We start from the raw sequence: 72,089 nt of genomic DNA, 5'->3' as shown, positions 1-72,089 counted from the left end.
TATGTTTTAACTTATAGATTAATAATAAAATGAAATTTAAGAGTGATAGATGAATAGTGTCTCAAAAGTAAATGGGACTCCTAAGGTGAATAGAAGGGAATATATAAGTTAGCACATATAACAAGTACATAAAATTTCTGACTTTTTCTACATTACAAAATTAGCACATCAATCCAATTGACACATTCCTTCAACTCCACGTGCAAGAGATTTTAATCTACATGCATCAAAACGTAATCATTTATCCTCCTAAGTGATCCAAGGCAACATCAACCAATATCAACATACAGCTTGTATTATATGAGATCATGTCATCATAAAACAATAATTAGTTCATTTTTTTAATTGATTATTTTAAGATCGTAAATGATCGTTTCAAGGTTATAAGTAATCATTTTAAAATTATAAAAAGTAATTATTTTAAAATTGTAAGTAATTATTTAAATGTCATAAGTGATCACTTTAAGACAAAAAGTATATACGTGAGACCGTCTCATTTAAGAATTAGTGATGAACATAATAATACTAACTAATCAACATAAGTAATTTACAAATTTTAAGTGATTGTGGTACGGTTTGGGGCAACAAATGTTGGTGCGTGGTTTGTGGCCTGCTGCGGTGGCCTAAATGCATGAGTAGAGGAGCAGAGAAGGTGAGGATGTCAGTAGTGGTTGTGGTGCACATATTGAAGGAGAAGGCGGCGATGGTAGCGATGCACACAGGTGGTGGCAGAGGTGGTTTGTGGTGGCTAAGAAAGAAGAGGGAAAAAGAAATATGAAATCTTAGGTTTAGCGGAGTGATAAGGTGGGTTTTCTCATTCTCTGGGCTCCTAGAGGGTATTTGGTATATGGGAATGGGAATTTGAGGATAAAAATATGAGATTGGAAATGAGATTTAATTATTGAAAATTTATGTAATAAATTGCCAATCCTTATTTGGTATGTTAGAAGGAATAAGTTGGAAATTGTGGATATATAATGAAAATAAAATGAGAATTGATAATTTTGTCTCCATTAAAAAAAACTTGTGAATGTTTTATAAATAAGAATATAAGTATCTTTTTAAAATAAAACTAAATTCTCATTCCCAAATACTTGCCCCCTAGTTATTAAAACCTTGGGAATTGATGGCCAAAATTCTAATTCCCAATCCTTAGTTTTAATCCCAATCCTATGTCTATGTAGTCAATTTCTATCAATCTTTATATGAATTTTTGAATGTTTTCCACTCTTAAATCTTTTAGTTCTTAAGGTCTGTTGTAGAATTTCATGTTTTGATGATTTTTTCTTGCTCTTTATATATAGAGGAATCGTAGGAAGTTGAGATTATTGATAGTATGAATCCATTCCGGCTTTGATTTTGATTTCTATTATTCTGAGTATACGTTACAAGTTGATTTTGATTTTTACTACGGATTATGTTCTATATTATAAAATTAGTGATATACTTAACTATTGAAAAATTTGTAATGTTTCGGATTTGGTGATGTATTTTGTTTACAGATTATCGTTTATCTTAGATTCTCAATTAAAAAATACAAAAAAAAAAAAATCGTAGACCAGACCGAAATTTCTGATCTGGTCTGATTATTCTGTCAAACCAGACCAGACTGGACCATGTGCAGCCCTAGTACCAAACATGGTATTTTATGATTTTTGGGAATTAAATTCTCATTCCCATCCCCAATTCCCACATGCCAAACACCCCCTTGATGTAAGGAGATATAAGATGTAGTTCATTAGTTGCACCAAACCAACTTTTACACTATTTATCATTTTATAGTAAATTATATATTTCAGCTATTATACGAGAAAAAAACATTGTCATGGAGGATCTTGTATTCTTCTCGTTGCATATTTTCATTAAATATCAAATTTTTTTAATTTTTAGTTATGTATAACGAACTCTAGATATAAACAATCCGACAAATGCATTGAAGTGCGCAAAAATGCGTTTGGTGCAAGTATTTTGAAACGGAAGAAGTATAAATTGAAGTTGAATTCAAAACCGTGACACATCCAAAATATACTATTTTTACATTTTGTCTTAATTTACGAAATATGTTTGACTAAATAAAAATTATAGATAAAATAAAATATTCCTACAACTTTTACTTTTGTCAACTATTACATTTAAAAACAAATCCAGATTAAATTAATAACAAAAAATTTTATCCTATAAAATATAATATTACTCGGTTTAAATTAACTCAAAACTCCAACTTAATTATTAAAATAATAAATTTGTGTTAAAATAAAGATTGTTTCAGCCTGACTTTTATTACTACTTCCCTTTCACATTGTTATAAATTATGTGACTTGAGTGCACATTTGATGTGTGCATTCATCTATGACTCTTGGGTTTGAAATCCAATGGGTGTGATAATGTGGGAGATTAAGTTGTTAACTTATTGATTGTAGTGTTTAAGTGTAATTTATTGTGGAAGAGTATTCATGGGAATTGTTGGTCTTGATGATGATTAATGAAGAAGTGCAAAGGGCTTTGGTAGATGCTTGCTCGAACACAATTCTGAAAGAGGAAGCCCGATGGTTGCTCGACCGAGCGAGTTTTCTTGGTTGGTCGAGCGATCAGAAAGAATGCATCCAGAAGGTGTCTGTAGCTCGTTCGACCAAGCCGCTCAACCAAGCGAGCTCTTTGTTTCGGTCGAGCGGATCCTCTGATGTGCCTAGGATGTTGTTTTTCGACCTTTCAAGTTCTTGGAGCTGTTTCATATCATTCATTATTCAATATTAATCTTGCATTCAGTGAGCAATTGGCATTAATGTACCTAGTACTATATATATAGAGAGCTCTCATACTCACTCAAAAACACATCAAACACAACCCCTAAGCCAAACACATAGCCTTTTGTTTTTATCTCTTACACAATTGTAATACTTCATTTGTAAGAGTATTTTATACTCCATTGATATAATATAACAGAAACTACACACGACGGAGGACGTAGCCATCATTGGGTGAACCTCCTTAAATCATTGTGTCTCTTTGCTTAGTTTACATTATCAAACAATATTTTGTTCATTGTTGTTTGTATCGTTCATCTAAGTTCTTAACATCGTAACAATTTTGGCAAACATTTCACACATAATTTGCATTATATGTCAATTTAATATTTCAAATATTTTGAATTATTTTTTAAATTTGAAAATCGATTTAATATTGTTTAAATATCATAAATATATTATAACTCTTTTAATTCATATATAAAATTTATTTTCTCAATGTATTTATTATTAAATGTGTGAGTGTAGTTTGTGCGTTCATCATTGGTGGTGGGAATATTGGACACCCTCATTATTTTTCTTGAAATCGTCCTAACTTTTATGCGTCTATTCATAAGGCATCATTGTTGTGAATTTTCTGGTTATTATTCAATATATGAAGCATATACAAGTAATCACTTAAAAAGTTGAATTGGATTGGTTGAACTATATTTATTTGTTATGTTAAATTGGAAAAATTATAACCTATTTAAAAAATATTTTTATTACGAGTATGTGTGTTGTTAAATGGAGACTTGCTTTCGAAAATAATATATTAGGACGATTTTATTGAACGTCCGAGAGACTGTGCCGAACAAAAATTCAGACTACATAATTAAGTTAGAATTCAAATCAGAGTCAGAGTTGATAAAAAGCTTGAGTTTTATCCTAAGCAAATTCGAAGTATGTAAAGTTTGATCTTAGTGCGAGTCATACACACGTATCCATAGTTACTCCAAAATTCAATTGTTAGTTAATCATAGGCAAGCTTTTGAGCTCCCCTAACTAAACAGATTAAAATTGAGTCATATATGAGATTTTAAGAAGCATTCACCTATCGTATTTTTGATAAAAGAATATGTAATTCAACTACACCGGATTAGAGTTAAATGTTAATTTTATTACCTGTAATATGACTATTGGCCCCGCAATCTCCTTGACGTTCTTTTGGGCAGCACCACATAGCCTCCTATACAGGTATCCAAGGGCTGCGGAGCCCCAACTATACTCGGCGATGCGCTCCCACGGGTCGTCAAGTGTAGTATCACACATCCCAAGTCTCAAACATTATACCCTTCTCAAACTCTCCGTCTTCGGTGTATGTGGTATCACAAGCCCAAGTCCTCCATGAGTTGTCCTCCTCATACTCGTCCAAGGGTGGACAGAGGGCATAAGGTGTAGGAGGAAGGATTGTTACCTAGGGTCATGTCATTTGCTAGCGCATCCTCATCGACATCCACATCGTCCTCAGAAGAATCGTCAATGAGCTCATTACTCTCATTTCCATTATCCCAAGGTCCCATCTTAGCAGTTTCTCCTAAGTTAACCATTGAGTCAATTGGAACTTAACTCGTAGGGAATTGAGAAAAAGTACAAGATGCGGAAGAAACAACGGGATTTACAGTTTCCTGAGTTAATATAGGCATAGGGGTAGGAGTAGGATTAGAAGCAACTACATTCCCTAATGGTACTTCTTCTACGTATAACTCCAAAGAGGGAATTTGGGTGGACTTTGAATGCTCCCACATAGCATCTATAGCCTCATCATCCTCAACAGGAAAGGCAAGCAATTCTCCACTCATGTCATATTTAAAGCTTATATTTACGGTACTTCTAGTAGGGTCCAATCCAATCTTAGAACATACAAAACGTTTAAAGTAGTTCAAATCCATGTTTGAATTGCAAGCAAACAACTTACGTCTTTCCCCAACATAATGAACTTTGCCACTACTTTCTCGAATACAAGCACTCCAATAACATACTATAGTCACGCGAAATGATGCCATTTTCTACATTAATACAAATAAAATCAACATCATCATCAACTTCATGCCCATACAAGTACATTATATTCATTTGATTATAATCTCTTTTGGTCTAAAAATTATTAAAATCCATAATGTAACGAAATTCATACATATAAAATCGAAATAATAAATCAATTCATAAGTTCATAAATAATATTTCTAATACCAACATCAACATTAACATTTCTAATAATATTATCAACATTGAATTCTACTAATTCAACAACATTACTTCAAAAAACAACATAAAGCAATAAAAAAAATTAAAAATTACCTTCGACACTTATGGATGATTAAGAATAGTCTTGATTTAACAACTAGTAACCTACATTTGAAAAAATAAGCAAATTTGATTATAACCCTAAAAAACTACATATACACCAAAAAAAACACAAACAAGTTCACCTTTGAGCAAGCTAGAGTATTTCACACTAATTTTAAAGTGCCAAATTGAAAGAGGAATGCAAGAATTGATGGATTGAATCAATGGATTTAAAGGGAGAATGTCGAGTGTAAAGGTAGGATTTTAAGAAATGGAAAAAAATGGGAAAAAAAGAAACTCATGCATATTTTTGTGCAGCAGGCTTAACTGCGAACAGCCAAACAGGACAAAGTAGTTGTTCGCAGTTAGTAACTGCGAACAGCTATTTTGTCCTATTTGGCTGTTCATAGTTAGTAACTGCGAACAGCTCCAAACTACAGATTTGAAATTTTCATGTTTACTTTTGAAATATTTTTGAAACTTTCTTCATTTTTTTTATTTTTCCACTTAATGGTTTCAAATTTTCACCCGTTGTTAGCCCAAGATTTAAAAATCAAATTCGAAGCTCCAAAAAGCTCCGGCCCGTTTACGGTCTACTAATTGTGAAGTAGTAAGGAAATTTTCTGGAATCCTCTAAAATAACTCCAAACTTCAAACTTAATAGCTAGAAATTTCAGTCGTAGCGCTTTAATCTCTTCACTTTCTTGCTCTCCTCATTTAAGCTTCCAGTCTTATTTGCGCTTTCTCGATTCTTCTTCTATCTCTCGGCAAAACCTAAACCTTTCAACAATGGCGATTCTCTCTGACTACGAAGAAGAAGATCAAAAACTACCACAAAAACCTACTGTTACTCCAAAACCTTTTTCTACAACTTTAGATCCTTCCAATCCTATTGCTTTTCTTCAATCTGCTTTCGAATTCGTTGCAAATGAAGCCGATTTCTTCGCTAATGATTCATCGGAGAAAGCTGTTGCTGATTTATTTAAAAAGGTGAAGGAAAAACACATGGCAGAAATCGAGAAGAAGAAGAAACAAGAAGCTGCCGCTGCTGCTGCTGCTAATGCTAGTGTTGCGTCTTCTTCGTCGAAGAAGAATGACGTATCTCCTATGGATGAAGATAAGGATGATAGCGACAAAGAAAAATTGAAGTACAGAGGTATTCAATTTCTCATTTATTTGATTTCAATTATTGTTTTGTTTGTTTGAATCCTGATTGCAATGCTTTGATTTTAGGTTTATAGAGTAATTAGAATGTTATTCTTGAGAATTAGGGTTTGATTTTCTTATAGCTTTTGCCTTTTTAGTTTTATGAGTTCTAGTAATTCTGGATTTTATAATTTTATTGGAAACTTGAATAATTTATGCTTATACTTGTAAAAAATTTGTTTGATTTTATTTATCACATATTTATATAGGTGTAGAATGGAGATTTTTGGCTGCATTTTGAGTTTTTGACGTTGAGCGTTGAAATTTGCTCTCTATTCTCTTGTTGATTTGTTTGCTGGCAATTTCTCTGGATTGGAATTAGAGTTTTCCCTTGGTAATTTTGTATATATTTTCATGTGGAATGTGATTCTGCCGATTGCTAGTGTGTCCTGCATATTCTAGACTGGTTATGGATGGTTTAACAGGATGAGACAAAGTGTCAATTGGTTTATTGTTGATCAGATGTTAAATTGCTACTTGCTAGCAATGATTCTAGCTAAATCTTAATTACGCTGTTTTGTGCACTTACTGCTATGATGCATGGATAAGTTGGTCTGTGTATGCTTTTACTATTTGTTTGTCATTCCATCAAGTTAGGTGCCGTTAATAGTTTTATTGTTTGATTTTTTTGGGGATGTTTGTGGAACTAATTGTGGTTGGGAGAACGCCAGGCTGATTGCAAAGAACATTGTAGTTTGTAGAACTGCAAATTCTTTAGCTTCTGTAGTTAATTGATCAAATGATACTGTAATATGATGTGCAATGTGAAAGTTATACCATGTTGGGGATACTATGACCTGGCTGTCTTTTTTGAGTGTCAAATGCATGTTCTTCTACTTCTGAATACTCAGGGTTTCATTTTATGCTGAAGTCTGGCTAACCCTATGGTTCTAACACGTGAAAACGATATGATTGGCGTAGAGAAATTCATTTTCATTAATACTATGAATTACACAATACAAAAAAGGACTATGGTTCGTAATGGTAACTAGTATTGGAATCAACTGTTAAGTTTCTTTAACAAGTTCAATCTATAGATTATTAAAATATTTTTGTACAATAGGTATGTTTCATAAGATGGATAGGTTAAGGTATTGTTTATATGCATCTATAATATTGCTATATTGTTCGATTTTTCTGATGGCTTTTGAAACATACTCTTTTCCAGTTCCAAACAAAGGGAATGGTCTCGACCTTGAGAACTACTCATGGGTGCAGTCTTTGCAAGAAGTTACCGTAAATGTTCCTGTTCCACCTGGTACAAAATCGAGATTCATTGTGTGTGATGTTAAGAAAAACCATTTGAAAGTTGGACTCAAGGGTCAACCGCCTATCATTGATGTTTGTTTCTTTGAACTTTTTGTTGTCAAATTACTTCTTTGTGTAAAGCTTAATGCATCTTCTCTGAAATTATCTTCTTTGTAACTGAAGGGTGAGCTCTACAAGGCCGTGAAACCAGATGATTGCTTTTGGAGTTTGGGTATGTCGATATATTTCTTTTAAATCCTGCCATGCTCAGTATTTCTGTGTTATTTGCGTAACTCCAATCGTATAACTAGAACATTGGCATATATATTCCATTGTGAAGTTGTGATATGCTTCTGTCTAATTAGTAAGTTTATTTTGCAAATTGATGAAATTTTATTAGAAACTATCAATAGAAGTTATTAATACTTCCTCCGTTCCATAATACTTGCTACATTTTCTATTTTTGGCAATTTCATATTACTTGCTACATTTCCTTTTTTAGTAATAAAACAATCATTTAAAGTTCTACCTACTCCTATTTTTATCCTACTCTATACTCTATACTCTATAATAAAAACTATATTATACTCTATAAAGTAACCTAACAACCTATTTTTCCTTTTTCTTTTTCAATTAACAATAATAAAATACTATACTCTATAAAGTAAACAATCAGCTACAGTGTAAGTCAATCACTTTTCTTAATACCCGTGCCCATGCAAATGTAGCAACTAAAATGGAACGGAGGAAGTACTTTACAACTATAGTTCATGAAATTTATAGCAAATGTTTATGTTTTATTATGGCGACATGTCCCTCTTCTATCTCTTACTCTAATGTCAATGAAGTCCTGCGTTATTGCCCACATCCTTTCCTGACGATGCTACCATCAATGGAGATACTTTGTAAGTGTGACAGATTCGAATGATAAGGCCCTGTTATTTTTTTTATAAGAGAGTTGTGATATCTTGCCACAAGCCTAAGCATTCCTAGGCTTAGTACTGCGAGCTGCTTGGTAATTGTGGTCTCTAATTGTAGCTTGCATATTTTTTATTTGCATACCTCTTATTGACTTATGATCTTTTCAGAGGACCAAAAGTCTATCTCGATTCTTCTGACAAAACATGACCAAATGGAGTGGTGGAAAAGCCTGGTCAAAGGTGAGCCTGAAATTGACACTCAGAAGGTTGAACCTGAAAGCAGCAGGCTGGCTGAATTGGACCCTGAAACTAGGTCGACTGTGGAGAAGATGATGGTAAGATCATTTTTCTTTGTGTTTCTGCTTTAGCTTTATACAATACATTCTCGACCCAAATATTTCTCTATCCTCGGTTGTCATTAATTGCTGATTGATGTATCTGGTACTCAGTTTGACCAAAGGCAAAAGCAAATGGGCCTTCCTACAAGTGATGACATGCAGAAACAAGAGATGCTAAAGAAGTTTATGGCTGAGGTAAAACTTTCTCTAATAATTTTGGAACTTACACGAGACAAGCGTGAAATTTTTTGAACCAATGACAATTGAGGTCGTCTATGCACGTATCTCCTTACCATATTTACTTTCTTACATGCAGCACCCGGAAATGGATTTCTCAAAAGCAAAGTTCAGCTAGATATTTTCCGATGCCACAACTTATTGCAGACACTAACCAGAGAGGCGGCATTTTGGAACTGAATGTGTCCTTTGTAGTACAGTCAGCTGATAATCTCCGTTCTTTAAATGTGTCTGGTAACTGGAGTTGAGTTTCCGAATGCAACTTTTAGGCTTGATTTTCTTTTGTTCGACTTATGTTGGGTTCGTTTTGGTTTTTATATCCATTTTAGTAACTTGTGGTCCATGCCTTTATGAAAATCTCGCAAGAACGATTAGTGGTGTTATTCGAATTTTCTTGGTTATATTACATGTGTTTCAATAACGCTACATTTTTAGTGAGTTTTGTGGTAGTTCTCCGGCTATAGAAAAATGGTTCTAAAAATGAGTTTCTCTATTGCTTTCGAACATGTACTACATTTGGCTGGAATACTTAGTCACGTTATTTGAAGTATCTTCTTGATCCTTAATATTTTAGAAACAAATAATTAAAAATTATATATAGTCGATATAATTGAAATCTATAGTGAAATGAACTAAATAAGATTTTATTTGTTTATTATTTTCTGAGATTAAAAAGTAAAAAAAAATTCTAATTGATGAAAAGTAGTTATATTTAATACTCCTATAGTCCTACGTAATACTTCGTATGAATAGTATTTGTTGTACAACAGCATAAGCAAAGATCGAAAACAATAATGGAAAGCAATAAAGATTCAAACGAACAATAAAGAAAATTACATCGAGAAATTAACGTGGTTCACTATCAATGTGATAGCTACATCTACAGGCACCGAGAATAAACTTTTTCTTATAAACTGGGAGATTACAAGAATACAAGATGAACGAGAAGTCACAATAAAGGCTCTTTAAGCTTTTTCTCTCTTAGTTTTCCTTTGTGTTTTGCATTGCATACCCTAATTCTAATTACAAGAGGGGTTTATATAGTATGTCACTTAATAAAAAGAAATTAGGATTAACATTACAAAGTAATCGACCCTTAAACAAAGTAACTGCCAAAAACGTGTGAAGAAACTGCAAAACCGCATAAACTCTGCGCCCCGCGTACTAGGCCGCGCCACGTGTAGATCTCCGCGGCACGCGCTCGATGCTATTCCAAGACAGAAGCTTCTCCGCGCCCCGCATAGATCTCCGCACTCCACGCATCTAGCCTTTTTTACCCACACTTGATTCATCTAAGACCGATATTAGACTCGGTTCGAGTCGTAAAATCCCAACAGTATTATATGTAATTGTAGCAACTTATTTCTACTAGAGGCTGTTGAAGCTCTCCTACTAACTTTTTCTAGAAGTAATTGATGGATTATTGAAAGAAATGCTTGTGGCTCAACAAAAGTGAACTGGATATTTGGATAACAAAATCTACAGTCACTGTGAGTCTTTATTACAAGAAAGGGTAACATTAGTGAGGGTAAAATTGTGTATATTCCACCTCTAACATTTTATTTTAATTAAAAGTCACTTAATAATATTAGGTAATGAAATAGAATTTTGAATGTTAGTAGTATTTTTGAGGTGAAACACTTAAATCATGGGCAATATGTCTTATACAAGACTATTTCATCATTGAATGGGCATGCAATAAGCTCATTTCTCCTAATGATCAAACATTATAAGTGTTCACTTTAAAAATATAAAAAGTGAACGCTTTAAAATAATTGTAAGTGATATAAAAAGTGATCATTTCAAAATTTTAAGTAATCACCGTAAGGTTCTTCTGCACTTTAATATTGTAAGTGTTCATTTTAAAAAGTGATTATTTTAAGACTGTAGGTGTACTTTAGATCAGTCCAATAAAATGATCACATCGTTAGACCGTTTCATTTAAAAGTTTGTGATGTGCTAATGGATCTTGTACTGTAATGAAATGGCTTAAAGTGTGATGGAGTTTATATTCCTCTATTCACTCCAATTTATCAATTTATACTTTTGTTAACAACAACCACATATGACATATGCTAATAATTTTTAATAGTAGAGAACTGAAATGTTTAAGTGTTTAATGTTTTGCGAAGAGTAACGACCAAAAAACTTATTTACCACGTCTTGAACAGACAAATCACTGACCATTTTTGGTGTAAAAGATTCTTTGTCTCTCCCTTCTCTCTTCTTTATTTTTCTTTAAAAAAACACTAGCTTTGTTAATTTTAAGCCTACTATCAATTTTATTATTGATATTTGATTGATGATAAATCTCTCATCTTGTTAATTTTGCTTTTTTTATTTTTAGTTACAAATAAAATACATTATCAAATATATTATAAAGTTGTTCTATCCAGTTGTTAGATTCGATCAATATTATAAAATTTCTCGTAATGAGAGTTTGGAGTCTTGTTATCAATTCGATAGTAAAAAGGTACATGTATCATGAGTGTCAGTTTTTCTAATACAGTTACTAGTATCAAACTTATTATTTCGAAGCCACACCAGATCTAAAGACCCCTTGAAGGAGGCTGTATTAAACAACGATGTGATAGAGGTAAGACTTCAGTGTTAGATCTTCTTTATAAAGATCGAGACTTTTTCCATATAGAATTTTATTTGATTAAAATTTTTTTATATGTACTTAATTAATTGTTACTCTGTTGTAATTATTATATGGCATTTTTATCAATGAATTATTAGGTTCCTTAAAAAAAATTTTGTCATTCACCCTTGTAACCATTCCACGGTTTTTTAATGAATGAAATATGACATAAAAATTGGCAATGTATGACATAGAATTGGCAATATATTAGCTTTGAATTTTGATTGTCGCATAAACTCAAAAATGATGTAATCAACAAAACAATATATATTAGTGTACTTCTAACGCTAGGTGTCATTTTATTTGTTGCATTGACTTTGAATGATTCTCATTTTTAGTTCATGAACTCCACAAAACTCCATGATCGTGCAATCAACAACTAGTGATCGTGTAGCCAAGCTAAATAACTTAGTGGAGACAAAGTAAGCCAAATTATTACTAGTATCATGAATTATACCACAAGGAAGTACTATATATAACCATAGACTTGAAGCATCATTCCTCATCAACTCATCCTTCTTTCTCTTTTTTAGTGTATGAGAGTCACCAAACAACAAAATGGCTCTCAACAATTCTTTCATAAGCTCCTTGCTTTTCTTGTCCTTAGTGGTTGTAGCATTCGCCAATGACACCTACACGCCATCATCAACATATACGAGTCCATCTTATTCTCCATCTTCTGAATACAAATCACCATATTATTCATCACCTCCTGAATACACTCCTTCTTCAGAATACAAATCACCAAACTACTCTCCATCACCTGCGTACAAGTCTCCTACCTACTCGCCATCTCTTGAGTATAAATCTCCAGAATACTCTTCCCCTTCAAAATACAGATCACCAGACTATTCTCCATCGCCTGAATACAAATCTCCAACCTACTCGCCATCTCCTAAGTATAAGTCTCCAGAATACTCTTCTCCTTCAGAATACAAATCACCAAACTATTCTCCATCACTTGAATACAAATCCCCAACCTATTCGCCATCTCCCAAGTATAATTCTCCAGAATACTCTTCCCCTTCAGAATACAAATCACCAAACTATTCTCCATCACCTGAATACAAATCCCCAACCTTCTCGCCATCTCCTGATTATAAATCTCCAGAATACTCTTCCCCTTCGGTTTACAAGACCCCAGACTACTCACCATCTACAGTGTATGTGTCCCCATACTACTCTCCTTCTCCTGTAGAAAAATCCCAAGAATACTCATCATCCCCTGAATACAAGTCACCAACATACTCGCCATCATCATATTACAAGAAACCTGACTACTCTCCGTCTCCAGTGTATAAGTCCCCATATTATTCTCCTTATCCAGTCTACAAATCACCAGAATACTCACCGTCTTCTGAATACAAGTCACCAACATACTCCCCATCTTCAAATTACAAGACTCCTTACTATTCTCCATCTCCTGTGTATAATTCCCCATACTATTCTCCATCTCCAGTATACAAATCAACAGAATACTCACCATCTTCCGATTATAAGTCATCGACATACACTCCATCATATGATTACAAGACACCAATCTACTCTCCATCTCCAGCTAAAAAGACAGTTGTTTACTCTTCATCTCCTGTATACCAAACACCTGTTTACTATCCATCTCCTATATACAAGTCTTCCTACTATTCCCCATCTTCTGAATACAAATCACCATATTACTCTCCATCGCCTATTTCTAAAATTCCATACTACTCGCAATCTCCAATTTATTCTCCATCTTTGGTCTACAAGACTCCATATTACTCTCCATCACCAATATATAAATCTCCTTACTACTCCCCATCTACCGCATATCAATCTCCGATTTACAAGGCTCCTCATAACTCACCATCTCTAGTCTACAAGACCCCATATTACCCAACACCAATGTACAGTATGCCAAATTACTCACCTTCTCCAGTCTACAACTCTCCAATTTATTCTCCATTACCTGTCTACAAAACTCCATATTTATATGCTTCTCCCGCATACACAACAGCATATTACTCTCCATCTTCCGACTACAAAACACCATCTTATTCCCCAATCAAAGTAAACAAATCTCCATACTACTCTCCATCTCCTATCTATAGAACACCATATTACTCCCCATCCCCAATTTATAAATCTCCGTACTACTCTCCGTCTCCTGTTTATGAAACTCCATCTTGCCCACCAACTCCTGTCAAAGAGATCCCTGATTACGTATATGCTCCATCATCAAATTACAATTCCCTATACAACACTCCATCACCGGTTTACAAGTCACCTTACTATTCTCCATCACCTATGTACAAGTCTCCTAAATACTCACCATCTCCTGCTCATATGTCTCCATACTACTCCCCATCCCCAATTTATAAATCTCCATACTACTCTTCGACCCCCACATACAATACTCCATACTACTCTCCATCACCAATATATAAAAGTCCATACTACTCTCCCTCTCAAATTTACAAATCTCCATACTACTCACCATCTCCTATTTACAAGACTCCTTACTACTCTCCATCTTCTGTGTACAACACTCCTTATTACTCTCCATCACCAGTTTACAAGTCACCTTACTACTCCCCATCAACTAATTACATGTCTTCATACTCATCCCCTTCTTATGAGTCTCCATACTACTCTCCATCACCTATTTATAAGAAACCAATTTACACTCCATCTCCAGCTTATACTGCCACAAAATCATACTACCAAAGTCCTATGTATACTCCTTCACCAACATATTCACCATCTCCAATTTACAAGTCACCCTATTACACCCCGTCCTCTTCATATGATTCTCCTTATTACTCCCCATCACATGTTTACAAGAAACCTGTATACGCTCCATCATCAACATATACTCCTTCGACTAATGAAGAAAAGAATGTTTATACTGATTCCCCAACATATTCACCATCCCCCATTTATAAGAATACCTATTATTCGCCATCTCCTTCTTATAGGTCACCTTACTACTCCCCATCACCTGTGTACAACAAACCTAATTACACTCCATCATCAGTTTACTCTCCATCTTACTACCAAAAGCCTGTGTACACCCCATCAGCAACATATTTACCATCCCCAATTTACAAATCTCCTTATTACACCCCGTCCCCTTCTTATGAGTCACCATACTACTCCCCATCACATGTCTACAAGAAAACTGTATACACACCTTCACCATCTTACACGCCTTTTAACTATGAAAAGCCTGTGTACACCCCATCACCAGCATATTCACCATCTCCTATTTACGAGTCTCCATATTATTCTCCATACCCTTCTTCTAAATCCTCATACTATTCTCCATCATCTATCAACCAAAAACCAGTTTACACTCCAGCATCAACATACTCTCCTTCACCCACTTATTATGAAAAGTCAGTCTACACACCATCCCCAACTTATTCACCTTCTTCTGTTACCTATTCTCCAGCTTACAGTCCATCTACTGAGTACAAGCCTTCCGCTGAAGTTAAGGTTACATCAGGCTACTAATTAAGGACGATAATTAATCATTTGTTCTAATTCATAATTTATCTTTTTTTATATTTATTGAATGTAAACACAAGTGAATCCAACATATTTATATTGGATATGTACTACTTTAAAAGATAATGAATTAATTGTTTTTGTGATTTGTGTTGATTTATATTATCTAATTGCAATTAGCCGCGAATCCAATATGTTAAAGAGTTCAATTCTAGTTCTTTCGCTAATATCAAATCAAAATTCTTCATTGACAAACATTTTGTTGAATTTTCTTATGGATTTAAAATGATTGAGACTTTTTGATTATGGAATGCTTAGGTGTAACTGTTAAATAAAAATTTTAATCAAAAATATATTAAAGTTCATAATACAACTTTCGCTCCCCTCTACTATTTCCAATATACAAATGAAAGGTTCTCCAATCTTTTCATTCCAAAGCAAAAAAAAAAAAAAAAAAAAAAAAAAAAAAAAAACAAAACAAAACAAAAAAACTATGAATGATCCTATCATAAAAACAATTTTTGAAAATTGCTACCAATAATAAAAGTTTTCTTTATATTAGAGAGCTGGCTGAGAGTAGGAGAGAATTAAATGGAATTTAATTCCATAATCTTATTCGAAAAAGACGAAACTTACTCAAACTAAAACAAAATCTAATTATATAAATAATACTCACTCAGATCAACAATAAAAGTCTTAATTGTATTCAAGTCCTTACAAATTAAGTCTTACGCTTAAAAATAATAAAGTTCAATTTTTTTTATTATCAGCAGATTGGCTAAAATTTATATTTTAAATTTTTTGTTTTAATATGTTTTAAATAAAACAAAAAATATATTTTGAATTAATTTTTCCAACTTTAAATCCTAACCAACAAAACTAACCTGTATAAATAGTCCTGCACACTGCACTCTAATAACCATAATTATTAATTATGACAAGTCGTAGACTTTAAAAACGTACCTTTTACATAGTTATGACCTCTAAACATTTATAACTAGTTTTTCCGATTCATCGTCATCTTGCTTGGTGTGTCTTGCTTATACAAATTATAATCACATTATAGGGAGTAATAGAAGACGAATTTATACAGGATGATCCGGTTAAAACGTCGCTCGACTCAAAAAAGACACCTAAATAGAAAGATTGTTGCAACAATAATTTCTCCAATTGCCAACTTGAAAATGCCAAATATCTTTAACAAAATGTTAAGGTGGTCTTTAGAGTAATAAGATACTCTTTTGTTTTAATGAATTAGTGTCACTTACTTTTAGCACAGAAAATAAGAAATAAGAGAGAAGAGTACCTAAAAGCCAAATATCAAGTACACAATGATCTTAGCTTGGAAGAACTCAATACAACTAGAGTTTGTTTTGTGGCGTAAGAGGTAATACCTTAATAAATGCTCTTGCAAACAAGAGTGGACGTAAGTCACTCAATGCAAATGATTGAGAGCAATTAGTTCAATTTGTTTGTCATAGAGTAAGTCACTCCAAGATAGACAAAATAATTTCCTTAAAGGATTAACTTAATAAAATTTAACAATCAAAACTTTCTATACATGTAGAAATTATTTTAAATTGTTACTATGCTTAACATTTTTAGCCCATTTTATGTAATTCAAGTAATAATACTAAATTCAAAATCAAGAACATGTTTGATACAATTTTGACAAGCTTAATTTATTGAAAAAATGGAAGGTTATGGAGCATATATGTTGCCCTACAACAAGCATGCCTAAGAAATAGTCAAATAGTCACAAGTTTTTTAAAGTATTATTTCTTCTAGTTGTATAGAAATTATTAATTGGGAGTAAACAAATTTTTGGGTAAAAAAAAAAAATACTCTCACCCATGTTCATGTCTTATTTTCTTATTTGATTAAATCACTTAAATGTATTATTTTTATTTTGGGTATATAAATTTTACTAATTTACCTTTATTAAATTTAATTTTTTCACATCTTTACACCTACTTAATCCACTTTACTCCTATAAAAAATTTTATAATACTATACTTTTTTTTTTCACATGTGGTTCTATTTGACCACCTAAAAATAGTGAAAAATAAAATGGCACAGATTATGTGAATGAGAGGGAGTATCTCTTTTTTAGGGAAGGTGGTTGCATCTCTAGACTGTAGTGCCTAGTTATAAAGGTATTTCCAAATGGAGTTTAGAGGTGGGGCACTTGCAAAGTTGCAAATTATGGGGAGTACTCAATCTCTTCATGACATAGTTCCTTTGTCCTTTTAATTGTTTGACATAAGTATATTAGATTTTTTTAAGTCATTATATAGTCTAAATAAATTTAAAGAAATAGATGGAGTATGCACTAGTATAGCAATGAAAATTGCACACAATTATTAGCGATGGTGTACGCTATTAGAGTCGCCCATGGTTAGGGTAAAGAAAATTATAACTTGTTTATATATGACTTGAATTTAAACCCAACTCAACTTAATCTGTTATATTAAAGAAAACATTTTCTTAAATTTAAGGATAAATTTACCCATTTTAAGGTTGCAAATACAATGATGGATGATAAGGACATGAAAATAATGATGTATAACCGAAAATGGGTCAAACGATCGGGTTTGAATTTTGGTCAGATTTGACCCAGTTTTTTTTCAATGACCCACTCATTTCTAGTCAAAATTTTGGGTTAATTTCCATTCGGATTAAATTTTGACATGTGTATATACAATTCTCCTAATAAATTTGAGTTGTTAATTATGTGAATGTGATTGAATAATAATTTTACTCCAAAATTTATGACCTTGTTTTAACCTATATATGGCAATTAGGATCCTCTCCATTACTTAAAATGTAATAGAGAGTCTATTACTTAGTCTAATGGCTAAAATTGCTAAATTAAGGAAAATAGGGGATTCTTAAGATTTTATTTTTTATTGTAAAAGTGTCAAAATCTTAGTATAGGTAATAGAGAAAAGTAATAAAAAAGATCCTGACTATATATGAGAACGGGAGCTAAGGAAACAAAAATCCAGGAATAATTTGATGGCTGATGTAACAGATTACAAAACATTATTATTCGAAATGATATTCAAACATTACCTGTCCATGTAAATATAAAAAAAAATATAGGAAAATTTTACATACAGCATTGAATTTTCATGAAACGCCAGTGATAGCACTTTTGTAAGATTTTTTCACATGGTAGCATCCAGTTTATGCACTATCTAACTGCCGTAACATTTTCCATTACATTCTTATCATTTTGACTTTTTCCACCCTTATTAAGTATTGGTTGTTGTCTTTATAATTTGCCTTGAACTATTTTTATGTTCTCACCGTTTACTTAATCAATGCTTTCAAATGTTGTAACAAATTTGTTTTCATCCAAAATGACAAAAGGTGAATTAAACGTTATGAAAACAAAATTATTATAACATTTGGAGCTTATTTGAGAGCATATAAATGGTTCAAGGCAAATTATAAGACAACAACCAACACTTAATGAGGGTAGAAACGTCAAAATGGTGAATTAAACGGAAATTAACAAGAATTTAACAGAAAATGCTATGGCAGGTAGATAGTGCATAAACTAAATGTTACCATGTTGAAAAATCTTACAAATGTGCCACCACTAGTGTTTCATGACCATGTAGAATTTCCCAAAAATATAAATATATACTTGCAATGTGAAAAAAACAACTTAATTGAAAAGCTTAATTTGATGGTTGAGGCCCCATAATATATTATACTTATACTTTAACACGTTTTTTCACACAAAAGTCTGTTAGGCTAGAAATATGAATGCAGCACTAATCCTCCTCATACTTGACTCTGAATATTTAACTTTAAATAAGGGGTCGTTGAGATTTAAATCAGTAACCTCTAATCTAGCTCGTTCTGATACCATATCATAAAATCACTTCAATAAAAAAACTTAAATCGGTGATTAAGACCCATAATAATTCAATAAATAAAGAAAATGAGGGGGCGATTGGGAAAGGTCGCACTCAATAATGCCAGATACACGCCCATACATTAATGACCAACACTACCTTATCTTTCTTTGGTTCTTTCGAAATGGACAATTGAAGAATCTCTTCTATTATTTGTGTTCATTAATCTAACAAGTTGGAAGCGATGAGTTAATTCAAAAGAACGGTTGAAATATTGTAGTATGAACTTATACTAATGAACATGACTATTTTACAAGTAAGATGAAATTAGCAAAAGAAATCAATTAATGGCAACTAATGGCTTCAATTTTTATAAGGTTTATCAAATGTCAGTTAAATCTTTCATCTTAGGCTTACGTATTGTATTTTGCATTTTAAGGATAGAAGAACGAATAGCTTAAGCATACTCGAAAGAATTATATTTTATGGAGTCATATTAACGTGAGGACATAAGTAAAGAAAAAAGAAAATTATTAAAGTATAGTTAAGATGGAGAGGAGTACTAAAACCTAAAGTCTTATAATTGGGTTGGCTCAAATTACAAGTTACAAAATATAACGAAAGAGTGTATTTAAAGTTAATAATTATTAAATAATGACTTGTACAGGTCTCGAACCTGTGACCTTTATGTTATTAGTACAATGCTCTAACCAACTGAGCTAATAGGCCACATTAATCTATAAGTTATTATTATTAGTATTAGTATTATTATTATTATTTTCCAAAAAGCAAAAAAAAAAAAAAAAAAAAATTGAGTCGCCCAAAATTGGGCGCCTGAACCGGGGTCCAGTCGCCCGGTTCTGGGCGGCTGAACCATGGTTCAGGCGCCCAATTCTGGGCGACTCAATTTTTTATTTTTATTTTTTTTTAATTATTAATTTTAATTTTATTATTGTTATTATTATTATTATTATTATTATTATTATTATTATTATTATTATTATTATTACTGTTATTATTATTAATTTTATTTATATTTTTTTTAAGAATATAAAAAGTTAATTATTATTATTATTATTATTATTATTATTATAAAAAAGAAATTTGTAAGGAGTGGCAATTTTGTAATTTTTTAAACTTCAGGGGCAAATACGTAATTTCGTGGGAGGGGGTGGCGATAAAATGAAAAGGGTGGCGAAATTTAGTAACTCCCATTCTAAAAGGGGATACAAACTAACACTTAGCCATAAATACAATTTATAACTATCCACACTTGCTATTTTAGGCACCCTCTTTCTTCCTTAGTTTCACACTACATGGCACTCACATTAGCATTTTGGCCAATATACTACACCCCATTTATACTAATACTTAGCCATAAATGTTAAGCCTCATCCATACAATTTTCTAGAAGAGGATACAAACTACACTTATAAAATTGTTAGGTCTACAAGTGGGTATTAGAATATTTTAATTTGCTACCACATCATTCAATCTCTAGATTTATTTGCATTGAATAAATTTGCATTTGAGATTTGGTTAAACAACCCAACAATTTCCTCCCCCCAACCATTTCATTACAAACATTTTGCTTTCTTTTTTTTCTATCTCTAATTTCAATTCCTAATTTATGCTTTTTAAAACACAACCATAGCAAATATTATTCTCCGTCCTTTTACCTTGCAACACTAAGCTATCATTACAATATACCTTATACTACCTTTCACTACCAATGTACCTACGGCTACACTCAATTTTTATTATCTTTTCAAAATGTGTCAATTTAACTAGAGTGTCAGGTACATATCTCATATTAAAGAAGAATTTAACAAAACCATCATACAACCTTATCTTCATATTACCTACTCCTTCAACCTTAAACTTATAATCGCCACATTTTTTAATGTAATTAAATTTACCTTTGATTGTAGTCATCAAAATCATAAAATTAATTTTCACGCTTATCCCATTGTCCCATTTCGAATTCCTTCTTGCTCAGACTCTTGCCCTTTTAGGCTTTAGCACCTCTTCACACCCTCGACTATGATATTAGAATTCGAATTTTAATCTTTTAAATTTTCGTTTAATAACAACTTTTGTTTGTGAATAAAATATAAGCCTATTTTTAATGGGCTAAAAGTCACCCTCACTAGAAAGTCCACTAAGAGCCTCTATATATATACCTCTTAGGAGGTAAGTTAAGGGATGAAAATTTGATATTTGCTTACAACTTAGACAAAATCTTACTTTATCTCTCTAAAATACTACTACAGTATAGTAATTTATATGTGAGTATTAACTTGGACGTCGGAGGCACCGCCCCTAGGAACCAACCTTGGGAGTGTTGGTATTTATTTTCAGATGTTAATGGTTTTTAGATCAACCATTATTTTACCACCACATCCGCCCAAAGATATTTATTTATTTAATTATTTCCAATATTTAACCGAAATAATCCTTATCCCTCTAATTTACGACTCAATATCCACCACAGCTTATTCCGTACATGTTACTACAAGGCTATTGGTTAATTGCGTGTTTTATTTTCAAAGCACGAATGGAATTTGATTCCACCATTATATTTCATGCTAATGCTTACTTTGGCTGCGTTGATAAATGGGAAAAAGACAAAGTTAAATACAACATCACAAAAGAGGGAATTTTACCACTATAACTTTACTGCCAGTCAACCAAAGTGGTGGCATTTCAATATTTCATAGTGTGAATATTAGGTGAGCTTTTTTATCTCACAAAATATATTATTTAATATTTCCTCAGTTCATAATGTTATTCTTATTTAGAATATCCTATTTTGAAATGAGAAATTTGATTAAAATTTTTAAAATATATATAAATAATAATATATAAAATTGTTGACAATGTCAATAGTTTTAACTGTGCTAATTTAATATCACATTCAACACACAAATATAACAGTTTACGGTTTACAATGTAGTAGTTCTTACTCAAAGTAAAATTGCTGCATTATCTGATGTTTTCAATGGATGAGAGCTAAGGTTCTCTTGTAAGTTGAAACCCATAACAATATTAGGAGTTTTATTAAATATTATTTTTGTCAAAGGACAATGATTTTACATCGTAAATAAAATAAAATAAAATAAAAAACCCATCAAATTGAACAATATAATGTAAAATAAATAAATATCATCTTAAAATTGAGAATTTTAGTTAGCTTTAACTTAAATTGAGCAAAAACAAGAGTTCTTTAGAAATATCAGGATATTTAGTGTTTATATTGATGTGTGAAGCTAGCTAGCTACCATTGTTAAGAGATGACAATATCTAGAATGTGCAATGGCAGCTATCTACTGGCCCTTTTTAATTTTTTTGATCCCATATACTTATTTATAATAATTCATCCGTTCTGAAATACTTGCTATATTGTAGTCATTGATATTATTTATCGTTCAAGCTTATTTTATATATTGTCACTAATGTGTAACAAAAAATATAGTCAAGTGAGATCTTATTTAAATCGTCTAATCACATACTTTCATAATATTAACTTTTTATAATTTTTAGATGTTTATAGTTTAATATATAAATGATCAAAATAACACATTAATTGCATAAAAAGTTAAATGTAGCAAGTATAGTGGAACGGAAAAAGTATTTATTTACCCTTATTTAATTTTGACACGATAATTAAGAAATTATGTATACTAGGTTAAATAGTGAAGTCGGAAATAAAAGAAATAATAGTATATAGTGAGTAAAAGTTATAGTCATACCTCAAAATAAAAAATGAGAAATTCATTAAGATATTTGTAAGAATGTTTATATCCGTCTATGATTTGAGAGCTGAGATGATAAGGGAATTCCTTTTTACTTAATGTATCAACTTTTATGCAAAGAAGAAAGGTAGAATAAACAAGCTGTGAAAATTTAAACATAAAGTTTCTCTTCTGGAAACCAAAAATAAATGGGAATCCCCGAATAGAATTACTCAATTGTTGCTTTTATTTTGTTTAATACCCTTATCCCCATTCATTGGCCATCTTCTAAATATGGTAAAATTAAAAAAAAAATTATGTCACCATAAATGCAAACTATTGACACGTGTCCCTCGTATAATGGTGTTGCAATGCCATGCCTTGACACATTTATGTTGCACTCATTCAAACACAGAAATTTCTCGTCTAATGGTCAGACGAACACATATAATCAATGTATTCTTATAATTGATCAAGCTAAAATTATAAGTGGTGACTTTAAGATCATTTGTGTTAATGTAAATACAAAATCACCTTATATTGGAGGTAGTTTGATCATATTCTTACTCATTCCATAACATACATTGTTAATGAGGATAATGAGAATGAAGAGGGAAGGAGCAACATGAAATTGTTGCTCTAAGTAAGCAAAAAGGGACTTGCAACAGTGCCACCTCGAATAAGGCGTTAGGTGCCTTAAAAAAGTAAAGTGTAGCAGCAAACGGTAGCATTTTGATTTAATTTGCTAGAACGAGCACATTATGTCATGGCGTATTGTGCACGGATTTTTGTTTGTTGTTTTCTTGGTGGGCACATATTGTACTATTTGCTAGAGTTATTCTATTTTTTATTGGGCTTTAAAGGGCCTAAATGAGTTTTGGAATTGAGAAATTAAAAAAATCAAAAATAATATAGACACAAATTTAATATTAATTCGATTTAAAATAATTGACTCAAAATCAATCTGATGTCTCGAATAAAGAGTTAGAGCCTACACTTAGAATGTTTATATCCGTGTATGAGCTAAATACCGTGTCACTTTTTGTGCAAAGGAAAAAGATGGAATAACAAGCTTGGAAAATTAAACAAAAAAGCTTCTCTTTGGGAACCAAAAATAATAAGAATAATATTGGGTATCCCGAAACAGAATTAGAATTTTAGAACCCAACATTACATACATCCCCCAACCCCATTTGTTGCTTTCATTTTTGTTTTATACCCTGGCCCCCATCATTGATTGGCCATCTTCTAAATATGGCAAAAAAAAAAAAAAGTTTTTTTGGTTTTTTTTATCCAGCTTTTCTCCATCATGATGTAAGTCTCACATGAGGACTAAAGTACTCTTGTTTTATTTTTAAAGGTGTTTATTCGGATTATCGGTTACATATAACTGTTATATATTATTTTAAAGCTTGAAAAATGATAATTTATTGGGTTATCATGAGGTGTTATTATGACTTTATGAAAATTTTAATTTTTGAGAATAAATTTAAAAGAATCATTCTAGCTCAGAATTAGGACACCAATTTTACATCTTTCTCGCTTTAAAACATTAAATACTTTATTTTCTATTTACTGTTCCAAGTTAGTGTGGATATTATTATTAGAGCGCGTATGTCGCGAAAATATAAATGTGTATTTTGTATTTTTAATACACGAAAGTTATTTTCTTAACGTAAATATTCTTCATAACACACTGATTATAAAAAAATCACTCTTTAATATAGTCCACATACATAATTAAATATTTTTTATGTTAATATATCCAACAATACAATTTAATATTATAATTATATTTAATATATTAATAGAGCAAAGATATTGAAACGAACTAGTATCAGCTAAATCCATATGCGGACCTAATTCAATTGCTAAAACAATGACAAACGTTATTATGAGCATGACAATCCACTACACAATAGCCGTGTTCAATTGCATGCATTATACATCAAGCTATCATCGGAAAACTTAAAAACAACCAAGGAATATGTTATATTGCAACTTGCAAGTCAATTGAAAAACTAAAAAATAAAATAAAATTTTTAAGGGTAGGAAATTATATTAGGAATTTTTTCTTCTATTAGAAAAAAAATATGACGAGTCGTATAATTTACTACTCTTTTTATTTCTCTAGAATAACATTATTTGATATAAAAGGCTCTTATGTTTTTTAGTCAAATGATACTATTCCAAAGGGACAAAGAGAATACTACAAACCATTATGGACCATATCTCTAGCTGTTTTTTTAATTTTACCAACAGTGGTAGATTTATGATGTAAGTTAGAGGGACCAAAATTAAAAACAAAATAAAAATAAAGGAGCCAAAATTCAAACTTATAACCTCTCATTTACAAAACATAATCTTAACAACTAAATCACATATTTTGTTGTACAAATTAAACAATATTGTTTACTTCTATAAAAAGACTTAAAAATTGTAAGTTAAGTTTGAATTTATTTATCAATTGAACGAAACTAAATAGAAAAAATATATTTTAATATATTATATACGAGTTGTTAAAAAAGTACATTCATGGGAGGATTTAGTGTACATCATTGATACACCTTATATTGAGGAGAAATAAGCAATATGAATTTCAAGTTTCAATTCATTACTACGACAAATCAAGCTTTAAATAAAATCCAACCATTTCACATAAGGTTATGTGTTTCTATCAAATTGTTCAAATTGCAGCACGATCTAATGGTTGAAAATCTTACAAATAATATTTTTGTGAAGGTTTATTTCAGTACATCCAAAGTACATTCATTTTATATTCTTAGTTTATTTCTTTGTTATTTACTATGTAATTATTTGAGAATTTAAAAATTAATTTAATTAGTCGCCAATTGTGTAAAGAAAACTTCATAATGGAAGAAGTTGAAATATGTATGTCTATATTCATTTAATCATGAAGTCGACATAGAAGACTGGGCATTTCCCATTCATGTTTATTGTTTTTTGAGAATGATAATTGTAGGAATTCTCTTTTTGTGTGTGTTCATACGTGTATTCCCTTTTGTCCAAGTCTACTCTCTTAACTAAAACAAAGTGCTCATTTGGCCTTATATGAACGTTCTGTTAAGACTACTCTTCTTGGGGAATGTAATCCTCCACATCGTGCTTGATTGGATTACTTCTCTTACTATCGTATCATTTTATAAATAAATATAATTAATTTTGTATTTATCATAAAAGTTAAGTTTTTGGCAGCAACTCTTATGAGAAATCGTATGTGAGATGACTCTCAAAATCCTCACCGGCGTGATTAAAAAAAGAGTAGATATTTGCTAAATTCTTTTGTCGTTGAGCTTGGACCCCTCAAATAAGTCTGGAACGTTACCTCCTAATCATCAAGGTTGAGCCAACAGTCACATTCAACTGATTTACGTTCATGGTTCTTTGTTGGTCAGAGTCATAAATCGAAAGTTTACATATTAATCAATGCACAGTCCGAAGGCTAGTGTTTGCGGATCAAATCAAAAAGGGACTACGAATGTAGCAAATATGATATATTACGTGTATGATACTTGTCAGATTTTTTTTTTTTTTTTTTTTTGTACTTCAACTATGTTTTGGTTTGGGGGCAAAATGTGAATAAAGAAAAAGCGTAGCATCATTTTTTCGGGGTAAAATGTGCTGAATAAAAAAAGCATCTCATTATTCTATCATCTTGTTATGTTTTATCTAGACTATTGTGTACGAATTCAAGAATGTGATTAAAAGATTAAGGTGAAGTTATGTGTTAATAATAGCCAAATTATTTGAGGTAATGTTTGGGGACCAAAATAGTAGTAGTATGTATTAAACTAAATTTTGTGTTAAGATCATTTTTAAATATTCTAGGTTAAATAGTTGTAGAAAAACATATATACTAAATTTTATGTATTATAAACATAGTAACTAACAGTTTAACAGATATTGTAAATTAATAAGATTGAAGTTTTAATTTTTAATATGCATCTCTTATATTGCAAGAAACACGTAAATCATTGAGTTTTGAATACAATGGCCATCAATAGATCTATTATATTAGAGAAAATTATATAAAACTACCTTTTCTATACCCTTCTTTGCAAAAAACTACCTTTTGTAAATTTTTTTGCAAAAAACTACCTTATTTAAATTATTCTTTGCAAAAGACTACCTGTTAACCCTTTGTAAGTGTTTGACCGTTGAAAATAACGTTGACCATCACGTGCAAGTCACGTGATTTATTTTCCCTTTCATTCTTCATTCATTTCAGCGATTTCATTCGCAATTTTCTAAGTAAACGCTTTCTTCTTCTTCATCTGAGCGATTTCTTTTCTTCATCATCTCCTTGCGACATCTTGTTGGTCTGTAGTATCTTGTTGCGACATCTTCTTCATCATCTAACATTTAGAGGTATGTATTACTTCATCATCAGTGATGGGAACTTGTTCACTCTTCTCCCTTCTTCTGTGACTATTGACTTCAAGATTGCTTCGAGGACGTTGACGATAGTGTTTTTAATCATTCCGATGATTTTGATCTCTCTGATTTCGATGTTTTCTTCGATTGGGATCTCCAGAATTAAGTTGTACGAAAAATACTAAATCCAGCTCTATAGCTCTGTTCTGTACAGATTGAATGGACTAGAATAATTTTTTTTTTCGCAGATGAGATGAAAATGGAGGAGCAAAAGAAGGAAGGAAATAAGGATTTAATTTCCCTTCTGCTCAACACTCCTACAATTCTACTCCACCATTTGTATGATTTGAGCATTAATTAAGGTGTACCAATTGTTTGATGAAAGATCTAGCACTTTAAGGTGTACCAATTTGGATAATGATTCTGGTATATGGTTGCAATCCAAGATTAAATACTCCAAATTAGAACATTTGGATAACTCTTCTGAAATATCACCATCTAAATCATTATGACCCAAATCAAGCTCTCTCACTCTCTGGTGTCGACGATCGCAATGAACCCCAAACCACAGACAAACTCGGAGAGTGTGGTTCCACGAGTTTAGAACTTCAAAAGGGACATCAGTTATTTGGGATTTAAAATGGAGCAAAGCTAATTTATCTTACCTTGAACATTTTATGAATGAAGAAGAAGGAGAGAGGAAGATGATTGGGATTCAGGAGCAAACGGAGGGGTTTTCGACTAAAATGGCTGAAATGAAATAAGAAGGAAAGGGTTAACATATCACGTGACTTACACGTGATGGTCAACGTCAATTTAAACGGTCAAACACTAAGAAACCGTTAATAGGTAGTCTTTTGCAAAGAATAATTTAAATAAGGTAATTTTTTGCAAAAAAATTTACAAAAGGTAGTTTTTTGCAAATCAGGGTATAGAAAAGGTAGTTTTATATAATTTTCTCATTATATTATATGCTTTGTCCGATTCATTTAGTTTGTTATGTTCAGAGAATTTCATACAAGGTGAGAGAATAAAACATGGGTTTATAACTATATAAAGTTAAAATATATCAATATGAGATATTTAGATTCTTTATATAGAATTTTATTAAAGTTTTTACAATTTTTATGAAACGTTAACGCATTTTTAGATTTTGAAATTTGAATTATGTTTTGAAAATTAGGAAAAAGAAAATAGATCAAAAAAACATAAAGAATACTATTTGATAGAATTATTAAAACACTTATTTTTTCAACAATAAAGTTATAAAAATAAAATTCCTTAATTCTAAAAAGTGAAGAATATGATCAATATAATACAATAAACAAATTGGCTTATGACCCATCTCAAAGAGGACATTTCTTATATTAATATTTATAATTAATAATACACTCATCAACAAAAGAATGCTCACATCCTCCACTACAATGATTGATAGACACCTTTTGGTTGATCCCATTCACTTTTGAGACCTAATTTTCTTTTTTCAATCTCTCTTAACTTTTAATGAAATCTTTTTTGAAAAATATAATAATTCATTTCGAATATTATTTTTATAAAATAATTTTTTAATTTCACTTTGAAATTTTGACTAAGAAAGCACAATTAGAGTGCATACTAACAAATAATTTTGGTGGATCAAACTATTTATAAGATTTTGTTACATAATTCCTTGACATTTACTCAAACCATGACGGCAAGTCCTCTTGCAAACTTCGACTAATTAATTTGTCCATCTATCATGATGAGTAGTTGATGTATTGATGATTCTCAAAAGTGGATTTTGTATTACACATGTAATTAGTGGTCAATCAAAAATTTATATTTTTATTATTATAAAATAAATATATTTGACTTTTTTAAACAAATTTTGAAGGCGAAAAATAAAACTAAATACAACAAATTTGATTCGTTTTATTCATTTAGTTATTGTGTTGAAATAGTAATAACCATTTGTTGAAGATAAGAATCAGGTTGTGTCTCAATTGAGAAACAAATATCATTTTTTCAAAAAACTATTATATAAATCTGTTTGTTGAAGATAATTTTTCAAAAAATTATATGAATCTATTATATTATTAATGTTATCGGTTTCACCTAAAACTAATTAATATCAATAGGTGTTCTTTTAGCTTCAACAAGTTAAATAAAACTGACCTGATTTGTATTTTCAAATTTCTTGATGATGAAAAAAATATCATACTTTTGCTTTACTTTTTGAATAACAATTTTATATCGAAGTTACTCTTGTATTTTTAGTTTGAGGTTAAGGAAAAAAGTTGATTTTGACATAGAGTAAATAAAATAAAATTATGAGTATAATTATTTCTATTTCCAATTTAATTTATAGAGAATTTGAATAAATATATATGAACGAATAGTAAGCTGAAGAATCTTTTTTTTTTTTTTGATTTACAGCTAATGTTTGATCATCTCTTCTACTCGTCTCTATATATCTTTTCAACCTTTTCCTTGTTTACTTTAATTTGGATAACTTGGCCTACATTGTTCGACTTTGATGTTAACTTGCATTTAGGTATGAACCTAATGTTATAAACATTAACAAAAATAAGAAAGTTGCAATTGTAGTGTGGTATTATAGGTGGAATTATGTTTTTTATTAGGTAATTATAGATTTTAATGTAAGAAATATAAATAAATTTTAGGTTTTTATAGGGTATATAGGTAGAGTCATGTTTAAATATATTAATGAGACAAACTCAGTAAACATATTAAAATAGTATTTGTTAAAATATAATGGTTTAGAATTTTCATTATATTTTCTCAATAAATTATATTTCAACAGTTATTATAACTGCAAAATTTCCCTTAAAATATTAATTTCTACAACAATTAGATATAAATATATTTGACAACTATAATTGTGATTTATGAAGCTACCTAGCTACTTAAATAATTAATAATTATCGACACAACTACCTTGCACTGAAAAAACTTTTTAGTTTGTGTGTACTTATTTTATACTACCTCTTATTTAAGCTATTAGTCTCATTTGACTTTTGACACTATTCATTAATCTTTCTTAACTTGTATTTTATTCTTAATTTATAAGTTATAACATAGTCAAGTAGGATCTTGTTCGATTCGTTTCAATGCAAAGATCACTAATATGAACTTTTTGTAATTTTTAATTATGCACAATAAAAAAAATAATGATAAAATTATTGCACTGACAAATCTGTCCAGTCAAAAAGGACTATTATGCCGGTAAATAGGACTATTAAAACTATTTATTTTTAAAGTTTTTGTTGATGATAAATGTGAGAAAAAACAAAAAATATAAGTGATTGATAGATTTGTGTAAACCAAAAAGGTTTGTAGTTGGTAAAATATATTATCAACTTTTATAAAAAATAATAAATCATATTGGATATTGAAAATGAATAAATTTGCAAATCATGAAGATTAGATTGATGTTGCTAATAGTAAAACAACTTAAATGGTTCATAGTTAACTAAACAAGCTTTAGCATATACCAAAGGTGAAATAATATTTGCCAAAAAATGCCAAAAGGTCTATTAATTGGAGGGTCAAAATAATTACTCTAAATTCATTTAAAGTTTGTGGCCTACACACCATATTATCACGTGAGATGAACTATAGGCAAGTAGTATAATTTAGTTTTCTATTTATTGTTTTTGACCTTAGGGTAGCCCACCACTTAGCGATACTTAGCATTACCAAATAGAAGTAGTTGATCGTCTCATAAAAATTGTTATCAGAAGTGGGAGAATAAAAATATAAGTTAAATGTATCTATTATAATTGAGGAAAATGTGTGAGTATAATAAAAAATAAAATTAGACCAATTGATATGTAACGGACCAAAAAAAAAGTTTAGCAATTATATGATATAGAGGGTAAAAATTTACTATTTTATTGTTTAATACTCCCTCCGAACCAATTTAGATGTCCCATTTGCTTGGACACGATTATTAAGGATGGTGTGGAGTCCATTAAAAAGGGTAAGTAGTAAATGGTAAGTAATGAAGGGTAAGTAGTGAAGGGTAGTTGGGTAAGTAAGGTATATGGGGGTATATTTGTAATTACTTGTGTGAACTAAGGATATTTAGGTAAAAAAAGATTGACAAAAATAGAAATGGGACAACTAAAAAGACTTTGTCAAATAAGGAAATGGGACAACTAAATTGATTCTGAGGGAGTATTAATTATATATTAAATTATTGGTCGATTTTAAAGTGGATTTAAATTGAGTTTTGGTTTGAAAATCTACGTTCATACCTTTTATCATTTTTTTTTGACTCAAACCAGATTCACACCCATTAGAACTCAATAAATTGAAGTCAGACATTAAAATTAAAGTTAGACTCAATAGAGTTGGGTCCATAAACATTCTAAAGGCTACTATTCTCATTATCCATATGTTCCATGAAATTTACTTCACTTTTCTTTTTAATTTGTTCCATCAAATTTACCCATTTTTTATTTTTGATCATGATCCATATTTCTTTCTTTAATTCTCATTCACATAAATTTACCTTTTTATTTCATCTACACATTTCTCTCACTTTATTATACAATACCACTCTATCCACCACTTTTCTTAATTTTTTCACTAAATAAAAAGTTCTTTATTTACCGCAAAAGTATACATAGAGTCATGGAGGGAGTATAATCAAAGAAAATTAGTTTGAAAACTTTGGATAATACTCGAAGAAAATACTTTGAAAACTTTTGATAATGATCTTAAGTTTCTATAATCACATCTGATTTTTTTAAATTTCATTTTAAGTATAAGTGAATTACAAATTAATATTTACACTATTATTTAGAGATATTTTTAAAGCCTTTTACTTAGAAGTTAAAAAAAATATGTAATAGTGGTAGACTAGTAGTAAATTGAGCTAAAAAAACAATTTCAAAAGTTTCATCAACAAACAAATTGACAAAAAAAAAAGAGTAGCCCACATTACATAATAGAGCACCTCATTATCAATCCCTCAAAGACAAAGTGGGGCTTATAAAAACCATTCACATTCACACCCAACAAAAATCAACAAGGAAAAAAAGTGAAATTCCCAAACACTGGGGTTGATGAAACAAAGAATAATCAATTCGTAAATGATAAAAGATGAATAGCAAAAACCCAAAAAGAAATTAAAAAAAATAAATTAAGGGGGGACATGTTTGACACTGCACAATATTGATGATACTATTGTCCCTTATGCCTTTGTCCTTATTGTGTACTGTTCCTTATTGATAGCAAAATGTCTTTAACTTTCTCCTAATTATTTATTGCAACCTATTACATTTATTCAAAACAAACTATTACATTTATTCAAAATAAACCCGATAATCTGATAATTAGTCAATCTTATAATCAAACTTAATCTAATTCGACTTTAATAATGTATTATTTTTTTGGTTTCACTATACTTGTTATATTTGACTTTTTGCGCAATCTAATGTGTTAAAAAATTACAAAACTATGCATATATAAGAATTATAAAAAATTAATAATATGAACGATGAATAATGTAGATAATCGTAATATAGTGAGTATTTCAGAATGGAAGAACTATAATTATGTAAAAATCAAAATGAAAATAAAAGTCGTTTTTAAACCGATCCAAAATATCTAAACCGTAATCCATCAGATGGCTCAGGCCCTATACCACCCACTTACAATTTGTGGACTAATTTATTTGTATAAATTCTCACTCACTCCCTCTCTACATCTACACCTGCCCACCTCCCTTAGAAGAAGGAACTATCCCATTTAGATTCTCTTTTAGGCTGCTGTTGCTACCCTGCCACTCTTTTTCTACTGATTTTCTTTGTCTTTCCTTCTCTTAATTTTTCACCTAAACCTCTCATCTTTGCTGAAAAAAAGAAAGAAATAATGTATGCAGATACTGAATTGATGTATCCATATTTCCAGATTTTCTCTCAAGAAGTTCAGCCATTAGAAGAGCTTTGTTGTTACTCTCAAGAACCCACTTCATCATTGGTATAATTTAACTTCTACTTTTCCTAAATATTTAATCTTTTTTGAATTTCTTGTGATGGATAATGCTTAATTGTGTCAATTTCTTTTAAAAACTAATAAAAGTTTTCATTTTCTGGATTTTGGGTATTTAGTGATGAAATGGGTATGTGGGTTTTTGTTACTCAAGAACCCACCTCATCATTGGTATAATCAACCTCTATTTTCCTTTGATCTTTTTTCTATTTCATGTTTTGGGTAGTCCTTAATTTTGTCAATTTGTGCTATGAACTTGTAAAAGTTTTCATTTTTTTGGATTTTGGGTATATTTATAATGGTGAAATGGGTAAGTGGATTTTGGTTAGTGAATTAGTGATCAATTTGGTTGTTTTAGTTCACAAGCTTGAATCTTTTTTATTTTTCAATGATGAATGATTTGATGGCCAACTTCAATTTTGAATGGTGAAATGGGTTTGTGGGTTTTTATTTAGAGTGATGAATTTGGTAGTTTTAGAGTGATCAAGCTTGAATCTTTTTTGTGTTTTTAATGATAATTGATTTTGATGGCTAACTTCAACTTTGCTCCCATTTTGTAAACTTTTATATTTTTTGTGTGTTTAACTCACATTTCTTATAAAATTGAACTTCATTAAGGAAGTGTGCTTTGTCATTTTAGGTTATTTGTTGCAAACTGGCTTGTCATTTGATTGATGCATGTTGTCTGATTAGATGTTCTATTGTTATAATTGTATTTTGCTGATATAATCTGATTTGATAGCTTGCTCTTAGTCTATGTTATTCGAACTCTTCATTTTACTTCACGAACCCGTGTTCAATCCTTGATGTTTTTGTTCATTAGTATGACACTTAAGACACTTTACTTTAGACATAAAATTGAATATTGAGACATATCCGACACTTGGATCCATACCGGTATCTGACATAGTACTTGAGTCCAATTAACATAGCTCTTAGTATATATGTTAAATTTGGACTTGAGGGGAGCGGGAGCTCTTTAATGTTGCTGAAAAAAATATTAGGAGAGTATATAGTGGTTTCAAAGTCATAGCTAGCGTGTGCTTTATTCTCTTTTCCATTAAAGGGTTTCCTTAGAATTTCTTTTCCATTCCACTATAACAAAGACAAGACTCAATAAGACTTAATGTGATAAGTGAAAGACTTCTTTAATTTATGTACTTCTATAAGCTTTGTTTTTGTGAGAAAGCTAATTTAGGAAAAGTGGATTTTAGCTAAGGAATCCTTTTTTGAAGTTAAATTTGATCTTTTCTCTCGCATTTTGGATTTCAATGTGGGAGCTTTTTAACCTAAATGTTGCAAAATCAGTGGGCCGGAGGAGTTGAAAATAGGAGCGGAGCAAAAATTGAAAAATTCTTAAAAGGCCCTGTATAATTTCCAAACCTATGATATTTTTCTAACAATTTTTTATATATAAACACTTAACATATAATCCTTCCTATTCACCACAAGTATCCCATTTGTGTTATGCACTCTATCTAATGCACCCATTTAATGCTTAATATCTCTAATTGTGCATAATTAAAAATTATGAAAAGTTGATATGAATAATCGTTGCATTGAGACGAATCAGACAAGATCTCACTTGACTATGTTTTAACTTATACATTAATAATAAAATACAATTTAAGAGTTAGAGATGAATAGTGTTCAAAAAGCAAATGGGACACTTGTGGTGAATAGGAGTACTATGTAATTTAATATTAAGGCCCCTAAATTTTTAGAGCCCTGTGAAGTCGAATATGTTGAACATGCTCAAAACTTCCCCTGGTAGAAAAGTTGGGATTTTTGGTTAAAGTATCATTCTTCATTTGTTTATGTGGATATCTTGTTTATCGCTATTTGGGTCTATATGTTGTTGAAACAAGCTGTAACTTTATTAAAGATGTGAATTGGTAAATTGTAGAAACTTTTATCAAGAAGCTAAAGCTAAAAGTTTGGGGCTTATGCCTGGAAGTGGATATGTAGACAATTGTATTTAGACGAAGTATATATGGTATCCCCTTTTCGGTTCATATGATTGACCGATAGCTTAGTTAATGCCTAGATCTCTCAGTATATAACTTCGAATTGAAGTAACGTCATAGCCTTAGATCATGCATTACCCGAGCTTGTTCTTTTATAACTTTAGCTCTTGCTTTATCTATCATCGATTATAAGCGGAATCTAGTTGTATACATGTCATGGTAAGTTAATTATGTGATCGTGCACAATAACTTACTTTATCTATCTGGATAGTTAGCCTTGTTCCCGAGTCTTTTATCTTCATTTACATGTCTTCATCTTATCGAGCTGATAAGGATATGGTTATCCCCGACTATCTTCCATCCCTCACCAGATTTTGAGTGGGATATACCGGGTATGATGATGGGTACCGGATAGATAACCTGGTTGAACATCCGTACTAACTTAGCGTACATAACTTACGTATGTCCAAGTAAGATGGGTTACAACTGATTAGTGACTAACTTTATATTAATATAGTTAACAAGTATTTATTTTCAAGTTTTATAACATTGTATGATTTGCCATGTAATCAATAAGAAACCCATAAGATTATTCCATTTTCCATAACCTGATACTTGGAATTTTCCTACTCTTTTATAATATTGTATGATTTGCGACCTTGTAAATAACTAAATATTTGATTGAGGACATATGTACTAAACTCTGCCAAAACATTTATATTGTGTTCTTGAGATTCTTCTAGAATGAGAAGTATCACTATATGCTTTTTAGACAAACGGGTGATCTTATCGTACTAATATGATCATGATTTTGTTGATTAGGAAACTTTTCTGGCCGATATGGACTTATGGTAATCCAAGAATTATTGAGAGATTCTGCGATTATACTGTTATCCGATAAATTTCATTTGTGTCAATTTTTTGTCGATTCAGGACAGCATCATCACAACCGCTACAATCTCGGACTATGACTTGGGAGGTGAAGGAGACCTTTTCAAAGCACCGGAGCCGATAATTGAAGAATCCGTTGGGAGCGTCAATCCCATGGAAGACGCTATTGTGATGATATCATGTGTGGATGATGTCATATCAACTTCGGGCCTCAAAGTAGGTGACATGGAAGCACTGCAAAGTGAGCAGCTCCTGTGTGATGTTTTCGATGGATGTCAGCACGAGTTATTGGAGAAAACATCGGTGGAATCAACTGTTTCTGATTCCGTAGACATTAAACTCCCTCTCATCATGACAAACGAACTTCAAACCAGAGAAAACAAACCACTTCCTGATTTGCCGTTTTCAAAAACTGGTAGCTCCGGGTCGTTAAACTCGATGGAATGGATGAGTGGTGCTGCGGCCAGGCCGAGTTTCTTAGATTTTTCTGAAATGGATTTCGGAGCTGCTTATGGGATGAGGAGGGCGTATAGTGAAGGCGACATAAAGGTTAGGATGCGATGTCTTATTATCATCGTCTTGATTTGCTTCCCGTAATTTCGTGTAGCTGTGTTCGAGATATTGCACAATTTGTTGAATCATACTTGAAATGCATATTTTTTTGTACGCCCGTTTAGTTATGTGTTTTGGCATGCTTACTCTGAATATCCTTTGATTGCGTATGAACTCTGGCCGTGTTAGTGCAAAGAAATTCTGTTTGGTGAATCTTCATTTGCTGAGAAATGTTTAGATGTTTTTTACCATTTTCACAGGATGGGGCTAGGTCATTGATTCTCGGTTTTTGTGACAGACTCTCGTTAATGGTAATAGAAGCCTCATCCATTCAACTCTCCAGCGGCCACTAATTGGCAATTGTCCGTCTGAAGAACGCCTGCAACAGCTTTCCAGATACAGAAACAAGAAATCTAGGAGGAACTTCGGCCGGAAAATCAAGGTAAATATTTCCGGAATTAAGACTTGACATTTTTTTGCTGCAAGTTACTCCGATTTGGACACTTGTGTCAAACCTGAATGTGTCTGAAATGACTTACTTGGCAATTTAAGAACATTTTTCATGTCTTTGGCTCAAAATAATGTGTAAAGCGTTCAAAGTCCAAACCCATGCTTAAATGTATCTAATCGGTGTTTGAGGTGAAATGAAGAGTTTGAGTAACGTATTTGTAATAATCTTTATTTCAAGATATGTTACTCGGACTCTTCATTGTGCTTCACGTACCCGTGTCTCGTGTCTGATCTTTGGTGCTTGGACATTGGTATGGCACTTGGAAACTTCATTTCAGGCATAAAGTTGAAAATTTAGACGTATTCAACACTTGGACACATACAAGTATCCGACATTAGTACCCGAGTCCAATAACATAGGTTTCAAGTATTTCCGGCAAGCTTAAGATTTGAGTACTACGTTTGAGGATGCATCGATAATTCATCTTATATTCCATATCGTCTTCAGTATGCCTGCAGGAAGGCTCTAGCTGATAGTCAGCCAAGAATCCGCGGTAGATTTGCGAAGACTGAAGACACCGATAGTTGCAAGAAGCAATGAGTATATCAACGACCGATCCCACAAACAAACAAGGAAAAACATAGATAGACTTGGATGATAACGACGTAGAATTAATAGCGAGTCTATATAAGGCATAGCATTCGTGGATTACATGATGCACCATATATAAGTGTTCGCCGAATACTATATAGCACCTAATAAGTTGGAAGAGACTACTAATCTCTAAAGAAAAAGTACTTGGTAATTTGTTGTAGTAATAAGTTATAAGTTTCTTTCTAGAAGTAGTATTAATTAGTAACTGCTTAGCTTAGAAATGTATATAGTTAATGAAATAAGGTTTAAGATGCTACTACTATGTTTTGGAGCATGTATGTAGGTTGTAGTGAAATGAATATGTCTGATGTTACTGTAAACTGTGTGCACAGGTTCTTTTTGTTGCTGTTTGGTTAGTTCTATTTTGTTGTAAATGTTGAAGCCTAAAACATATGTTTGTAATTATGTGTTCATATGCTCACCTCGTTGACATCTTAATTTACGGGTTTGTTTGGCAAATGATGATTGGTTGAAGTTATTAGTACTTAGTAGTTTGACAAACTAAAAGTATTTGATGGAGCGGATTGTTTAGGTGGTTGTTATGAAGATTTTTGGTAAAAAAAATAGTTGGCTTTGGTCTGTTTATTAGAGAAGTGTGTCAAAATGCCAAAGAAACAATTACTTTTAGCTTTTAGGCTTTGATTTAAATAACAATTTTCAGTCGGTTTAAAAATCATTTATCAAGTACTATTTATTGTTTCATTAAGAATCCATCAATCAATAATCAATAAAATATATTAATGAAGAAACGACTTAAGACACATGTCATGCTATCATTAAAAATTTTTTCGTCTTTTTTCTATTAGTGAAAAAGAAACTTTTGATATTTGGGAATAATTAACTCATTAAAACATGTAATATTTGTAAATTGACAATGACTATATGTGATGATTTATTGAAATATTATATTTCCTTATATAAAAAAAGGAAAATATATGTAAATTGATGTGCTTGTTGATTAGTGATAAACTTGATTAGTGTTGATGCTATGATGCATGGTACGATTATGAGTATTAACCAAATGAACTTACTTAAGTGTTAAGATTACCGAATTGTATAAGTAGCTGTAACGTACTTCTATCAGGATTGAGAATGGTATCTTAATGACTTAAAAGTCTGGAGCAGAAAAAGAATATGGTAAAAGTACACGGTGATGTCAATCAATTATAAGTTCGTACTTAAATTATTATTTTGTAAATGTAGCGTATAATTTTCGTATTTTGAGCTGGATAGGAAGTTATGCTCGGCGTTAAGCGCTGACCGATTCAATCGGCTGTCATCCGTATCATGGATGACAACATTTTGAAGGATTTAGTTCAGGTTCCGATCCAGGCCGCAACAATTACTATTTATCGAGAACTTAGCTGCTTTTTGTATCTTTATTGATGACTTGATGATGTATTATTTTTTCCATTTTTAGCAAACAATATTTCTTATCAGATGTAATATTTACTTTTGTTTTAAACAGTTTCAGTTTTTATGATTTAATGTTTTTAACAGTTCGGCATTTTGAGACTTTCGCAATATTCTTGTATTAAACATTATTATTAAATGTTAATTATGTATTGAGATTGTCGCTCTTGTTACACAGTGTGATACCCCGGATTTAGCATGAAAAAGGATTGATAGACTACTCATATCAACAAGGTGCATCTTCTTTTCATGGGAGCCCATTTGTTAAGAACTCCACAGTTAAGCGTGTTTGGTGTGGAGCAATCTTAGGATGGGTGACCTCCTGGGAAGTTTTCATGGGGCGCGCACTAGTGAGGCCAAAGTGTCCTGGAAAGACTTGTGTTGGTTTGTGGGGCTAGTCTACAATCTCCATGAGTAGTCACCAGCGGTTCGAGGGGCCGGGGTGTTACAGGTGCATCTTTGCCACGATATATATTTTTACCCGTGACAAAAATATTGGGTATGATTGTGATAATGTCTTAAAACCTATTTTTCCCGTAACATAATTTGTGACACAAGTGACGATTTATTATAGTGCATTAAAATTATGTTGATATGATTAAAAGGAAGAAACCTTAAGTGGTAGACAATATCCAAAATGAAAATAATGCTTAATATTTAGTAGAAGAGACTACCAAAAATAAAAATGTAAGACCATCTCAAAAAAAAAAGTTAAACTTATGGAATGAGAGGGAGTTAATGAAATCTATAGTCACAACAACTCACAAGCTTAAAAATGTAAACCATTGCCATAATAGGAAAATTTTGAGTTTTTTTAGAGGGTTTTATGTGTATATGTTGTTCCACAACTACAAAAGTACTTGTATTATCTTTGAATTAATTACTGATGATGATGTATTTTAAAGGAAATGTTATTTTTAATAGCAAACTAAATGACACAAAAAGAGTATCTACAAACTAAGTTGAAACAACATAGAATAAATGATTAATCAGGTGACCTTGATAAAAAAGACCCATGAATATTAGTACAACATATAGTTTATCAAAATTAGTACTCATTTTGTAGCAATTTTGTCTTCAAATATTAGTAGTTAGTCCCTTTGTCTTTTTGATCTTGCATTTGAAGACCGAAGACTAAAGACTCAAAACATTCTCACATATTTAAATTTTAAGATGCGAACTTAAAGAAATATAAAGAGTACATTGAGTAAATTCTTTCATTGCTGAAATAATTAACTTGGAAGAAGCTTTTATTCAAATATTAAATAACTAGTACGCATTTCTTTCTTTTAAGTCATTCTACTCATTTTGCCTTAATTTTCGTTTTGTCATATTTTTATATTTAATTCTCTTTTTATATGATTCATATAATTCTATATATCTCTTCGTCTAATGTACACTCCTACATTTTTCTTTAAAAGAGTCTCATTTGCACAATAATCCAAAAACCGATTATACTAACAATCAACAATCACAGTTTGAAAATGAGTAAATAACAGTTACAGATTACAGTGGTGAGTTCATCCTTCAAGGCAGCACTAACTATTCCAAAATGAAGTATATCAATGTACAGAGCCACATATTTTTACGTCCCATTAAATTTATCACATTATTTAATATACAATATTTTTATTTTTAAATATGACTTCACTACTCTTATCCTCTATATTCACGCTCATATTTTAAATATCTTACTATTTTAACTTACCAGTTTTTTTAATATTCTGGTCAAAATTAAATGCGGGTAATGGCTAAGGGAGGAGTAATGGCTTATTGTCCTACTACTTCTCAACCCCCACCTGCTTAAAAACTGTAACATCCAAGGACAGATCTATGCTCAGTCAATGTTGTCAACTGACAACATTCAACTTATACATACAACCATACATTTAGAGATACTAATATATAAATTAGTTAAGTTCATATATGTTTTGACATGTGACAATATTGTTGGTATAAGCACATTTTTATATTATTCTTTGATTTATATCATTTGATTTTTTTGTAGATCCTTCACTGGTAACACAGTGACAGGAAATGCGAAGATGGTCAATACACCCATCTTTACGTCGTGGAATATTAAACCTCATAAAACTCGCCTATTTGTATCTTTGTCTCCGAATCCAATTCACCTGAGTAAAATTGAATTATCATGCTCTACATAATATACATCCTCAAACCTAAGTAAATGATACACATTAGCTATTAGCCTATTATGGGCCAAGCCTAAAGTTCGAGAAAGACCAACATGAAATGCAATTTTCCACATTTATAATAGAAATTTCTAAGTTTTAGTGGCAAAAAAGATACCCTTTTCCTTTTGATACACTTTTCTTTTTTTGTCCCTAACCTTCTTCCTCATCTTCTACCCTTTTTCCTCTCAAATTCCTGCCTTCTTCTCTCTCTTATGTACTATCACCTTAAAACATAAACTTGCCTAATTCAATTAACCCATCAGCCATTCCAATTTCCAATATTTTTCCATCATTTAAAACCCAAAGAGAAATATAAGAAAAAGAAATTGAAAAAATTATAGGCTGACTCAATAGTTGAAGGTTTTTCTTTCTACATTTATATATTGTAATACAGATTCGAATTTCATGACTTATAAAATTATTTCTTTCTTTTCTATAGATATTATCTTCACCTGAAAAAAAAAAAAAAGTGAAATTGGTCAAATATTTCAGAACTTTGTGATAAGTTAAGTTAAAGTCTTTAGACTTTTCCTGCTAAACTAATCTCATTCAACCATTGTCACCGTCCTTGAGCCACACTTGTGAAATTTATCTGTTAAGTGTAAATATAACTTAAAATCTTATCAGAAAAAAAGCGATACTTTCTTTAAAAGAAATACAACTTAATTCTCATCGTGCTATTATAAGTCATGAATTTTGTTATAATAAATGAATCAACGTAGAAAACTGAAAGAAGTCCTTACAATGAAACAAAAACGAAAATCATATCAAGAAATCCCAAAAAAAAATATTATAAGAAAAATAAAAATTAAGAAAATAAAAAAAGGAGTAATAAAAAAATCTCAATCACTTTTTATTAATATCAATAAATGATACACCATGTTGAGTGTTGGTGTCTGTCACTCTAATATTACCAAAAGTCCAAAACTTTGTTGTAAACACGCCATTGAAAAAGCTTATAAAACCATCTTATTTTGATCCCATATTTATTTTCTATTGTACCAAAAACACTAGGAGCTTAGGGGTACGTTGATATGGATAGCATCCAATCTTGATGAGGTCAATTTGAAATTATTTTATAATTAAACTCGTTTAATTAATATTTTTCACCTTATAAAAATCAAATCAAGATAAATTCCAACCAAGCTAATAACTTGGAAATTGGAATAGAATTTGAATATCCTACTTAAATCAAATCAAATTTAAATCGTTTAAATTTAACTTGCTCGATTAACAATCTTTCAGCATTTTAACGCAAAATTAAAAAAACACTAAAAAATCTACAAAAATTGAAAAATATATTAATATTCTATTTTTATTTGACCCAAAAAGTATATATATCATCAAAATTTTGTTATTTTCATTTGTAAACAAACTTCTTGCCCAAAACCATGAAATACCCAACAATATAAAACTTCAATTTCCACCATCAACATACTAAAATTCATAATATTTTATCAAATTCCATCATATTATAACAAAACAAACCATGAAATCAACTTAACTAATCACTAAACTCTTCCACCATTGTTCAATATATTCATGGCAGCCATGAAAAGACCAACCTCTAAAACATTTTAAGAAGAACATAAATTAAAATTACATTCTAGAATTATTTTCTTAAACAAAAACCTTAAAAATTCAAACTTACAATAACTTTCATAAACTACAAAACAACCTAGGACAATGCTAAGTGTTACAAGAACATTGATTTTTTTTTATTTTTTATTTTTACTTATTTCCAATGTTATTGGAAACAAAATTAATTTAAATATTTCCGAATAATCAAATAATTCTTCTCCTCCATTGTTGCAGTTATATTTGCAGAAATTTTATAATTAAAATCAAAAATAAAGAAAAAAAATTGATTATATAAAAATTTCTATACATTTTGTTAGTTTCACGGAGGATAACACCGAGCCATCACTTTCTCTCTCCTCTTCAGTAGTCAATCCACATTATTTCTCTCTCTACTTAGTTTTTTCTCTCTCTACATTTCAACAAACCCAATTGGATTGATTTCGATTTCTAGGGATTTTAATTCGTTTCTTAAATTTTGCTTGAAAAATTCTAGATCTTTATTTTTGGGGTTTTTGTTCGTCTTTCTCCTTTTATGTCTCTGTTTGATTCAATGTTATGCGAATAAATATCCTCAATTTCCCGCCTAATTCTCTCTAATTTTGTCGTCGTTTGAATTCTACAACATTGAAATTTATCCAATTTACATTCGCAATCATCTTGCTTTGATTGTACTTGTTATTGATTGAAAACTTGCTATATGAAAGTCATCCTCTGTTGCATCTGCGAATTGGGTTTTCGCGAGATTTGATATGTTATTAGGGTTTGTTTGTTAATTAGGGTTTCGAATTCGAAGATTGAGTGTTTTTGGATTCGAAATTTGGGAGTTTAAGATGATTATCAAACGAAACTTGAAATCGACAATGCCAACCCTAAAGCGGTGTCGTGTTATTCGACCGTCGAATAATACTGAAGATGAAGAAAGCAATGATAGAAAAAGACGTAAATTCAACAGAAACTATCATAGTAGTAGCAGCAATAATAGTAATAATAGCAGTGGTAAATACTTTCCTTTGAGTCTTTTGGGAGAAGTTGCTGCTGGTGTAATTCCATTTAGTGGATTTCATGGTATTTTTTCTGCTAATAAAAATCACAACAATGCTGATTATCGGAGGTTTTCGGGGTCTTGGTGCACTGAGGTTTCGTGCTCAGTCGAGGAAGAAGATGAGGATGAGGAGGAAGGGAGAAAGGACAAATTGAGTAAGGTGAAGACTAGGCATGTGGAGGAGGTGGCTAAGGAGAGTCCAAGACCGCCATTGGTGAGGACGTCCAGAGGACGAGCTCAGGTACTTCCTTCTAGATTTAATGATTCAATTCTTGATGATTGGAAGAAGGAGAAAGGTAGTAATAGTGCTAATAACAATAATGTTTGTGAATTTGATGATGATGATGATTATAATGATGGTGATTATGTTAATATTCAAAAGAATGATAAATTTGGGGTTAAAGGTCAGAAAGGCAAGGTTAATAAAGTGAGGGGTGTTATGCATAAATTCAATGATGAAACTTGTGGATTATCGACCTCCACGGAGGAGTATGGGCATGGTAATGGTTTCTGTGATGATGACGAGGAAGAATATGGGTGTAGAGGCAGGAGACTGATTAATCATGAGGTTAGGAGGTATTCGAACTCTGGTAGTTCATCATCTTTGCGTGATCCAAGGCATTGGATGGAATATGAGAAACGTGCCATTAGTTTACGTGCGAATAATGGGAGGTTCATGAAGGATCACAGAAGAACGAGTGAAGAAGAGTTTGTTCCTGGTGATATAGTGTGGGTAAAGTCAAGGAAGGATGATCCAGCATGGCCTGCAATTGTTATTAATCCTGCATCACAAGCTCCGCGACAGGTTATGGAGTTTCGTGTTCCTAGGACAGTCTGTGTGATGTTTTTCGGGTACGCAGAAAACAGGAAGCAAAGGGTGAGGATAATTCTGTTTGTTGTTATTTGTTATTAATGATCTTATCAGTGTGAAATGCATTTATGATTTTTAAGATTTGATATCTGTTATGATGAGCAGGAATATGCTTGGGTTAAGCGTGATCAGATATTTTCATTTGTGGACAATGTGGACCGGTACACAATCTTTGACTTCTGTTTTCTGATAAGTACATATTAGGCTTGGTTGTTTACTGAGTAATTTTCTGATGTATTCAGGTTCCAGGAGCAAGCTTGCCTGAACGGTTTTGAGTCCTGGAACTTCCATAAGGCGCTAGAGGAGGCATTTCTGGCAGAAAATGGATTTATGGAAACGTTAGTGAAGGAGATTAACATGGCCGCTAGAAATTCATATTGCATTGATTCCATTCCTAGAAGAACACAAGAAGCAAACGGTTCAAATCCGTACCGGGAACTGCACCATTACGGTCAGGTTAGTTATATTCTATCTCTGTCTTTGATATGAAAAGATTTTTTATGTTTTTTAAAAGTAGTGTTGTCTGAGTAACCTTCAACAAGAGAATAAATATTGACTGAGCATGGCTTATTGGATGAATGATTAGTGGCTTTTTCCTGTTGCTAACTGCTGTATTATTTGGTTATTGAACAATCTATAGATGGTTACCCTTAGGACATTACATTTTTCTAAATGTTTCTCATTGTGCTAAATTTTATCTTCAGTGAAATTTCTGTGTTGCGGATACTCTAGTAATTCTTAAGCACACCTTGCTTTTCTGATTCCTCCCCCCCCCCCTCTCTCATTGTGCAACGTTCCCTCTTCATGGGGAGCCTCATGTTTTAGACACTCAGCTGGCCTGGTTATTATTATAGAACACCTTTGCTGTTGTGGTTGTAATTGATATGTGCTGATGATCTAGTATATCTGGGTATGGCCTCTTTTGTGAAATTACTGTGTGCTGGCTTCTTTCATTCCATTCGCACTGACGTGTTGGTACTACACTAAGGAACATTGTTGCTAATCATTGGATCAAAATCGATTAAAATATAATTCGATCACATAATCAAGACGTAAAGCACATATTAGAACAGAATCACAAAAGAATGGGAGGTAAAAGAACTGTTAGGAGATGGAACAAGATCTGCATACTCTTATTCTCCTTGGCACTATTAAGTGCTATGTTAATTGGACCCTCTCATTATCTTAGGTACTTGTGTGGTATTTTTGATATTTTAGCATTGTTATGGACATTTTCACACTTCATATTAGGCTAAAATCTTGGAACTGTTCCATAAATTTGAGTCAGACACGTGGACAGGGAACGAGCCGAAATTCAATCAACATAGACTAGGTGTGATTTATTGTTTTTGTTATCTTTATAAGTAGAGTTGCAAGACTAGACTTTCAATCCCTAATTATCAAGGGAGCAGTAATGTATGAGTGTGGAAGAGCTTTTGGAATAGGATGAAATAAGCATCATGTACTGGCAGTTTCATACTGTTCATATTATGAACACAGGAAGTTTGCTGCGCTATCTATCAATTGAACCTCTATTCTAGATTTTCTTTAAACGCTCAAGGGTTGGTCCTCTGTTTCTGCTTCTGCAATTGCACATAATATGGCATGCCAATCACTGGTCTTTTTCTGATGGTATGTTCCTTCATTTCAAGACCTACCTTTTACTCCTACTTTCAAGAGGATACCTAATTCAGTGTTAAAATTGACATGACTATTATGCGAGTCAGGTACAATGAAAAATTTAGATAGTTATAGCTATATAATGTTCAGCACTGAACTTCAGAATCTAATTATCTTGCAAATGTTAGTATCCACAGCAATCACTGTGTTTGATCGGGCACCTTGTGTGATTAGATGCCTCAATCCTTGAGTAGGTTAATAGATTAAGGCATTGGATTGGGGAATTCATTGGTCTTCCTTTTTGAATAGCTTCATGTAGATTTGTGGTGAACATGTAAGAAACCTGTGTTTGCGAGAGGCTGAGCTATGTTTGTGACTTTATTTGAAACCAAATATATTTTTTCAATCGATTGTTTTTATGCTACAGAATGGTCTCAAGAAAGCAAAAGACACACCATCGTGTGCAGGATGTGGTGCTGGCCTTCCCCTTAAGATGAAGAAGATGGGAAAGACTTCAAGTGCTGAAGGTCACTTCTATTGTACTCCTTGTGCTAAGGTTGGTAGAAATTTCTGAATATTTTGCATTTTTCAAACTATCATATTAACTTAACTAATTATTTTTATAATGGCCTTCTGTCTGAACGTTTCAGTGTGATATCTTGTGTAAAAGCTGACAAACGTTATTATATATGTCATTGACTATTTTTAACATTCTGTTTTACAGTCAATGAGATTGAAACAATATTGTGGTATTTGCAAAAAGATAGGAAATTACTCAGACAGTGGTAAATGGGTAAGGATTGCCTAGATCTTGACTTATATTGTTGTTTGGGGATCTAAAGTAATTGTTTTAACTTAATTTGCTTTTGTTTGGTGGTATAATTAGGTAAGATGCGATGGTTGTAAAGTCTGGGTGCATGCAGAATGTGATAGAATTTCAAGCAACCTTTTCAAGGTTTCTTTTCCTTGTTGAACTACTTTAGATTCTAAGTTGACAGATTGTCGAAACAATTCTGATATTTCCTTTTAATTATGGCAGGATCTTGGTGCCACTGACTATTACTGCCCTGATTGTAAAGTGAAGTTTAACTTTGAATTGTCAGATTCGGAAAACCAACCTAGATTCAAGTATGTTGTCATCAGTTCATCTGGTTTAAATGATGAATTTATGTGAAGTGTTAAAATTTTAACTTTCCCTATCTTCTCTCTCCCTCTATCTGTCTACTGTCTTTTTTCTGTGGAAGTTGTGGTTGGTGTTCTTATTTTTTCTTTTGGCTCCGCTCTTTTGAAAACAGGTGCTATCAAAATAATAATCATGTCAAGCTACCAGATAAGGTCAATGTTGTTTGCTCTGGCATGGACGGCATATATTTCCCTAGCCTCCATTTGTGAGTATATTTTCATGGCTTTGATGCATGTGGATTAAGTATTCTACCTCTCAAAAGATATTTCTGGAAAATATCCTTGTATGTTTTCCAAGTTATTGGATTGTATCTGGAGATCATCATAAATCCATAACTTTTAACACATGCTTAAACCCTCAAACCTTTTCTCAAGCATAATATATCATGTTCACATTGATGATCTGCTTGAAAAGGAGATGCTAAAATTTACTGGGCATCCTGATTTGGAAGATGAAAGCTTAATTTAAACTTAGCTTAATTGAATGTATAGCTGATTCTCTTGTTCCTGTTAGGCTGTTACCTGCATTTATGAATTTTGGACTGCATGAATCTTATTGCTAAGAACTTTTTTGTAATTTTCATATCTTTTCTACGTGTTAGAGTTGTGTGCAAATGCGGATTTTGTGGGACAGAGAAGCAGCAACTAAGTGACTGGGAAAGGCATACTGGTTCCAAAGTGAAGAACTGGAAGAAGAGTATAAGAGTCAAAGGATCTATGTTGCCACTGGAGCAATGGGTATGTGCTTCAATAGTTTTGCAACATTTTTTAGGTTTTATGGTTCCCATTGTTGGGGTTGGGGTAGGGTATGCCAGTATCGAACTTGTGTGTTGTTTGTGGGAATGGAATAGTTTTGAGGGTTTCTATCACCTGTTTGATTGTTTGAATTTATTTTAATTTAAATATTTTTTAATTCTACAAGAAAGGTGAAAACAAATCTGACTTCTATTTGAAGTTAGTGTGAAAACAAAGTAGACAGAGAGAGTAATATTTTTGAATTATTGTTTTGTGAGAAGCATTTTTGTATTGATTCAAAAATGCTATTTCTTCTGTTCTTTCAGATGTTGCAGATGGCAGAATACCATGCACAGGCTGCTGCTTCTGCTAAGCCTCCTAAAAAACCTTCATTAAAAGTTCGAAAGCAGAAACTGCTTTCCTTTTTGCAAGGTAATTGATATCAATATAGTATAGGACCTGTAATATGACAATCATTTACTAGTAGAGATAGCATCTATTCGGATGCATGGAATAATGTAAGTGTAATTGTATTGTGTATCCAGAAAAGTATGAGCCTGTTGATGCCAAATGGACAACAGAAAGATGTGCTGTATGCAGATGGGTTGAAGATTGGGATTACAACAAGATTATTATTTGCAATAGGTATGTTTGTTTTGTGATTTCAACACTGTTGCCCAAGGTTAACGACTAATTTGGTGACATTCTAGCCTTCGTAATTATGGATGAGCCATTCCCACTCTTATGTCTTCATGTTCTTTTGAATTTGCTTTATTTAGATGTCAAATTGCTGTCCATCAAGAATGTTATGGAGCTAGAAATGTTCGAGATCTAACTTCATGGGTCTGCAGAGCATGTGAAACACCAGACATAGAACGCGAGTGTTGCCTTTGTCCTGTAAAAGGTATGGTGTGACTGGATGGCTACCTTTTTACAACTCTGAATAAGATTTCTTCTCTCTTCTTTGTTGTTACTCATTTGAATTTAACTATTTCAAGGGTGTGCCTTTTTCCTTCCATTTTTGTGTGTTTCTGTAAAACAAAAAATATTATTAATATGGAAAGTACTTTCAAGTTTTTGGTTGTCATCTTCCATTATTATAGCTAAATTACTATGACTAATATTAAACTGTTATTGTATAGCATAAGCCTTTTAGAATCATGAAACTTAAAAGTGACAATAAAACTAAATTATGCCTTTGGTTTCTGCTTTTTTTGTGTTTTTATTTGGGGAGTTAATCATTGCATCATTGAACTCGAGCTTATCATCATTCCATTCTACTTTCCTTTTTGAGTCAAGCTTATGGGATAATGTGCTCTTTACTATAGGAGGTGCATTGAAGGCAACTGATATTGACACATTATGGGTCCATGTGACTTGTGCGTGGTTTAGACCTGAAGTTTCCTTTGCAAGCGACGAACAGATGGAACCTGCTATGGGAGTTTTAAGCATTCCATCAAGTGCCTTTGTAAAGGTATTTTCTGAATTTTGAGTAAATCAGCATCTTTTATTTAATTTTCTCTGAATTTTATATACCCCCACCTGTTTGTCTTCTGTACTTTTCAACACATAACTTTGACCATTAATATCTTTACTTGTACATTAATGGATCTTATAAAAGTAAATTCTCTACTATCGTAGTCATTTGTCCTATTGTGAAACATGTTTAGTACTTCTATAAAGTAGTCAAGCTCAGCTTGTATGTTTCTAAAAGTGGATCTCTCTGATTTATATAATGTGGTAATTGTGAATTTTGTTAAACGCTTGAAGTGGTTTATAAAATTTAATTTTCTATTGCCAAATTCTTTTATTCATTGAATCTTGATTAGGAGAGCTATGAATTTTAAGTAATCCGAGGATGCATATTTGGGTATAAGTGCTTGGACTATATTCAATGTTTTCCATTAGAGTTGGGTATTTATATTGGAGATAAACAGATGTTAGGGAAGGTTGTTTTCTTGCTGCTGGTGTTATCTTTGTTAATAAATTATTTTGTGCTTAGAATTGTAATGGATGTAGTGTGATTTTAGGGTTCAAAGTTTTTCGATCGATGTGAGTTATTAGAATTATGGTGTGTATCTTTCCCTGTAAATTTTAATTTCCATTATCTCCTTAACATCAGGTGTGCATTATATGTAAGCAAATACATGGTGCCTGTACTCAGTGTTGCAAATGTTCGACATATTACCATGCCATGTGCGCATCAAGGGCTGGATATCGAATGGAGGTGCTGGATTTTTTCTTTGGGCTATTGTTATAACTTCACATTTGTTTGGAATATTATTTTTGAAGATTGTGTCTCTTTCTGCTAGGTTTATTCCGTCCCATCTCCTGCATTTGGAGATTTTTTTTCACTTTGTAATTTTCGTCAAGAGAAAATATAAATAGTAATTTAATAAGTTAAATGGAGGGGAAAGTTTCCGCTACAGTTTAATCACTTTTATGATTCTGTATTAAGAATTAACTAGAAAACTGCATGACCTGTCTGCTAATTTGAAGTTTTAGTTCAACTGACCTTGTTGTCATTTTTGTCAAACGTGTTTCAGTAGTTGTCATTTGATATTCTTGAATTTTAGCATAAATGTGTTCTAATTGTATAATTTGGTACTTATATTGAATATTTTCCATTGCAGCTGCATTGTCTGGAAAAAAATGGAAAGCAGATCACCAAGATGGTTTCTTACTGTGCTTACCACAGGTATCTGATAAAGTTTTTATATCGGACATAAGGGGTTGTGTGAGAATCATGTTCCTTTTTGTACTAATCCTGTTTTTTTCGTTTGTGATGTAGGGCTCCTAATCCAGACACTGTCTTGATTGTACAAACCCCATCAGGGGTATTCTCCGCCAAAAATTTACTCCAGAATACGAAACGGACTGGTTCAAGATTAATCTCGTCTACAAGGTCTGAACCCGAAGAGGCTCCAATACAAGAAGTCAGTGAAGCTGATTCTGATTCTGCGGCAAGGTGCCGGATGTATCACCGACCCAAAAACAACTCTAAGGTAGGCATGTGTGGTTTTAAGTTATTGTCTCTAATAACCGATCATTCAAAAATTTTGATCTACTCTGCTACTATATGATGCTATTGCCTAGTCTTTTTTCTTTATTATTTATGTCTACTTATTAGTTTATTGCCAGATTAATTGCCAAATGCTTGCAGATTTTTATGTTGTATTTTTCTGCTTACTAGAGAACAGGTGAAGGAATTGTTGCCCACCATGTTAGGGGGGCTTGTCATCATTCTTTTCGAGAAATTGAACGCTTGAATGCATTTCGAGTAAGTGTTATCCCTATTCTGCTTTGATTTGATTTCCTCCTTGTTATATTCTGTATTACTGGGGTAAAATTATTTTTATTTCTTCTTCTGCAGAAAGTGGAAAAGCCTAAGATGTTTTCTACTTTTAGAGAGCGTTTATATCATTTACAGGTAATGCTCACTTTATCATTCTATTTCTATTGGTACTGACTTCTTGATCATGTTCTGACATTAAGTATATGCTCTGGGTGCAGAGAACTGAAAATGATCGAGTTTGCTTAGGTAGATCTGGAATACATAGGTGGGGTCTGTTTGCTCGTCGTGATATTCAGGAAGGAGAGATGGTTAGTTATTTTAATCGTCTTTGGTGAATTGTGTCCTTCGAGATTTCTGCCTTTTAATGATACTTGATTCTAGGGGTTTTGATTCTATACATTTTTTGTTCGATTGAACAATGTAAATTGGTGTGATTGATCCGGTCATAAGAACTTTTGTTATAGATGCATCTGTGTCTGCATGTTGAATACCAAAGCATCAGATTGTGACACTTCAATGTATTTTTATATTTTACTTCATGTTAGCTCTGTACGAAGATGGAACTAGAAGTCCCATATACCAGTGTGTTACCTATTTTTGTAGGACATCTCCATGGATCATTGTGGAAAGACAATGTAGAATAATGTGTTAATTCTGTATCATTCGTTCAGTTTCTTGTAATGATTTCAGATTTTGCGTGGTTTCGGTGTTAAAGGTATGCCTTTCTCTCTGGATTAATAAACTTTTGTTCATTTTCAGGTTCTTGAATACCGTGGAGAGCAAGTGAGGCGCAGTATTGCAGATTTGAGGGAGGCTCGTTATCGGGTAGAAGGAAAAGACTGCTATGTAAGTTACTGCTTGAATATGTTAAGTGTATTGAAGCCGAATCACTTGCTTTACTGTTTAGTTCCAACTTATATTGATTTTACTGACGTGTTCTAGTAAACTGTCCTTAGCTTCTTATTATGGCACAGTCGTTGGTAGTCAATAATCAACATGTTTCTAAATGTTACGAGTACATTTTGCAATCACTGCTCCATAGCACACCGAAGTAAACTTATATTAAATTTTCTTTGACAGCTGTTCAAAATCAGTGAAGAAGTCGTAGTGGATGCTACAGACAAAGGAAACATAGCTCGTCTAATTAATCACTCTGTAAGTCATTTCTACTTGCTGCTACAACTTATTTGAGTCCTTCCGAGAAAGAACAAAGATAACGCAAACCTAGAAATAGTTTGCGTTGATCTTATCTATATATCTAATGATTGCTTTTTATTGACCATCTCGTCGACTTTTGTAGTGCATGCCGAACTGCTATGCAAGGATCATGAGTGTAGGCGCCGATGAGAGTCGAATTGTCCTCATTGCAAAAACAACTGTTCCTGCCGGGGACGAGCTAACGTATCTCTCTTTCTTTCGTGATTTTGCCTGTTTTTGCATATACGAGCCATCTGCATAGTATTGATGATGGAATGTTTGTATTGCAGGTACGATTACTTGTTTGATCCCGACGAACCTGATGAGTTTAAAGTTCCTTGCTTATGTAAAGCTCCAAACTGTAGAAAGTTCATGAATTAGACAACTACAACATACACATTGTTCCTCCACAAGGAGTTTCTAACCTGCTTGGCTTTTTATGCTAGGGTTAACCATTTTGTAAGTCCCTTTTTGGCCTCTCACAAAATGTGTACAAAATTGTTCCCTTTTCCCCTCCTTTTTTTGTTTTAATTCAATAAAAAGTCCAAAAAAAAAGAAGAAAGAAAATACATGTAGAGTATTATTTACTAGTTAGTTCAGTTCTAATGTAAATGGTTAGTAGTTAGTTGTTAAGTAGTTAGTAGTTAGTACACATTGGTTTTTCTTAATTCATTAAGCTTTTCCATTTCGCAATCAGCTTACATTATATGTAACAGTTGGCTTGCCATTCAGCTCGTTTTTTGAGTATCTAACATAATGTTTCTCGTAGTTTCACTGTCTCGCTTTTGAACTCGTATGCAGAATTCTCACAAATTTATGCAAGCCCTGTTCCTGTCGATTCGAGGGTTAGCGATATCGACTTAATTGCTTTATTTTCTTTTTTGGGTATTCTGATAGAATGTTCCTGTGGATGAAAACATAAAATTTATAGTTGTACAAATTGGCATGTAGAAATAATGGTATGAAGCATTTTTGAGTGTTCCATCTAGTGAAAACATATTTGTGAAAATGGCTCCCATCACCATCAGTGTAGGATTCAAAATGCTTTTAAATATTATTTAAGTTTTATGATAATGCGAGAGAATAAATTAAGGTGGTTTGGTCACGTGCAGAGGAAGACTTTTTATGGTAGAAAGCATTATAATTAGTAGATGGTAAGAGGAGTTGAGGTTTGGGATGAGCAAATAAGAGTAGACTTGCAGGAGTTAAACCTCTCTGCGAACCTGACTAGGGATAGGAGTAGTTGGTGACGTTATATCCACATCTTAGACTACTGATGTCCGTCCTTTGACCTCTTAGTGCCCTCAACCCCTTGCCCTTACCGTTTCTTTTCTATTTAGTTCTTTGTTCTCTTTTGTAGTGGTCCTTCTGTTTATAGGCCTTCAAGTTGTCTTACTTGTGTTTTTTGTGTATCTTTATATTTCTCGAGTCGGGAGACTCGTTTGGCCGTGCTCTTCTTTATGGGTATGAGTTGCCGCTGTCCTTCCCTTTCCAGATCCTGGCTTTAGCTTTCTAAAAGCGGAATGCACTGAGTTGGATGATGATGATTTAAGTTTTATGATGCAAATTTAAAATAATTTAATTATTTTAACAAGAAATTCATTTTTTTTTCCTTTCGTACCAAATTTACAAAATCTCATCGTCTAATGGTGTATTTCCATCCTGTAAAAAATAAAAATAAAAATCAAGCATCATCATCCTCGTCAGTCGTCATTGAAAGAGTGAAGATAATTACTTTTCAGATTTTATGGTTGTAACAGGGATTCAAAGTGTGGGTAAAGCATCCCTAATCAAGACTTAAAAAATTAATCTCATTTACTATTCAATTATTTCTCTTTCCTCCACGTTATTCAATTTTTTTCTACTCTCTCTATCGATTCTATTTAGCTCAACTTATTTCTGCTGATATAATTGACTTTTACCTATTAAGATTAATTTTTGTTGATTATAACTTGTAAAGTATGAAACACTCGCTCTATTCCTCATGATAATTAAGAAGAATAAAATCTTGTATTTTTATCACAAATTTAAGACATAATTAACTATGTTTATTTTAATTTTTATATTTTATTAATGCTCATAGTCTTGCTGTGGTCTTTTTAATATTTTTGTATTGCCTATCATCTTCATTTTGATATTTACCATTAATTTCACTTTAATATTTTTATATTGCTTATCATCTTCACATGTTTTTCACTAATTTTATTTAAATATTTTTTAATAATTATAGTCTTTATATTTTTTCACTAATTTTATTTTAATATTTTTCAATGTTTAAGTTTTCACTTTTTTCCATTAACTTTATTATTAAAAAAAAATGCGATATTTATATTCTAAGAGATTCAATTGTTATAAATTGTCATGAATATTTCTTATGTGAACATCAATAGCGAACGAATAGAGTACATGAAAAATTGTCCAAAATAATTTAATCTTTCTTTAGTTATCGTGTAATAATATCAAATATTTACTAATTATGAATAATCTTATTTATTGGAATTTGTTTCCATTGCCATACTTGGTTTACCTGTTACTTGGTATAATAATCCTACAATAATGATTTATTTATTTATTAGTATTTTTTTTACTTTATTAAATCCTATTTACTCTCCTCTCACCTAATTTTCATCTCCGTCTCGCTTCCATTCATGTCATTTACTGAACCTGAAGCAAAAATGATGGTTTCTTCCTCATCCATTCCACCATTTGTATTTGAAGATTAAAGCTTTGAACTTGAAGAAGCAAGTCAAAATTTATCGAAGTTCTTCATCTGCCCAAATCTTCTATTTTGGAGCATCTCTAGCAATGAATGTTTTGGAAGCTGAACACCATTTTGAGTCGTCATGGTTTTTTCATAGTGAATTGGAGTGAAATTTAATTCAGTGTTTTAATGGAGAAGAAGAAAGGTGAATGAGCAAATGGTTTTTCCTTAAGATTTTAATGGAGGATTTTTCATGAATGAAATGAAGCTAGAAATGGGAAGTATAAATTGATCATAATTTGACCTGCTGTACCGGGTTAGTTCAACAACAACAATGTCATTGGAAACAAAAACCAATACATCAAATTATTTATGATTGAATTATTATAGGAAAAATTATTGTAGAATAATTAGACAAAGATTAAATTATTCTGATCAATTTTTCCTAGAGTATATCACTAATCCTTTTGATTTAAAAAATTTTGAAATTGTTCATCCAATTTTTAATTTGTCAAATGATGTAATCCCATTGGTGAGGAAATTTTTAAAAAAAAAAAAAAAAAAATCCCAAATTTTTATTTTTTTAACACTCTATTATACTCCTTCATTAGAAATGTGAATAGATTCAACATTGACTACACAAACCAAAGTAAATTAAGCAGGATACATCAGTTTTCCATACTTGGACTGAACCATTACATTCATATGCTTCTATGTTATTAACCCACATCCCTTCATGGATCATAGCTAGGATTGCAGACCATTCACAGATCATAGTCGAATCTCGATCACGTCACAGAAAGCTACATTCAAGGCTTCTTAACTCAGCTGCTATATAGGTAAGCAACCTGCATCACCAAAGCAGAAGATAGCCTGTTCATAAACACATCTTATAATTGTTGTTCGGTTCATATGAATCTGAGTTCGAGTTGAGCTGAACCGATTAAACAAATGTGTGCGAACTCAATCCATATTTATTATCGAGCTTGCAGTGTCACATGATTCAGTAATCTCTTTGCAAATCGAGAAAAGCGAAATTATGGTCAGTTTTGGGTATTTTTGGGTAAATTTGAGCGAATCACGAATTTAAAAAACAAATTAAGTTACATTGAGCTTGCTATCACTACAACCTTAGGTGTAACATGTAGCTTGAAGTGTGGAACATGATATATCTATGTGATTTAGTGAATATTATTAAAGACTAGGACCTTGAATGCAGGTTTAAGATGTTATGGTCCATTGCAAGGAATGAAACTTGTCCCACATCGATTGTGTATGCAATTGGTGTGGGATTTATGGACAAATAGACTCTCTCACCTAATAGACTAGTCTTTTGGACGAACTCTCTTGTTTGTCCTATATCATAAGAACTAAAAACTAAAAACTGCTTGAATTCACAATCGAAATTGAGCTTGCTGTTACACCCAAATCCAAATCCAACACATCATTGCAGCTTGTATGTTAGGCACTAAAAACACTAAACAGAAACCTACTGAGTTAGTTTGTTGTATCAAACACGATTTTGACTTCCCAAACATTGAGAAGTTTGAGTAATTCTAGTACCTAATCTTCAACCAAGTAGTCTCGGAATTAGGAAGCAAAACTGCCTTAAAATTGCAAGTTAGTGTGTGCAACCGATTTAGGACTGGAATGCAGTATTGATACACGTAACCTGTTAAATTAGACAGGATTTATTGTGAATGCCAACATATAAACGAGAAAAATACAAGGTGCACACAACTCTATTAGCCAAAAAAATATATATCATCCCAAAACCATATGGTAATGGGAGGAAGTGCTCCAATAACTTATAAAGTGTGTGCACCATATTCAATTTGTGTATGTTGGATAAATCGTCCCAACACCCCCTCACATGCGGACCCCGTCAAGTTTGCAAGTGAGAGTAATCAATTAGGGTAGGAACAGCATTCTTTTCGGACCTACCATTTTTAATCTTTGATCGAACCATCGGCTCGGATAGAGTATTCAATTAGGTTAAGAACGCCATTCTTTTCGGACCTACTATTTTTAGCCTTTGATCGAACCATAAATATCATGTTAAATTAGTCTGGACTTATTGTGAATGCCAACATATTAACGGGAAAACATAAGATGCAGACACTTCATAGCCAAGGAGATATATAGCGTTCGAAAACCATATGGCAATAGGAGGAAGTGCTCTAATAACTTATAAAGTGCACACCCCGTATTAAATTTGTCGATGTGGGATAAATTATCCCAACATAACCTTATCCCTCCGTCCATTGAGATTGCAACATTTCCCCTCAAAAACTCTCACATAGACTTCCATAATGTTGCAATTTCAACAAGACACAACGGTATGTTGTTCTCCGGATCACCCTAAAATCTAGATTGTGCAAAGAAGAAGCAGATCATATCATAATCTCCACAAAAGATGATACATTTAAGCAACCCTAAGATAAGAAAATACAGTAATGCTGAGGTATAAGCACACAAGATCATAGAGGGTACCTGCCCTAACTCTGGTGAGGGATAAGGTGAAACTGCACTTGGAACATACCCATCGATTCGAGTATCCTTACCGCACCAACGAAGTATCGCAACCGATTTCTCGGTTTCTGAACCAAAATCGAGCCTTAAAATTCGTCGATTAACATCATCAACCAATAAAATCTTTCCGGTTTTAGTAAACCCTACTAAATCAACAAAATTAGTCTGTGTTAAATCACACTGAACATCAACAGAACAAACCCCAAATTGGGATTTCAAAATGTCTATTTTTAGACCATTTGGGGGATTACAAGTACATTTGGATAAACAACCTCCCATAACACATAACATATCAGATTCTGAATTCAAATCCAAATGATGAACAATCTCAAATTTCTCCCTGTATAAATCAAATGAAACAAGCTTTATACTATCAGTTGATTTACAATTCCAAGCCCAATACAAAAACCCATGAACTAATCTTGCTCTTTGAGGGAAAAAATAATGATCAAGACCAAATTTGATCTTTTTCCATCTATTAAATCTTAAAGAATACACATGAACTGCATTAATAAACCTATCATTTGCCCAAATCAGACTAATTCTGATAACTTTATGATCATTTTCAGAGGAAACATACCCAAAACCCCAATTGATAAAATTAGGTTTTTGATTACCAAAACCTTCATCAGGGTAATGTATTCTGTGTTGGGTAGTTGTAGGATTCCATAAAATGAAGTATTCATTCTTATAATGAGCTAAACAAACTAACCCATTTGAAGATCCAACTAAATAAGTGTCCCTAAACATATAACCACCTTCAAATTGAATCAAATTCTGCCATTGAACACCATGTTCAAGATCATCATCATCATCATCACATTCATAAAGGTAATAACCATGACCAGATTGGATTATTAGGGATTCAAGTGGGGTAAATGGGTCAGAAAAAGGGGTTAATTTCAAGTGGGTTTTGATAAAAGTAGGAGAAGAGATGGAAGAATACCATTGTTTGGAAACTAACTTGTATTGCATCAAAGATTTTATGGGTAACCATGGTAGAATATGATGAACTATAAGATCATGAGGAAGATGAACTGATTGAGAATCATTACTATCATTATCTGCCATTGTTTTTTAGTCTCTCTATCTTCCCTTCTGAAAGCCTTCAAATAGGAGTAGAAAAGTAGAGTAATGATTGAGTGATATTCACACTATCCTATCAAATTTGCCCCAAGAAACATTTGATAGGGAAACAAAAAATGTGGGTAAAACTGATTGTAATCAATTTTTGTCGGTTAAAACTGAATTTTTACTAATTATTTATTTTTGAAATTAACTAAACAATACCATCCATATATTATGGCCGTATGGGGAAAGTATTTGACTTTTTGTACTTCCTCTATTCAGTTTTATTCGCTATACAAGAGTCATGTAGGCTTACACAAGAATTAAAAATTGAATATCTTTGTATTAAATAGATTATTATAACCCTATAAAGATATATATAAAAGTTAATAAGGTATAAGATAAAAAATATTAAGAGCAAACTATAAATTACATAGATATTTTTTTTATCAAATATAGTAATATAATTAATAATTTAAAATGATTAAGGATGAAAAAAATATACCAATATAATGGAATGCAATAATTACTAAATATAGCAATGAAATCACAAATTCTTGTGAGGACGATCTCTTTGAGACACGATCTTTAATTAGACCGGTCCATTATATATTTTTTAGAATATTGTAAGTAGGCATTAAGAATGATGTAATAGACATCTAAGATCTTGAAAGTAGACATTAAGGATACGGTAAATAAATATTAAAAATAACGCAAATCGACATTAAGAATACGATTAGTAGATACTAATCTTTAATTAATTGGACTTGAAATACGTTTTTCAAAAAGACGATTAGTAGGTACTAATCTTTGATAAATTAGACTTAACATACGTTTTTCAAAAAGACGATCTCTTAAAAAATTGTTGTAGGTGTTAAATTTATGAAGAGAAGGTATGGTATAGTCGCTGTTATAGGGGAGTGGCCGCAGTGGTAGTATGACTAGATATCCATGAATTCTGACATATCATATGACTAATTTTACTTGTTTAAGCATCATAACTACTTAGTCAAGATTCCCCTTTCTTTAGAGCTTTAGCTTTAGCAACTTGAGTTAAATGCATACATTGCGTGTAACCTATTCCTTAAACTATTATCGGAATCTAAGATACTCGTACAGTATCTCATATATTTAATATTAATTGAAAAAAAAAATATATATTCAATTAACATGACACGATTTATAATATCTTATTTAAATTTACAACATATTTTCTCTTTCTTATATTATAATCGAGGGTAGAGAGTATTAAAAGTTAAAACAAAAAGTCGGAGTATTAAGAATAAGTCATGTATTTTGAGTGTTAGTGAAGTACTTAGTGTGGAATGTAGATGGAATATTTTTTTTCATGAAGTTTCTATCTAACTTCAATATTATTCCAATTCAATGATTGGAATTAGGGTTGGATAAAATTTAGTTTAAACCACAAATTAAATCGGACTAAATTGTAGTTTTAATATTTGGTCTAATTTACGGTTTAAATGGCCTATCTGATTTTTTTCCTAAAAAATTTATGGTTTTCAGTCTGGTCTCGATTTTTCAAAGTTTTAGACCAGACCATACCGAAAATCGTATTATGATCGAACATCGTAGAATTTATTTTTAAAAATATGTCACTATCTAAATATTTTGAGATGTAATTTTTTATATGATAATATATACTTTAATTATGTTGATTCAGTTGACTAACTATGAATTATTATACTCTTTTGATAATTGTAGGTGCAAAATATATATATATATATATAAACAAATATATTAATTTAGAAAACCGAAAAAGGTAGACCAGATCAGACCAAACCGTTATAGAACAGTGTGGTTCGTTCCAATCTGGAGGTGTAAACGGTCCAATTTGGTCTAAAAATTCTCCAGATCGAAATTTTTTGTTTGAGAAATATAATTTTAATGTTACATCAGACCAAATTAGACCATAAGAAATTGCCAACATTCTCAATAAATGTACGTTGTTCTAATGCTAGCTAGATGCTTAGATGGTTGTCTAATAGTATTTAGAGAATACAATTGTTAACTTTTATGGTTATCGGAAGAAGAGGTATTAACCTCACTCAAGGATAATAAAATGAAATTTAGATGAGAGTTTATGATGTATTTTAGTGTAGGAATTAAATATGCAAATATGTGTAATGAATGATAATAATAAAAAAATAATTAAGACAAAGATTTAAGGTGGTTCACTGATCAATGGACTACATGCCTACATCCACCATCTAGACTAGATTAATGTGCTTAAAGAAGATTAACAAACTTGATAGGAATTATAAGTGGAGGATTAATGTAAGGAAGAGAGGAGCTAATTAGGGAGAACACATAAGTTAGAAAGGTTGCTCTTATAATGAAACTTTGATACATCTAACTAACGCCTAGAACAAGAGTATTTATAGGGGTAAAGTATTGGTGCCCAAGTAGTTGGTAACACCTAGTACACTATACTAGTGTACTTGTTTGATTTTCCATCATCCAATCGCAATGTAGTATTTGGTGTCCAAGGTTGCTTTATTAATTGCTTGATGTACTTCTTATGTCTCCACTACCATTGCTACATTTTACTAATATACTAAATTGATTCCTATACAACCAATCACAAGTAGGTACTTGTGTCATCTTCTACACAAAAAAAGCTAGATTAATTTTAATTTTTTAATTTTGTTTTGATTACTTAATAAATATAAATCACTAATAATCACCAGTAAATCTAATAATTATTGTTTAAAATCTTGCTTTTCAGCTTCTACCATTCTATTTTGTTATATGAAACATAAAAACATAATGAAGTTATTCAAAGATTAATTCATTGGACGGCAAATAATATATGTATTATGTAATGACTAAGGAAAAGTGGTTGGATGTTAATCCATTACTATGTAGAGGTTGTTCATTAAGAATTTTCATCATGAGTTGAAGATGCATGATAAAATTTGTAATGTGGTCTTGTCATGTCATTGAATATACTCCACTCTTTTTAGTTTTTGTTGCTTTTTTAATGCATGGAACATGTAAAAGTTGATGGAAGTAAAGAAGAGGAGCAGTGGAGTACATAGTACTACTTCCTCAAATATTTGGTGTTTATTTGGGGTTGAAAAATTTAATCATTATAAAAAGATAAAAAGCATAATGTTAAAATAAATAAAACTAAAAAAGATAAATTAAAACAACAAATCTCTCACCTTATCACATTCTACAACATAAGAGTAATTTATTAACCTTACAAATGATCGTTATTTATTAAGACTTTCTCTTTAGAGTCTCATTTGCTTTTTCACGTTTCTTAATGTATTAATTCAATTTTTTTCTATAATATTTTTAATTATTTATTATTAAAAATTATAAAAAAAAGTTGATATTAATAACCTACACATTAAAACAATAAAACAAAATTCTACTTAACTATATTAAAACTCATAGATTAAGAATTTATTATTCAAATTAAGAGTAAAATGTGAATAGTGTCTAAAAATCAAATGAGACATTAATCGTGAATTAGAGGAGTAAAATTTATCTTTAGTTCAATTATACTTCATGCCTTGCACTTTTCTCATTATTAAAGAACATTTATGATATTTTGCTTTTAATTAATTATTTCTATTAATACTTGTATTATTATACTAATTCAAAGTAGTAAAATATTATAGAATGAAGGATGTACAATTTTAGAGGGTTCTTCCATGACACTTGCAAACAAACAAACAAACTAGGAAATAATTTTAAAAACGGTACTTTCTGTTACCAATCTTGTGTTGTACATAACTAGCTAGTCTATCTTTTTAATAATTTAAATGTATTTATTTGTCTACCATAATTTTGTTTTTACTATTACCTTTTTTTCATTTACTCATCAATTGACGCAAGTATTAAGAAATTGAAAGGATTTATTAAATTATGTGGATATAATTAAAAGTGAAAGACAAAAAAAAAATCTATAAATATTAAAAAAGTAGTGAGAATACGACCTACAATAAAAAAGTTTCAAAATCAAAGAGACAAAGTAATTTAAAATGTGTGGCAATTTCTTAAGGACAAATTTTTCCTTTTATTTCTTATATGACTTTTCAAATTTTTAATTCGACCAGAAAATTCGATCGAAATTAACCTGATCAAGACCTCACACGTTTTCATAAGATTTGGTGATTTTTTTTTCAATTTTACATCAACATTTTAAGTTATAACCTACAATTATTTAGTCAATTTTTATTATTTTACTTAGAGTTGCAAAATTATATCATGCTTTGACATGCCCAATATAATCATAAGAATTTTTTTTTTAGAATTTAAAAAAAAAATTATGTTGGAAAAGGAAGATAAGTGATGAATGTGGCAAGTCAAGAAAAAATTTACGTAATGCAATGAAAATAAGGGTATTTATTATACAAAAATTTAAGTTAGAAAGGTCTCTTCATAGAAATTGGATCAATCTATTATCATCTTTTTTATTTAATTAAGTTTTAATGGACTATGTTTAAAAGACATCTCTCAAAAAGACTGATTGTTTGTAATATTCCAACTTGGTTGGATGAGCTTTATGACGTCAACATCGCCTGATTAAAGGGTAGTAGGCTGTTTTTAAAATGGACCTTTATGGGCCTGACTAATTCATATGGGTCGTTTTGCTTTTGGGCCTTGATTAAGATAAATCTGATCAGAAAATATTGAGGTTGTTCGATCCCATAATGTATAATTATTCTGAGATAAAAGAAACATCTCCATCAGAATCATAGATATGAGATATTCACAATAAAAGAGAAAATCATAGATTTTTTTTTTTATTTGATTGTAATCTTAACAACTGAAAGGGAGAATCTGAATCATAGAGATAAGATATTCACTATATTTTTAAAAATTAGTTGAATAAAATTATGCCCACAAGTATATGTAAATTTTAAGTTTGACTCAATTTTTCTAAATAAGTTTTTGTATCAACTTAGTTTAAAATAAAATTGTGTGCAATAATTTTAATATTTTCTCATTTTATACTTAAATAGCTTGATTTTACTCTTTAACTAGAAAGATTCATTCTAGTTTAGGGTGGATTAAGTCCATATAAAAATTCTACCGCTTTTCCTCCCTTTAAACATTGACAAATTGTTGTGAGAGACGGTTACTTTTAGATACCATATCTAATTGGACTGACCCAATTTTTAAAAATGAAAAAAAAGCAAATTAAGCGCTTCTCATCCAAAAGAAACGGTCTCTCAAAAGACATACAGTTAAATATTCCAATTTACACAAATTCTTGTATGAGACGGTCACATGCATCATACTTGAGTTGATTTGCCCAATAATAAAAACAATTAGCTTATTGGCTTTTTGTTTTGAGATCGTGTCACCGTAAAATGGTCTCATACAAAACCGCCATTTAATTTATGCCTCCAGAGTATTGGTGAGTTTCAAGCATCCCATTATCAAACACATTTCATTGAAACTCACTTTATATCTAATATTGATTCATTACTAAAAGTCTAAAAATAATCCAAGACAACATCAATTTCCCCTCTATTTTTTCTTTTTTGCAGTGTCATGCGTCCATTATTAACGGTGCAATTCTAGATCCATTTAAGATATTTAATTGTCTACGTACTTTAGTTGATAGCATTCTTTATTGTGATATTAATTCATTAATTTAATAATAAGTACTACTCTCTAATTTAATTACCATTAATATTTTGTTTCATTTATTTGATAATAAGTACTACTTCCTTTTATTTACATTTTGATTCCTTTTGGAATTGTCATTGATATTTGAGTCTTCTTTAAATTTTTTTTATTATTTTTAGGTATATGACATTAAAATTTTAAGGGATATTCTACATGGTAGCATCGAACTTTCATGAAATGCCAGTGGTGGCACTTTTGTAAGATTTTTCCACATGGTAGCATCCAGTTCATGTCTTATCTAACTGCCATAGTATTATCCGTTAAATTCTTATCAATTTCCGTTAAATTCACCATTTTGACATTTCTACCCTTGTTAAGTGTTGGCTATTGTCTTTATAATTTGCCTTAAACATTTGAGAGCGTTGATGAATTAAACGGTGAATTAAACTTCAAAAAGGTGAATTAAACATTTAAGAGCATAAAAATAGTTTTGGGTAAATTATAAAGACAACAACCAACACTTAATAAGTGTAGAAACATCAAAATGGTGCATTAAAAGGAAATTAAAAAGAATTTAACGGAAAATGCTACAGTAGTTAGATAAGGCATAAACTGAATGCTATCACGTGGAAAAATCTTACAAAAGTGCTACCATTGGTGTTTGATGAAAGTTCGATGCTATAATATGGAATTTTCCAAATTTTAACTATTTTGCTATTTATTTATTATTTTAATGGTTTATATCTAATTATTTGGTAAAATGCTAAAAAATTAGAGCATAAACAAGCTCTTCCAATGGTTTGGGAGGTAAAATATTTTAACAGGTAAAATATCTCAAATCATGACCATTTTTTTCTTATCATAAATTTTTTCCAAAACTTATATAATATTTTTCTGGAAAATCTTTTCATATAAAAAAACCAATATGTCGATTTTAAATCTACAATAAAGTCGACTAAAAAAGTAGTTGACGCAATTAAGAAAATAAGTCAAAAAGGTCAAGTTTATATTGACTTAAAAAATTACATTTGACTAAAAATTATAATGGATTTCAGATAAAAATAATCACTACTAAAAAACACGGAGCTTTTCGACGGGAAAACTATGGTTTTTTCGACGGTTTTAACCGTCAAAAAATATATTTTCGACGCTTGACGAAGCGTCTAAAAACCTCCAGTTACAAATTTTGGACGCTTTTTTTTGACACTTTTTACAATGGCTGTTATATCTGTTTTCCGACGCTTTTTACTGTGGGAAAAAAGATTTTCCGCCTTAAATCCATACTACAATTTCACGTTTTTAGACGCTTTGAAGCGTGGAAAATGCTGAATATTGTCGACGCTTTTTTGTGTGGAAATGCTAAATTTTTTTAGACGCTTTTTCATGTGGATAGTGCTTAATATTTTAGACGCTTTTATACATCTAAATGAAAATAAACCCTTTAAAGCCCTTGATATCTAGATATATGCTTTAAACATTTACATGCGTTGAAAATGTATATATTCTCCATATTATATTAAATTCATCAAACATACATAATTACTAACGAATATCATACCAAATCAATCATATCCACAAAAGTATTAGCATTTGATATTCATATACGCACATACATTCGTTGATGTAGCTTTGACCTTAAGTTTTTATAACTTGGTCAAAAAAGTCCAAGCAACGTAGGTGCCTAATTTGATCAATATTCACATACACATATATATTCATCGATGTTTAAGAGCGCAAAATTTAAAAGTTAAAAGTTTGTCAAAAGTTGAAGGCTTGCAGAATTTTTTTCATTATGTTGCAATTTCCACTCTAGTGTCAAGTCCTTCGCAAAAGTTGATTTGTTGGTTATAATATGAACATCAGCTGCAAAAATCTGCAACAAATCAAACAAAATGCACAAACTTTAGCCAAAATACATACTCCCCGTTTGTGATTCAAGGCCAACTATTATTTTCAAATATGGGAGTACCTTAATTACCAAACTCCCCTTGAATATAAAAAACTTTATATAAGTCATTATCATATCTACTTCATCCAACTGCAAGCAAAATTGCACATAATATAAAAAAACTAGAAACTACACTTCTACCATAAGCACTAAAAAGTAATATGAAAAAAGATTTGATGGATGATAAAAATAATGATGATTCTTACTTGTCCTATGATTTTGTTGTAATTGATCTAGGACTAATGCAAGCTGAGTGAGAATTTTTTGATTTTCAGCTCTTAGTTCTTCAACTTCTTCATTTTTTTCAAAAGTTGGGAATTAACTTCATTATTTTTTTTTTGTAATTGGGAAATAATCTCATTATTTTTTCTCAAAACCTCATCATTTTTTCTCATAACCTCATCACTTTTTCTCTCAACAAACAATAGGTAGGATTTAAGCCCCATAACATCACTTGAAGTGCCACCACAATCACCTATCTTGTTGTTTTGTAATTGAGCTTCAATACCAAACACGTGAGATCTACTAACCCCATGACCATAACCAACAACACACTGATTAGGTTTGTCTTGTTGATACATCATCTCATTAAAAACTTCTGTCTCAATCACCTCACGAGGTTATTTCGAATAACGTAAACGTTTATTAACCCCACTTTTAGCAATGTCAACAATACAAAAGTATAAATGAAATATGCGATCACATTTGTCATAATGATAAATGTTTCCAATTCACTACTCTAATATACCATGAATTCTTGAGTGGATGTACCCTCTACATAACCACCACTCTTTGTAGTGTGTGTACGTTTCCACATTTCTAACCCATTAGGTTCTCTGTGATTCAACTTAACCTATTTAAAAGTAACGGATTATCACAAACATAGGCATCATAAATAAAATTTAAGTAACCTAGCAACATCAAAAACAAGCAAATGCAATTGTCCCATTATAAGCAATAATAATAATTGTATTCATACTTACAAATTCAATTTTCCATTGAGCATAACTCTTTGACCCTGTAGTATGTACATGATTATGCATTTCACGAGCTCTTTTTCCCAGTGTTGATAATTTCTGTCAATGTTAAATTATTAGATTGTAACTTGGTGAATATAAAACTTAAATTTATGTTAAATTTGTTATAATACTCTATGTACAAATATCTTGAACTTTTCTGAGGTCCAATAAGAAACCAAGCTAATCCATTGTTCTTTTATCACATTTTTAGGCATATTCTCAATTATTTTCTCCTTTGTCACATTAGGCTGATAGTAGTCCCTTTAAAGCTCCCACCTGTAATGCTTCCACTTCATATTTATATGTGACAATATCATTTGACGAAACTCTTTTGTATCAGGTAACACAAATTTATCCTATATATATGGTGACAATCTCATTTGTCAAATAAGCATATGTTGAGAATAGTAATATCAAATTATAATAATAAAGAATGTTTAATGCATACCCAAACCGTTTTAATGATCCTTTGTTTGTAATGATCATCAACACGCTTCCAATTTTGTGCTCCAAATGGACAAAAGGTTCCATTTTTGGACAATTCAGACAGAAAATAAACAAGTACAAGTCCTCGCCTTCTAATTTGTTGATCATATTCATTAAAATGAACAATGATCCTTCTTCCTGATGGTAAGCACCAAACATGCTTCGCAATTATAGTCCCCTCCATTATTCCTAATTTGGGAGGCTCATTCTCTGTTATCTCTACTCAATTAAAAAAACAATTAATAATAAATACACTTGAGAGTACCTGATAGTGCAATTGAAAGAATGAAGAAGACTGGTACAGGGTGGTACGGCTGCTGGAGGAAGAACGAAAACTTCTGCCAGATGAACACTGGAAGTCCGGTGTGCTGCCGGATGAGGAATGATGCAAAATTCTGAAATACCTCGAGTTAGGACTGAGCGACGAATAGAAAATCTGGATGAGGAAGAACGAATGAAGAGAATGAGATAATGAAGAGGACAGGCGTGCTTATGGAGGAAGAAGAAATTACCTGATGTGAGGAAGAGGATAAGTGTTGCGTGCATGCCGAGAAGATGAAGAATAGGGTTTCTCCTTGTCTCAAATTTTCAGTACTGCTGCATGTGATGTCGAAGAGAGCGGTTTTAATTTGTCTCAAATTTTCAGAGGCGCGGTATGATAGTATTTTTTTTAGAATTTTAAAAGCCAGTTTCATGCTTTATTTTTTAAATTTTTTGGACGCTTTTTCTTTGTTAAATTTCCACCTATTTAAGCGGCGAAAATCTACATTTTTTTTAGACGGTTGTTCATGTGTCTAATACCAAACGTCTATAAACTCAATGTTTTTTAGTAGTGAATGCAGTGCAACTGAATAACTTAACACAATTAAGAAATATGTGTTTAAAAGGTCACATTCGGATATTAATAGAGTTTGACCTAATTTTTTTAATTACATTCAAATTAGAGTTCAATTCAATTTTAGATCGCAAGTCTACATAAAAGTTATATGAATAATCAAGCAAACATCTCTCTAAGACTATAACTGATAACAACTTGCACAAAATTTTATAAAGATCAATTTTTTTTTTTTAAACACAACTAGTCCACATAAACAAGTGAGTCAATTCTATTTTAAATTTTCTATTTATTTTGATGTTTTGTACCATTAGTTTTTAATGATACCATTTACCAATTAGTTTTTTTTTTTTTTTCAGAAAATCATTTTTTACACAATTCATCTATTTTTTTAAAATACTATAAAGTGACACAATTGTAACCAAATGGCCTTTTTTTTTTCATGTACCATGAGCAGGAAGGGTGCATATTTAAATGTTACTCCCTTCTTTTCCGAAAAATAATTGTCACAGTAATATATTGCAGATAGATTAAGAAATAAGCTAGTAGTGTACTAGTTGATAATTGCCGCAGTTATGTATGGTGAATATGTCCAAATGTAAGTCTGTGAAAATTTGAAATTTTTGGAAAAATTATCCCACATGTGATCTCACATCGAAAAACTAAATGTTGACTAACATATAAGTTTGATGGACTACTTCTCTTATTACTAATTGATTTCATAATGAATTTCCTTAAAGAATTTGTGTGCAGTTATTTCTCCTCTTAACAGAAATATAAAAAAGATGAATCATATATTGCTAGGCTTGACCATGAAGAGAAAGGGCAAAAGACATGCAAAATACTTTTACAAATAACAAAAGTACCGAACTACACAAAATGCAAAAACCAAGTGTATTGCAGGTTGACTAACACATAAGCTTACAGTTCATGCAATGTTCAAAGTTCAAACTTTCATAAGTGAAATCAAACTAGGAAAAAAGCTCAATATGCAAGGATTATCCCTAGTTTTGTCAAAGGTTATTAGGGTTAAATACTCTCTAGGAGATGAATCCAGATCAATCACACCCAACTCCCAATTCTTCGAAACCACAAGCGACTTACCGGTCCTAGTAAATCCTACCAAGCTAGTACACGACCAAGAATCCGATTTGGAGCAAACTGAAATCGAATCCACATGTCCCGATGGTTTCAAAATCGATACACAACCCTTCTTGTACAAGTTCGAGCTGTACAATGCCAAGCACCCGCCCATAACACACAAAAAATGATCTCGAAAACTTACACTACTCCTTGGTGTAAGACCAGGTATTTCCTCGAACTTTTCGAGAACCAAATCAAAACCAACAACAATATGCCTCTTTATTGGGTGATCTATAATCCAAAAGAGGGTGTCATTAACCAAAACTCCGGGGCTAGTTTTGGTTAACGAAACACCATCCTCGAGCCCATGATCAAAAATCTGTTTCCATACCTTAGTCTGCAACGAAAATAAGAGCACAATGACTTCATTTGTGTCATACTTTTGCTCTATCTTCACAACCTTATAGTCATTAGCAGAGGAAACATAGCCAAAACCCCAACTCGCGTGACATTTATAGCCCGAACCCAAGAAGAAATCAGAAAATCTCATCCAATGGTAAATAACAGGATTCCATAAATAGAAATAACCAGTAACAGAATCAGATAAGCATACTAACCCATTACAGGAACCTACTAAATATAGCTTATTTTGTGGGTTATACCCAAAATTAGGCTCTAGTTTTACCAAGCTATAATGAATCACTACATCTTCTTCTTGAATGTGGAAAAGATAGAATCCTTTTTCTGCTTGTATAAAGAGGCATTCTACATGAGAAATCATGGGATAATAAGAAGAAAAACAAGTTTTTAAGTGAAGATTAGCAAATTCATTAGAGGAAACAGTAGAATACCATTGTTTGGACACTAATTTGGATTGAAGTAAGGATTTAATGGGCATTTTTGCAAGTATATGGTGCATAAGTAGATCATGGGGTAATTGGGTTTGGTGGGTTGAAACATGATCTTGTTGTTTATCAGTAGAAGGTCTGATTTTGTAGTGTGATCCAACAGTTTTGTATGATTCAGTAAGTAATTTGAGTCCTGTGAGTACCTTCCTGTGAGGCTTTTCATGGATGAAGATGGGAATGGGATTATCCACTCCATACTCATTGTTGTTAAGTGATTTCTCACTCATTTGTTATACTTGTTTTTTTAGCTTTCGCTTTGGACTATCAAATGGGGAAGTTTTGATGGGTGCTAAGGTGGCAATGACATTAAGCTACTCTATAAATAGTAGGATAAAGCAAATTTTCTTGATAGGTGCATTGTGGCCCACTTTTGCCAAATACTCTTTCTGTCCCACAAAATTTATCTTTTAGTTTATCTCATTAAATTTGTCTTTTTTTTTTATAGTTATTTTTAGTCATGACCCACAACTATTTAAATCTCATTTATACGTTGAACTTATTTTTTCATCTCATCCAAACATTTCTCCTACTTTACCATAAAATAACATGTTACTCATATTTCTTAATTTTCACAACAGTTACCACTAATACGGTAAAATTGCTGGGACAGAGAGAGCATACTTCATTTAACCTAAAAATACTATCTAGCTACAACGTTTAATTTTTTTGCTCGATCTAAGGTTGAAGATTCTTACAAGGAAGAGATTAAAAATTAGATTTACATATCTTAAAAAGTTGTTTTCAATTCATTATTAATAACAATATTATGTACCGTCATTTTACATTATCCTAAAATAACTTCTCAAAAATGTTTGGGGTGGTTTAAATGTATTAGCAGTGGAGATTGGAGACCACACAAAACGAGAGGAATACAGATATCGTGGGGAAGAAGTATGATTTTCTAATACACATTGCAAATTTTATATAAAATCTATTATTATGAGACGAATTTATATAATTAGTTAATTTTTTTAATTAATCACTTTAAAATTATAAGCGATCACTTTAAAGTTATAAATAATCATTTTAAAATTATAAAACTGATCACTTTTAAAATTGTTAATAATCATTTAAAGTGAAATTGTCCAAAATAGACGG

The 72,089-nt window shown here is 31.5% G+C and overlaps 6 protein-coding genes across 7 annotated transcripts; 4 read left to right on the top strand and 2 right to left on the bottom strand.

Moving 5' to 3' along the window:
- Positions 1–5,666: 5,666 nt before the first annotated feature.
- Positions 5,667–9,378, top strand: LOC130806726 (protein BOBBER 1). The gene is made up of 6 exons (XM_057671923.1): positions 5,667–6,228; positions 7,447–7,619; positions 7,710–7,758; positions 8,615–8,781; positions 8,896–8,979; positions 9,101–9,378. The coding sequence occupies exons 1-6, from the start codon at positions 5,862–5,864 to the stop codon at positions 9,137–9,139; spliced, it is 879 nt and encodes a 292-aa protein (XP_057527906.1). The 5' UTR covers positions 5,667–5,861; the 3' UTR covers positions 9,140–9,378.
- Positions 9,379–12,186: 2,808 nt separating this feature from the next.
- Positions 12,187–15,295, top strand: LOC130805949 (extensin-2-like). The gene has a single exon (XM_057670804.1). The coding sequence runs from the start codon at positions 12,224–12,226 to the stop codon at positions 15,158–15,160; it is 2,937 nt and encodes a 978-aa protein (XP_057526787.1). The 5' UTR covers positions 12,187–12,223; the 3' UTR covers positions 15,161–15,295.
- Positions 15,296–32,855: 17,560 nt separating this feature from the next.
- On the top strand, positions 32,856–38,129 carry LOC130806250 (zinc finger protein CONSTANS-LIKE 9-like). 2 transcript variants are annotated; one of them, XM_057671258.1, is made up of 4 exons: positions 32,857–33,143; positions 36,056–36,562; positions 36,864–37,007; positions 37,524–38,129. In XM_057671258.1, the coding sequence occupies exons 1-4, from the start codon at positions 33,036–33,038 to the stop codon at positions 37,614–37,616; spliced, it is 852 nt and encodes a 283-aa protein (XP_057527241.1). In that variant the 5' UTR covers positions 32,857–33,035; the 3' UTR covers positions 37,617–38,129. The 2 variants fall into 2 exon arrangements, with proteins under 2 accessions (XP_057527242.1, XP_057527241.1); XM_057671259.1 differs by lacking the exon at positions 37,524–38,129 and having other exon boundaries at positions 32,856–33,143; positions 36,826–37,007.
- Positions 38,130–43,170: 5,041 nt separating this feature from the next.
- LOC130805832 (histone-lysine N-methyltransferase ATX5) lies at positions 43,171–54,782 on the top strand. Its single transcript, XM_057670619.1, has 23 exons — positions 43,171–44,778; positions 44,878–44,933; positions 45,015–45,228; positions 46,820–46,948; positions 47,117–47,185; positions 47,279–47,347; positions 47,432–47,520; positions 47,688–47,780; positions 48,177–48,312; positions 48,636–48,741; positions 48,855–48,954; positions 49,089–49,213; positions 49,638–49,783; positions 50,432–50,536; positions 50,943–51,007; positions 51,101–51,314; positions 51,503–51,589; positions 51,683–51,739; positions 51,823–51,912; positions 52,364–52,450; positions 52,685–52,759; positions 52,905–53,005; positions 53,092–54,782. The coding sequence occupies exons 1-23, from the start codon at positions 43,690–43,692 to the stop codon at positions 53,180–53,182; spliced, it is 3,393 nt and encodes a 1,130-aa protein (XP_057526602.1). The 5' UTR covers positions 43,171–43,689; the 3' UTR covers positions 53,183–54,782.
- A 1,292-nt stretch (positions 54,783–56,074) lies between these two features.
- LOC130806772 (putative F-box protein At5g62060) lies at positions 56,075–59,281 on the bottom strand. The gene is made up of 2 exons (XM_057671975.1): positions 57,996–59,281; positions 56,075–56,350 (listed from the first exon to the last, which is right to left on the bottom strand). Exons 1-2 carry the CDS (start codon positions 59,103–59,105, stop codon positions 56,327–56,329), a joined length of 1,134 nt encoding a protein of 377 aa, XP_057527958.1. The 5' UTR covers positions 59,106–59,281; the 3' UTR covers positions 56,075–56,326.
- Positions 59,282–69,946: 10,665 nt separating this feature from the next.
- Positions 69,947–71,218, bottom strand: LOC130805425 (F-box/kelch-repeat protein At3g23880-like). The gene has a single exon (XM_057670199.1). It carries the CDS (start codon positions 71,216–71,218, stop codon positions 69,947–69,949), a length of 1,272 nt encoding a protein of 423 aa, XP_057526182.1.
- Between the last annotated feature and the right edge of the window lie 871 nt (positions 71,219–72,089).

The sequence above is a fragment of the Amaranthus tricolor genome, chromosome 2, assembly GCF_026212465.1.
Source record: "Amaranthus tricolor cultivar Red isolate AtriRed21 chromosome 2, ASM2621246v1, whole genome shotgun sequence".
Taxonomy (NCBI): Eukaryota; Viridiplantae; Streptophyta; class Magnoliopsida; order Caryophyllales; family Amaranthaceae; genus Amaranthus; species Amaranthus tricolor.
This window is presented reverse-complemented; position numbering and strand designations above follow the sequence as displayed.

Excerpts from the sequence above, each read along its gene's own strand:
- LOC130806726 (XM_057671923.1), top strand. The coding sequence starts at position 5,862 with ATGGCGATTCTCTCTGACTACGAAGAAGAAGATCAAAAACTACCACAA. Across the intron at positions 8,782-8,895 it reads CGACTGTGGAGAAGATGATG|TTTGACCAAAGGCAAAAGCA; the intron begins GTAAGATCATTT and ends TCTGGTACTCAG. Across the intron at positions 8,980-9,100 it reads TAAAGAAGTTTATGGCTGAG|CACCCGGAAATGGATTTCTC; the intron begins GTAAAACTTTCT and ends TCTTACATGCAG.
- LOC130805949 (XM_057670804.1), top strand. The coding sequence starts at position 12,224 with ATGGCTCTCAACAATTCTTTCATAAGCTCCTTGCTTTTCTTGTCCTTA.
- LOC130806250 (XM_057671258.1), top strand. The coding sequence starts at position 33,036 with ATGTATGCAGATACTGAATTGATGTATCCATATTTCCAGATTTTCTCT. Across the intron at positions 36,563-36,863 it reads ATAGTGAAGGCGACATAAAG|ACTCTCGTTAATGGTAATAG; the intron begins GTTAGGATGCGA and ends TTTTTGTGACAG. Across the intron at positions 37,008-37,523 it reads ACTTCGGCCGGAAAATCAAG|TATGCCTGCAGGAAGGCTCT; the intron begins GTAAATATTTCC and ends TATCGTCTTCAG.
- LOC130805832 (XM_057670619.1), top strand. The coding sequence starts at position 43,690 with ATGATTATCAAACGAAACTTGAAATCGACAATGCCAACCCTAAAGCGG. Across the intron at positions 52,451-52,684 it reads TAGAAGGAAAAGACTGCTAT|CTGTTCAAAATCAGTGAAGA; the intron begins GTAAGTTACTGC and ends TTTCTTTGACAG. Across the intron at positions 52,760-52,904 it reads CTCGTCTAATTAATCACTCT|TGCATGCCGAACTGCTATGC; the intron begins GTAAGTCATTTC and ends CGACTTTTGTAG.
- LOC130806772 (XM_057671975.1), bottom strand. The coding sequence starts at position 59,105 with ATGGCAGATAATGATAGTAATGATTCTCAATCAGTTCATCTTCCTCAT. Across the intron at positions 56,351-57,995 it reads CCTCACCAGAGTTAGGGCAG|GTTGCTTACCTATATAGCAG; the intron begins GTACCCTCTATG and ends TTGGTGATGCAG.
- LOC130805425 (XM_057670199.1), bottom strand. The coding sequence starts at position 71,218 with ATGAGTGAGAAATCACTTAACAACAATGAGTATGGAGTGGATAATCCC.